Below are 72,089 nucleotides of genomic sequence, written 5' to 3'. Positions count from 1 at the left end.
GGCACATTAAAAAATGCTCAATATAGCTAATTATCAGAGAAATGCAAATGGAAATTACAATGAGGTATCATCTCACACCAGTCAGAATGGCCAACATTAAAAATTTCACAAGTGATAAATACTGGAGAGGGTGTGGAGAAAAGGGAACCCTCCTACACTGTTGGTGGGATCGTAGTTTGGTGCAGTCATTATGGAAAACAGTATGGAGATTCCTCAAGACTAAAAACAGACTTATCATATGATCCAGCAATCCCACTCCTGGGTGTATATCTGGAGGGAACTCTAAATCAAAAAGATACATGCACCCCAATGTGCACAGCAGCACTATTTACAATAGCCAAAATGGGGAAACAACCTAAATGTCCATTGACAGATGACTGGATAAAGAAGTTGTAGTGTATTTATACAATGGAATACTACTCAGCCATAAAGAATAAAATAATGCCATTTGCAGCACCATAGATAGTCATTCAAAGTGAAGTAAGCCAGAAAGAGAAAGACAAATACCATATCACTCATATGTGGAATCTAAAAACAAAGAAACAAAGACACAAATGAACTTATTTAGAAAACAGAAACAGACTTACAGACATGGAAAACAAAGTTATGGTTACTGGAGGGAAAACAGGTAAGAAGGGATGAACTGGGAGTTTGAAATTTGCAGATACTAAGTACTATATATAAAATAGATAAACAACAAAGTCCTACTGTATTGCACAGGGAACTATATTCAATATCTTATAGTAACCTATAATGAAAAAGGATATGAAAATTAATTTATGTGTGTATATGTATGACTGAAACATTATGCTATACATCAGAAAATGACACATTGTAAATTGAATATATATCTATTTTAAAAAATGTCTTAAAATGCTTTTCTCTTATAGAGGGGGTAAGCAGGGCTAGCAGAAACTTTTGATGGGAAAATGGGTGAATGAGTAGGGGTGAGCAGACAGCATGATGAGGGCTGTCTATTTTTCACTGTGGTCAGCTAGTTCTCAGGATGAGATGTTAAGGGGGGATGTTCTGCATTTTAATAATTAAACCTGAGGGCAAGCCAAAGTTCAGGAACCTGTAGGGCAGAGAAAATCCTGACTAAAAGTTGGTTAAGGTAAGACAGAGGGCATGTAATGGGCAATAGTGAACATTTGGTCACAACTTTACCATTTAGTACTTAATTCCTTAGTGGTTAATAATCCAGCAAATAGAACATGGGATAGAATTCTAGGTCATACAGTAATATATAGATTTTGAGAATAAAGTGGTTTCCTAATCATTTGAGAAATGGAAAGTTTTGCTAAATAAATATATTACATACCAAATTATATCAATCTTAAGATTGAAAATTAAAGTTTTAAAAGAGTTAAAAACTATCATAATTAATACTTTTTAAAATTGGTAATATGTTTCTCTATTAGGTGCATGCTGTTATAATAAAGTTAAAAGGATGCCTTCCAAAATCCAATCACATACCAGAAAAGTTTGCTATGAGGATGGTTAGATGACTATATGAAGACTAGTCCCATCCTTCATCATTAGAAATGAAATATAATGTAGATATGTACTCTACCTTACTCTGAAACACTGATGCAGTTAAGTAGACTTAAAGAATTTATTGGAAGGAAGATGGAAGGTGAGGGGATCATACTTGTTCTTTGCACAATGTGTATTAATTTTGCAATATACAACACAACTAGGTAATATTTTTTAAAGTTCAAAAAAATTGTGATAAATCATACAACAAAACTATGTTTCCATATTAAAGGCAGAACTAAATAGTTGCTGACAATGACTCAGCGTACAACAGTAACATCCGTGTACTGTGCAACACAGGCTCTGAACGGATGGAGAAAGGTAAGGCATGAATATATAGCCTTACCATAATGTGGAGGAAACTTTGCATACAACCAGAACATGTGCATGGATTCAAAAGGTCCCAGGATGGCACCAACAACAATTGAATCTTTACAGATATATATAATCTTAAAAAGAATGCAAGCTTAAAATTAATGAACAATTAAGAGAGCAAGCAACACACACACACACACACACACAACACTGTTTTTCCTCATTCTGTTACTTATTATTAGAAGGTAGTGATGTTATTTTAGGGTGTGTCTGAGTCCTCACAGGACTAGACCTTAAACTGTGGGCTTCCTAAATGGTATGTGTGGATATGAAAAATCTTTAAGAAAAAACAAAAAGCAAGAAGTCAGTGAGTTAAATGAGAGTGAAGAAATAAAACTGGGGACAATGTAAGGGCTGTAACATCACGGAGAGAAGAATTAATGGAAGTGGACAGGCCTGGCTTCAACTCTGGCACTGCCATTTACTAGCTTCTTAATCTCAGGCAAATGTACTTAATTTGTGGGTTCCAATTTTGTCCCCTGTAAACTAGAGTAAGTAACAGCTTCATTTGTAGGAACCCAGAAGTTAAATGAGATTTAGAGTATTTAGATTCTACATACCCAATTCCAATGCGTGGAGTGGGGTTTTCACCACACACACCACCAAGTAAATACTCTGGACACCCAGCTGGGTATCCTAAAATTTAACTCAATTCTGACACCACCTACCAGGAGATAGTATCAGATTCTGCAGGTTAAGGACTCAAATCTACAAGATTCCCCCCAACACATACATACTGCAGATGCCAGTCGAAAACCCCAGTTATTACCTGTGCCTCTAACTTACTGGCTGTAAACTAGAGGTTGACACAAACCCCTCCGAGGTCTGATTAATTTGCTTCAGTGGCTCACAGATCTGAGAGAAACATTTTACTTACTAGATTACGGGTTTATTATAAAAAGATACAACTCAGGAACAGCCAGATGAAAGAGGTACCTAGGGCAAAGTATGGGAAAATTGTTTGGAGCTTCCATGCTCTCTCCAGGAGCTCCCCTCTTCCCAAGTCTCCATGTGTTCACCAACCTGGAAGCTCTGTGAACCTTGCCCTTTTGTGTTTTTATGGAGGCTTCATTACAGAGGCATGACTGATTAAGTCATTGGCCATTGGCGATTGATGCAACCTCCAGCCCCTCTCCCATCCAGGTCAGAGGGTGTGACTAGAAGTCTCATGCCTCTATTCATGATTGGTACACCTGGCAACCAGCCCCCAACTTTAGGTGCTTTCCAAAAGTCACCTCATTAACGAAACGGCAAAAGGGGTTTGCTACTGATAGGGTTCTGCTATTGATAGTGTTCAGAGCAGGTCATCACAAAATATGCCACTTTGGCATATTGATTATTTTGAACTAAAGTTACTTCAGAAACAGCCAGTGCAAGAAGGACACTCTGATCCTCTTCTGTCCTACTGAAAGCAGGAAATAAATTACCCATGTGAAGGATACCTTCCCCTGGAGGTAAAAGGCATCCTTACCAACAGAGATAGGGAATTCAGGACCCTAAAGGCTGAATAAACGAATTTTGGTTACTTTTTCATTAATTTGCTACCCCCAGCCCAAACCCCTTTGTCAATTATTTGCAAAAAATTGTTCCTTTGTTCAAAAGATATAAAAGCTGCCTGCTTCAGTCACTTCTTTGAGCTTTTATTTCTATGAGCTCCTGTACAAACAAAATTAAGCTTTTTTTTTTCCTGTTAATCTGTCTTATGTCAATTTAATTATTAGAATAGTCAAAGAACCTAGAAGGGAAAAAGGGAAAAGTTTTCATCCCCTACATTATGAATAGTATCTCACCTTTATGGCTCCCAACCAATTTCAGGAACTGAGAACAAGTGACCAAATATTATAACAAAAGATACTCCCACTGCTCTTATCACTCAGGGAATACTAAGGGCTTGGGGATATTTGGTCTTCATCCACAGTTCCTGGCTCACAGCTCCCCAAACCCTTATAATTCCTTGAGAGATAAGAGCACTGGGACCAAATGTCTATTTCTTATAAAATACAGTATTGCGGAGAGAGATAGGGACAGTCAAAAGAGATAGCATATAATCACAATGAATGAACCTTATTTAGATGCTAATTGAAACAAAGTTACTTAAAATGAAATGGCAGCAACAATACAAACACAATTATGAGACAATTAGGGAAATATGAACACTGTCTGCATGTTGATGATATTACAGAATAATTTTTTAAATATTTTTAATAGTACTGGCATCATAGCTGTGTCAATAAAAGAAAGCCTGTTTGTTTTAGAAACACTGAACTGCTTAAGGATAAAATGGTGTGATGATTAGAATTTGCTTCAAAATAATCATGAAAAATGTTTGGCCATGCCCTGGAAGCTGGGCAAAGGATACAGGAGAGGTTTGTTGTTATTTTATTTTTACAACTGTATGTATTTTATATTTTCCATAATACATTTTTTTAAAACCCTTGTATCTTAAAAAGTAGAATGATAGTAAGGATGTGATGAGGACTACATGAAGTAATACATTAGGAACCTAACCCTTTTCCCGCACTTACCAGGCATTAAAGGGACCCATTTGAATGGAGTGGGGCCACTCTCTGAGAGCAGGGCCTCCCAAACTTTCATAGGCATACATATCACCTGGGGATCTTGTGAAATGCAGATTCTGACACAAAAGGTCTAAAAGGGGCTAAAACTAGAGAAGACCAATGAAAACAAAGGATGAACAATTTAGATTTGGGCCTATAGGGGAGAATCTCATAACTACGTGGGTTTGTGACAGGCATGCAAATAACTACCAGAAAGCCAAAAAAGTATCAAATTCAGCTTTTGAAGCATTTAAAGAGGGATTTTAACTTATGTGATGTGGTCCACAATCTTAAAACACTATTAAGTGCATGCTTGAGAGATTATTCCACAAATATGTTTAAGTATGCAATCTATTTTAAAATATTCCAAAATAGTATAAATATCTTAGATAAGAAGTGAAATGGTGGAAATTGAAAATTAAATAGGAAAATAATGTAGAAATAAATAATTTGTTTGCAAGGTTACATTCCTAGCTTCACTATCTTCTTCTTAAATTGATATTTGTTTATAATATAATTCACTGAGTTGTGTGCTTCCATAGGATAAAGTTTCTGAGAATTTCATCAATTAAGATACACAATTGTCTTCAGTGTGGTTACTTCAGGAAATAAATAATATTTTTATATAATTTGCATATAGAATATTTCCTAAGCAGCCATGTATTTTGTAGTGAAGAAAAAAACATTTTAAAAGTATAAATATAGCTGAGTGATCAATGCTAATAACGGAAAATTTTCAGTAATAATTAGAGTAGAGAACAAAAGCATCAGCTCAACAAAGTAGATGCTTGAGAAAACAAGAAATTGCTCTTTTAGTTTTATTTGAATTGTTATGGCATCCTTATTTTAATTTAAAATTCAGTTGTTTTTTTCCCCTGAAATATAGTAGTCATAAGCAATTACACTTCATGATTATAAAATTATAATTTTCAGTGTTTTTGTGTGTGGCTGAATGAAATCTGAACTGGAGTTTGGCTACCTCATGTAAATGAGTATCAAACCATGACTGTCTATATAAAAGGAGTAAACTCTTATTTGCCAAAATATCGCTCTCTGACATAAATTACAAACTGTTTCCCAGCCATTGATTAGCCAATTTTTATGAAGGTATCAATAAATTAGTCTCCATTCAATTCTATGTCTTACACATACGGTGTATTTACCATTTCTCTAACACTTCATCTAAATTGTTCATTTTGAATATGTTCTCTTATTTACTATATAACAACACATAAAATAAATGAAAATAATTCTTGTTTTGCTTATGTCAGATAAGTTATTCAGGCAACTATAATCTGTAGTCTGATTTAATTATTTTCCTCCACTTTTACTGAAATAAAATCAGACTAAAAGAATGCAAATGTAAAAGACAGTTGTAAATTATAAGATTAATAAATTCTGAGGGTGTAATGTACAGCATAGTGACTATAGTTAAAAATACTGTATTATTTGAAAGTTGCTAAGAGTAAATCTTACAAGTTTTCAACACACACACACACACACAATCTGTAAGTATGTGAGGTAATAGACATGTAAACTAACCTTACTATGATAATAATTTTGCAATATGTACATATATCAAATCATCATGTTGTATACCTTAAACATACTCAAAGGTAGATGTCAATTATATCTCAACAAAGCTGGAAAAAAGTTCCTTATTTTATAAGTCTAGAGGTTATGGCCAGAAAAATGAAATTCTCTGAAATATAGCAGGTACCTGTCATTGTGAGCTGTCCTTATAGTCACTTGTACAAGTTCCTCCCTGCTCTTAATTTCATATTTTCATTCTACATGACTACTGTAATTATATTTTCCTTGGAGAAACTAAGAAACACTCAAAAAATATTTTGTTCATTCTGTGTCTCTAGGTAATTGCATTCCTCAAATAGCACAGTTGCATGCAACTTTGCAAGAAGGCCAACTATTAATGACCCAGAAAGGAAAGACACAAAAGTGAATTGGCAGGAAAGGTCTAATCCTAGCTCTGTGACTAATTATCTAGGTAACCTTGAACATGTCATGGATGCCTTCTAGATACAAATAACCTCAATCTTATAAAAAGATACCGATCTAGATAGATATCCATATTGTCTTATAAATCTTAAGTTCTAATTGTCTTACTTTGAGAGCCTAGATCCTATCAGGTTTTATAATTAGTTTGAATTACATGGGCAAATTATGTGTTAGAAGGCTAGATAGGAAAATGAGAACTAAATTGAAATTATAAAATGTTAAACTGCATTCCCTAGAAAGAGGCCATTAATCATTCAAGATGACTACTTGACTTGAAAAATTATATAATAATATGACCAGGGCAGAATAACTGCTGTTATTTTGAAAAGAATAACTTTAACTGAATAATTAATAATAATTAAGCCAGAGAGATGTGTGGAAAAACTCAGTGATGATGAAAGACTTAAAGAAAAATTGGTAAGCCTGAAGTGAAAAATTCAGTCATTTGAACACAATTTTATCTGTGTGCCGCAGAGATTATTTCACAGATAATTTGAGAAAATAATATATACTTAAATGGAATAATATACAAATGGATTTCTTTTTTTAATTAAACAAATCTTTATTGAAGTAAGGTTGATTTACAATGCTGTATTATTTTCTGGTGTATCATATATTGATTCCATTATATATACTTTTTCATATTCTTTATCATTATACATTATTACTAGATACTGAATATAGTTTCCTGTGCTAAACAGTAAGACCTTGTTGTTTACCTATTTTATATATACTAATTAGTACCTGCAAATCTCAGACTCCTAATTTATCCCTCCCTGATCCCTTATTCCCCTGGTAACTGTAAGTTTGTTTTCTATGTTTGTGAGTCTGTTTCTGTTTTGTAAGTAAGTTCACAAATGGATTTCTTAATAAAAAAATGTAGTATGCTGTATCATATTATCTCAGCAAATACCATGAATCTGTGCCTAGATTCCAGAAGCCACTGCCACATTTCTTGGTAAAAAAAGTTTCTATTAAAAAATTTGCCACCAATTTGCTCTGCAAGTAAATTAAAATTTGCTTTCTTTTGACTATGACTATCAACCAAATCATCATTAAGATTAATCTTTACATCCAGAAAGAAATTGAAGATGACACAGATGAAAAGATATGATGTGTTCTTGGATTGGAAGAATTAATATTGTTAAAATGACTGTACTACACAAGGCAATCTACAGATTCAATGCAATTTCTATCAAAACAGCAATGGCATTTTTAACTTAACTAGAATAACTTTAAAATTTGTAAGAACACACAAAAGACTAGAATAATCTTAAGAAAGAAGAACAGAACTCAAGGAATCACATTCCCTGACCCCATACTACACTACAAAGCTACAGTAATCAAAACAGTATGGTACTGGCACAAAAACAGATACATATATCAACAAACAGGACAGAGAGCCCAGAAATAAATCCACACACTTATGGTCAATTCATCTGTGACAGAATGACATCTGCAAGAATATACGATGGAGAAAAGACAGTCTCTTCAATAAGTGGTGCTGGAAAAGCTGGATTGCTATTTGTAAAAGAACAAAATTAGAACATTTTCTAACATCATATATAAAAATAATGACATCTGCAAGAATATACGATGGAGAAAAGACAGTCTCTTCAATAAGTGGTGCTGGAAAAGCTGGATTGCTATTTGTAAAAGAACAAAATTAGAACATTTTCTAACATCATATATAAAAATAAACTCAAAATGGATTAAATACCTAAATATAAGACTGGATACTCTAAAATTCCTAGAGGAAAACACAGGCAGAACACTCCTTGACATTAATCAGCAATATTTTTTGGATCCATCTCCTAAAGCAAAGGAAATAAAAGCCAAAATAAACAAATGGGACATAATTAAACTTAAAAGCTTTACAAAGCAAAGGAAACCATGGACAAAATAAACAGACAACCTACTGAATGGGAGAAAATATTTGCAAATGATATGACCAATAAGGGATTAATATCCAACATATATAAATAGCTCATACAGCTCAACATTAAAAAAACAAACAACCTGATTAAAAATTGGGCAGAAGAATTGAAGACACATATTTCTGAAGAGGGAATGCAGATGGTCAATAGGCACATGAAAAGATGCTCAACACTGCCAATCATCAGGGAACTGTAAATCAAAATCACAAGGAGATATCACCACACACCTGTCAGAATGGCTATTATCAAAAAGAATACAAATAACAAATGTTGGTGAAGATGTGGAGAAAAGTGAATTCTCATGCACAGTTGGTGGGAATGTAAATTAGTGCAGCTACTATGGAAAACAATATGGAGGTTTCTCAGAAAACTAAAAACAGAACTACCATATGACCCAGCAATTCTGTTCCTGGGTATATATTTGACAAAACAAAAACTAATTTGAAAAGATGGACTTAGAGAGCATTGTGTTAAGTGAAATAAGACAGACAGAGAAAGAAATATACTATATAATATCACTTATATGTGAACTCTAAAAAATACAACACACTCGTGGATATAACGAAAAAGTAGCAGATTCACAGATATATAGAATACAAACTAGTAATTATCAGTAGAGACAGGAAAAGGGGAGGGGCAATATGGGGGTAGGAGATTAAGAGGTACGAACTATTATGTATAAAATAAGCTACAAGGATATACTGTACAACATGGGAATACAGCCAATATTTTATAATAACTATAAATGAAGTATAACCTTTAAAAATTGTGAATCACTATATTATATACTTGTAATATATAATATTGTACATCAACTATACTTGAATTTAAAAAAAAGTTTAAAAAAAGATTAACCTTTACATCCAGATTCATCTTTACAGTCCTTTGTTCCCCTGTCCTTCTTCCTATTCCTTCCTCCAAGTACAATATTGTCACCTCTTTTTTCACTATTGCTTCTCACATCTTTCTTTCTGTTTCTACTGCTAGTAATCTAATTGTGGCCCTTGGGTATCCCTTGCCAGAATCACAGAAGGAAAACCAAAGGGCAGTAGATATATTGCCAGAACTTCTTAGCCAGTATGCCTGACTCTGATTTCTACCCCCAAACTTTTAATATACTCCTGACATTGACTCCAGAGACCCTTTCTAACACACAGATGAAATCGAACTGTGCCTGTAATCAATACTTTCTACTGAGTTCTTGGTTTCAGTAAAACAAAGCCTGTTATTTGACTTAAATTTTACTGGTCTCCTCAATTTCATTTTGTCTTACTGATGCAACAATTTATTGACACTTCTGACAAACCATTCTTAGAACTTGCCACTCAAGTGTTCATTAAATGTCATGCGTAGTTGCTTCCCCAAGCATTTTTGTCCCTTGCCATCTCATTGTTTTATTGACAAATTTCTACTAATCTTCCTTGATCAAACTCATCTGTTAATCAGTTACTCCCATCTCTAACCATCATACAGAAATGCATTCATTTCTCTATTCCAGAAATTGTCAGTCTCGCTGACTGTATTACAGAAATTATTAAGCATGTTCTGGGATACCATGAACACTAGCAAAGATTATGCCTTACAAGGGGCATCTTGTTGAGGGCAAGGTTGTCCCAGTACAAGGCTCCATTTACTGAAAACAGACGTGCATCTTTCTTATTCTTGTAAATTTGATGTATGCTCAGCAAGCTTTTCTCATCCAGCTGGAGGGAGCACCTACTCCATAGGGCATCTCTATACAAATCTGTCTTCTCCACTTGATTTTGACAATCTTGAGTATAGAGTTCATGCTCTTTCTCATTCATCTACTTTCCTCATTTAATTAATTAAATTGTGTTGGGAGGAGTGAACACAAAGATAAATTAAACTTATTGAGAATTCAGCTTGAAACGGCAAACTTAAAATTTTGCAATAGTCTTTCCCCACATTCTATGGTTTCATTTAAGAGTAAGTGGGCCCATAAAATTAACACTGATGTGTGAAAATAGAAATTACTGTTTTTTCATCTAGTATAAGGTATATGAGGTATAGCCGTTACAGAAAACAGTATGGAGTTTCCTCAAAAAAATTAGAAACAGAACTAACACTGATCCTGCAATCTCACTTCTGGGTATATATCTAAAAGAACTGAAATCAAGATCTCAAAGAGATACCTGTACTCTCATGTTTATTGGAGCACTAGTCACAATAGCAAAGATGTGGGAAGAAGGTTAATGTCCATTGATGGATAAATGGATAAAGAAAATTTGTATATTCATACAATGGAATATTATTCCTTAAATAAGATGGAAACATTTAAAATAAGAATTAAATCTTTTAAAAAAGGAGATGCAAGGATATGTGACAACATGGATGAACCTTGAGGATACTGTGGTAAGTAAAAGAAGCCAGTCAAAAAGACAAATATTATGAGATTCCACTTACAGAAAATCTCTAAGATATTCAAAATCTTGGAAGCAAAGACTAGAATTGTTTCTGACCAAGATTTGTAGATAGAAAAGGACAGAAAATGCTTGGAAGAGAAATCTACCAGGAGGAAAGGGGAGTCTAGTTTTACCTCAAAAATAAGCCCAAGGTTTGAAGGAGAGATTGTCTAGGCCACAGCAAGTGGCCAAACTGGAATTGTTCCTTAACCCAGCCCAAGCTCAAGGACCTCTTTCCTCCCATCATAGAGATAATAATTGATGCCCGTACTTGATCCCCCTACCTTCCCCATACAAATAATTCCAGCACTGTCAGGTAGTTTCCTTCTTGGGAATCCAGGACTACACAGGACAGGTGTTCACATGGGCACCACCATGAAGATAGAGTCACAGGGTTGTATCAGTACATGGCTTTGTGCTGTGCAGTGTTGGTGTGCTCTGTGTGAGGGTCTGTCAACCCCTCCTCCTAGAAAGTACATTTCCTCAGGGACTGGAGCATGATTTTGCTCCAGGTTTCTCCATTCAATCTGCCCCTGTCCACACATGAGCAGAAATTTCTTTGGATTTCTTGTATTTGAGAGCATGAATTTTCAGGGCTTTTGTACATCTTCTCCTAATTGTAGAATTTCTATGAATCTCACCGGAAGTTTTGTAAAACCATTTCTATTTTCAAAGTACTTTTACATAAATTATTTCATTTTTATTTAAAAGTTCAAGTATAAGATCTAAAATGAAACAAATGGCCTTCCCTTGATAGCAATGTTAAGTAGAAATGTTTCTGAAGTACATACGTAAAGCCATCAAGTAGAGGGCTAATTACTTTATAGGTCATTCCACATGTGGTTCTTAATAGCAAAGATGTTATTGAACATTTTAATTAGGCTAAGAGTCAACTAAATGGGTTTAGACATTGATTTGATTACATATTTAAGTGCACTACTGCATTTTTCAATATACTTACCAATATAATTGAGTACATAAATTAGTAGATACATTTCCCACATAAATATCTGTCATTCAATATGATCTATTAGATTAAGAGCAGTATTTCTTATTTAACAGCAATATAATTTCATGATTATTGCTTTTTCCTAATATTTTTTTTATACCAAGACAAAGTATGTGTGATCAAGCCATGTTTTAATAAACTGAGATACCAAATTAAGTACAATTATATTTTGACTGATGTAAAATTATGGAGTAAAATATTAATATTCCAGTTCTAATTCAAAGAATAAAATTGACTTCTTACTATGCTATCATAAATTAATATTAGCATTTTTCTAAGGTTATATTGTGAATTAACACAACAAAGGGTTTCAGAGCATTTGATTAAACCACTGATCACACTGTAGTTTATTTTTTCCACAAAGCTTTACATAGGAGAATTCAGTTAAATCAAATGTTACTTTTCAAGATAAAGATTTACTATTACCATAAAACATCATTATATGTGTAATTTTACATGCACAGTTAAACTTCATTTTACATATTTAATATTCTGTATTATTTTTCATGTATAAATGATCCTATACATACTAGGTAAGTCTGACTGATCCTTTGACTGAAAATGTATGAGATCTTAAGCAGATGACTCAGTCAAGTCTTGTTTGGACTCTTAATCCAAGGAAACAGTGAGATAATAAAGGTGTATTGTTTTAAGCTGCTAGATTTGTGTTACTTTGTTACACAGGTATAAATAACTAAAACAGAAAAGACCAAAGTAAGATCAGGCATGTTGCCACTCTGCTCTCATGTGACTTTTTATCCAGTCATTTAGAATTTACTCACAACTTAGTATAACTCTTCGCTTATCTGCCTTCCTGACTAGTCTATATGCAAATGAGAGATTGTTATCTATAATTCTAGAGCCTCAAAGAGTGCCTGACACATAGTAAACACTCAAACAATGTTTGTTTTCAGATATGAGCCAACCACTATAATGGGATAAATTAGGATTCTTAATGAGACCATTGTGACAGTGAAATGATGGGAATTGCTAGGAAAAGTGTTTACAAAAAGGAAACGATTTGGTTCTTGCAAGAATGGTTAAATGACTATGCTATCTTTGAATTTTGAGCTCTTCAGGCTGAAAAAAAATTAATATGCTATACATGACTTCAAAACAATGAGAATAATCATATAATCACAATAGAAAATTAGCATCCCTAATTTATAGTCAAGTTTCCAATACTCCTCTGGGATGAGAATAGTAGAGGCCAAAAAAAAAAAAAAAAAGAAAAAAGAAAAAATATATATTCACAATAAACTATGTACAACTGCATGGGACAACAAAATAATTTTTCAAAAGAGATAGAAAGATAGAGATAACAGACAGAGAGAAGAGAGACAATAAATCACTTAATACCTACCAACCTACATTTCACCTTAACAGAATTGGGTTCAGTATTATTTAGGTTCACACAATGATGACAGCAAGCAGGGATGGTATATTTTGAGGACACATTTTATACTCACTGCTAACTGATTCACTATCACCTTTCCGAAAAAGAGTATCATATACAAAGGCCTTAAAAAACTAGTAAATTGTTCTTTTCAAATCAAAAGGCATTTCTGTCATCTGCACATAGAAAATGAATGAATTTCACATAGTGAAATTCTTAATTGTTATTAAAAACCGTGGATGTTGATTATGTATTAAAAGAAACATTTTTAAAGCTGAAAACTTTAAGTGATATTTTGAGTAGACTGATATTGAAATGATATGTTATAAAAATGCTCAAGGATGTGGCACCTCAGGGTAAAAAAAAGTATCAGGTACTGTTTTTGGAAATATCCAAAACATTTGGGGCTCTAGAGAAAACTAGAATATTTTCAGTTGTAGAAACTAGAGAAATTTCAGGTGTAAAGCAATCCTGGTACCTGAAATTAATACACATGTGAGGATTCTGGTCACCCAATTTCCAATCTATGGAGGATGTTGCCCCACACCAATAATTCTCAAGACACCAGCTGGGTGTCTTATAATTTAATTTATAATTATAATTTATAATTTAATCCATTTCTGACTCTATCTACCCAGAAACAGCATCAGATCCCACATGTTAAGGGCTCAGTCCCACAAGACTGCCCTCCATTTCAGATGCCAATTGCAAGGTCAGGTTGTTACCTATGCTTCTGACCCACCAGTTGTAAACTGGAGGTTCCCATGACCTTCTCCATGATTAATTTGCTAGAGTGGCTTAAGAACTCAGGAAACCATGGTTACCAGGGGGGAAGGGGATGGGAAGGGATAAACTGGGAGTTCAAGATTTGCAGATACTGACTAATATATATAAAATAGATGAACAAGTTTATACTGTATAGCACAGGGAACTATATTCAATATCTTGTAGCTTACGGTGAAAGAGAATATGAAAATGAATATATGTATATTCATGTATGACTGAAGCAATGTACTGCACACCAGAAATTGACACAACATTGAAAAAAAAGTGAAAAAAAAAAAAAAAAAGAACTCAGGAAATCTGTTTGCTCACTAGATTCCCAATTTATTACAAAGGATAGTAAAGAATACAAATCAACAGCCAGATGAAGGTCCTGAACAAAAGGACCTTCTGTCCTAATGGAGTGTGAGACCTGGAATGGTGACACATGGAAACATTCTGGTACCCTAATGTAGAAGCTCTCTTAGCCCCTTCCTTTTGGGTTTTTACAGAGGCTTCATTACTTAGGCACGACTGATTAAATCATTAGCCATTGCTGACTGGTTCAATCTTCAGCTCTTCTCCCCTCTCTGGAGGTCAGGGGGTAGGAATAAAAGTTCCAGTCCTCCACTCACATGGTAGGTTCCCCCTGGCAACCAGCTCCCATCCTTAGTTGCTTTCCAAAAGTCATCTCATTGACATAAACCCAGTTGTGGTTTAAAGGGGCTTGTTGTGAATAACAAGATACCCATTTCACCTTTATGGCTCTGAAGAATTTTCAGGAACTGAGGACAAGAGACCAAATATTTTAACAAAAGATATTCCCATTCCTTATTGTTCAGGAACTTCCAAAACTCTGGGGAGCTGAGAGCCAGGAACCCTGACAAAGACCAAATAATTTTCCTTATAAATCACAATATCACAGCATATTCTATCATTGGATTTTTCCTCACAGCAAATGCAGTTCACAGGGTTTGTGTAGATTTATGAAGATCGCCACCTTGTCTTCATCATATTCATACAAGAAACCATCTTATTCCACTGAGAATCTAGGCTAATTTGGAAGCTCTTTTAACTACTGAGATGTCCCCATTTCTACTATGCAAATTACTCTCAGCCCCCTTGGATATGTATTTACTATCCAGAAGGTTTCACTTTTTGTTGCAATCTCTGTGATGATATTTTCTGTAATTGAGACTTCCTTTTATTATTCCTTCATTTTTCCTCTTTTATACAACAAATAATTCTGCCTTACTTAAGCCATAACATTTCTATTATTTATGACAAGCCTTCCATATACGTTGCTCTACACGTGTGAAAATTTGCTCAACAAAGAGAGAAGCTAACAAAAACTTTAGAGTTACAAGTAATCCATCCTTTCTGAGACTCCTTACTCAATTTTTTCTTCCAGTTTTATTGATATAATTGACATACAACACTGTAAAAGTTTAAGGTGTGCTGCATGATGTGACTTACATATATCATGAAACGATTATCACAATAAGTTTAGTAAACATTCATCATCTCATAGATACAAAATTAAAGAAACCAAAAAATATTTTTCCCTGTGATGAGAACTCCTAGGATTTACTCTCTTAACTTTCATATATAATATTGCTATTTATGAAATATGTTACTTATATTTATCATGTTTTACATTATATCCCTAATACTTATTTATCTTATAACTGGAAGTTTGGAGGGTAAACAACATGCTACTAAAGAACCAGTGTATCACTGAGGAAATAAAAGAAGAAATCATAACATATCTGGAGACAAAGGAAAATTAAAATATAACGATCCAAAATCTATGGGACACAATAAAAGCAATTCTAAGACAAAAGTTCCTAGTGATACAACCCTATAGCAGGAAAAAAGAAAAAACTCAAATAAACAACCTAATTTTACACCTAAATGAACCAGAAAAAGATGAACAAACAAAACCCAAAGTTAGTAGAAGGAGAGAAATCACAAAGATCAGAGCAGAAATACATGAAGTAGAGACTGAAAAAAAAAAATAGAAAGATTAGTGAAAGTAAGAGCTGGTTCTTTGAAAAGATAAACAAAATTGACAACCTTTTAGCAGGCTCTCAAGAAAAAAAGAGAAGGCTCACAAAAATAAAATCAGAAATTAAAAAGGAGAAGTTACAACCAACAAAGGATCATAAGAGATTACTATGAACAATAATATATCAATGAAACTGTAATTCAGGCAGTAAGACTGTAGCTAGGGACTCTCAGCTGTCTTTGTTCCTTGTTTCTTGTTTTTCAGGACTAGCTAACCAGAGATTTATGATTAGATAATGTTCCAACTGGAAGCAAGGCTTGATGGCTACTTCGGACCTTGTGATTGAGATAATCATCTCTGAAAAAAGAAGGTTACTCCCTTCCTATCACTTAGCCCTTTCCTCTTTCCCTATATAATCTCCAAACAAAACCTGACAAGTTGGGAGTTGGTTCTTTGGGACACAAGTCCACCATCTCTTCAGGATTGCCAGCTTCCTCAATAAAACTATCCTTCCCTTTGTCCAACACTTGTCTCTCAGTATTGAATTTTTGAACAACAATCAGCCAAAACTCAGTGTGGTAACAAAATAGACAATCTAGAAGAAATGGACCAATTCCTAGAAAAGTACAATCTCCCAAGACTGAACCAGAAAAAAAACCCAGAAAATACAAACAGATCAATTATCAGTAGTAAAACTGAATCAGTAATAAAAAAGAAAAATTCCCAACAAAGAAAAGTCCAGGAACAGCTGGCTTCACAGGTAAATTCTACCAAACATTTAGAGAAGAGTTAATACCTATCCTTCTCAAACTGAGGCAGGAAGGAATGGGGCAGGAGACAGCCATTAAAGGAATGACACAGCAATTAGCACTAAGATGATGAAAGATTCAACTCCCAGTAGATCCTGAGGCTCAAGATGGCAGGAGATTCCACCTCCAGTAGACCCTGAGTTTCATTATACACATTGTAATGTATTTGCATGGTGAATGACACACCTACAGGTGCCATGACAGTTCCAAAGCTAAACGTGAAAGGTCAAAGAGAGGTGGTGGCCCAATTCGTGGGAATCCCCACCCTTATCCAAAATAATTGGAGTAATCCTCTCACTTCTTAGCATATAAAAACTAGCAACATGGCATCTCGTGGCCTCTCTTTCTCTCTCCCCTTCCGAGATGGCCTGCACTCTATCTATGGAGTGTGTATCTACTTCTGCTTTAAAGTAAACACCCAACCCTGTACCTCTTGGCCTTGCCTTCTGAGATGGCCTGCACTCTGTCTATGGGGTATATCTCTCTGAATAAATCCACTCTTACTCAACCACGGCTCACTCTTGAATTCTTTCCCGAGCGAAGCCAAGGACCCTCACTTGGAGGGGGCGCATCCCAGGGACTCGACTGAGACCTGGGACATGGCCATTCTCTCATGCCCCTCACTTTTTCCTGTATCAAAACTACGCAATCAATGCTTTTTAAATTTATTCTTGCATTTTGCATTTAATGCAAATGGCCTAAATGTTAACCTTCAAATACTTTTTTGTTGAACTACAAAGAAAGTTAATGAAGCAGTAATTTGCTACTACTAAAAGACTGAATACTGTATTTCCCAGACTCTCATTTTGTAGCTTTTTGCACAAAGTTAAAGTGTCCTAAACAGTATCTGCACAATTGCCTGACCGCTGTGAGGGGAGCAAAATTTGTCACCCCAAAATATGCCTCTTTGACATGAGAATTATTTTAGGCTGATTTAAAAATAAAAGCAGACATGAGAGAAGCTCTGAAAACACAAGTAGAAGTTACATTTTAGTAAGAGATATTTACATTTTTATAAGAAAAATTTCTATTTTATCTCCATTTGTAAGGGTCTCCCTTGCTGTACCAGGAAGAGGGGGAATGACTCAATTTTTGCAAACTGTTATCTATGCAGAAGGTGTGGGCTTAAATCTGCTTAACAACCTTACACATGTTCACTGTGTTTTCCTGGCAACCTCTCATAATTGATCTCCTCCCCCTATCCCCAACATCTTTTGTCTTAAGCTGGAAATAAAATTTAAGGTGGTTATCTTTGGCCATTTCAGAGTTACTCAATTTTCCTGCATTATCTCTCATATATACAGTATATTATAGTTTAATACAATGGATATGCATGTACATTATTAAACTTTTGTTTGTTTTTCTGCTGTTAATCTGTCCTTTTAATACATGGGTGTCTCAGACAAGAACCTAAAAGGATAGAGGGAAAATAATTTTTCATCCCCCACAGTGTGAAGGCTCTATGTGAAATTTACTTTGATGTAAACATACAGGTGAACTCTTTATATACAATCTTTTCATAAATATTCTCTGCTACTTTATTTCTCTACAATAATACATTGCTCATAAATTGTAGAAATCTGAATTGAAACAGACCTCACAGGATATTGCTACAAGGCAGCTACTTAAAAATGATTTCAGAGAAATTTTGCATTAAAAAAAATGTGTGTGTGTGGTGAGGGGGTGGTGTAAACCAACTGTAAATAATAAGGAAGCCATTCTGTTGAAAAGCCCAGGTATCATAAGACACATAAATGAAGTCTGAGTGCTTTATTAACATTATCAGAACTCCATGAATGAATTTAAGGAGCAGAGTTGTACATATACAGATTTTAAAATTATTTTCTAATTTAGTAGCAAAAATAAAAATACCAGTTTTCTCACTTTTATTTTTAACTAAGTTAAAATGTGTGGGAATCTCTATAGTTACAGTGTATTTCACTTTATTTGGGACTCTGAGTTATAATTCTCTTTGGGCTGTCACATCCAGTCCACAGTTAGAATGATCTAAAATATTCTGTATACTTACTGTATTTTGAATCCTCTGCTCTTTACTTTGGCTTAATGCAATGATATATTAAGCTGTTCCTTTGAGGAACATAAAATTCATTGTGGCTCACTCCTTTGTTTTTCTGTAAAATTTCTGCAGATTTATGTTAACTCAAGATGTGTTTATTTTATTGTGTAACCAAAATTTTAAATCAAAACAATTTGAGTATATTTTCTTGAGTTTTAAGAATTCTTTGTATATTTTTCATAAGTCTTTTATCAGATAAGTCTTTTGCAAATATTTTCTCCCAGTCTGTGGCTTATCTTCTAATTTTCTTGACAGTGTTTTTTCAGACAGCAGAAGTTTTTAGTTTTAATCAAGTCCAACTTATCATTTATTTCTTCCATGTATCAAACATTGGCTGTTGGATCTAAATTTTATTGCCATACCTAAGATCATCTCAGCTTCCTCTTATATTATCATCTAGGGGTTTTATAGTTTTTTGTTTTACATTTATCCATTTTGCATAAATTTTTGTGAAGGGTATAATGTCATGCCTAGACTAATTTTTTTGTGTGGATGTCCAGTTTTTCCAGAACCATTTGTTGAAAAGACTACCCTTGCTCCATTGTATAACCTATGCTTCTTTGTTAAAGATAAATTGACTATATTATATGTGCCTATGTCTAGGCTTTCTATTCTGTTCCTTTGATCTATTTGACTGTTCTTTCATAAAATACCATACTGTCTTGATTACTGTACCTACACAGTAATTTCTTAAAGTCAGGTTGTGTCAGTGCTCTAATTTGATTCTTTATTTTCAATATTTTTTGGCTATTCTGGATCTTTTGTCTCTCCATATAAACTTTAGAATCAGTTTGTCGATAATTGCAAAATAGTTTGCTGGGATTTTTACTGGGAATGCATTGCGGCTAAAGATCAAGTTAGGAAGAACTGACATGATGACAATATTCAGCCTTTCCATGAACATGGAGAATCTCTCCACTTATTTAGTTCTTTGATCTCTCATCAGAGTTTTGTAGTTTTCCTCATACAAATTTTGTACTTTTTTGTTAGATATATACCTAAGTATTTCATTTTGGGGGGTGCTATTGTAAATGACACTGCATTTTTAATTTCAAATTCCACTTGTTCATTGCTAGTTCATGCTTTCTTTAAGAGCAAAAAAATTCATGGAAATGTTTTGACTCACCATAGAAGGTATGGATACACAAAATGCATGCAGAAAAAAGCATAAAAAGAAATAAACATTTATGTAGATTCTACTACACAGTATATGCTAATCACTGGGGGGTGTTAAAGGTAAATAGATATTCTCACTTTGCCCTTAAAGATTTACTTGTCTAATTTTGTCTTTGTCACTTAGGATTTCTCAGCCATAAAAGCAGAACTCATGATCACAAGTGGTTTAAAAATAAAGAAATTCAGTAATTTGTATTACATGAAAGCAGGTGGTAGAAGTAATCAGATGGGTAGTTATTCAATTTACCATAAAAAGTATAAGGGATTCATTTTTGCTCAGCTATTCCCAGCCTGCTGGCTTTAAGTATGCGCATTAATAAATCCAAAAAAATCTAGCAAAGTTCTTAAATAAAACCTTCATTCAGCTATTCCTAGTGGAAGACAAATAGCATCTTTCATTCTGCTTCTCTTTTTCCAGAAGGCAAACCTTTCCCAGTAGCCACACAGGAGAGTTGCCCTTGCATCTCATTATCCAGGATTGTATACCATGTCTGTAGAAAAAAGTCTTTGACAAAAGGAATGGTACACCCACAAAAAGTGGATTAGTTAAGAAGAAAGGAGAAATGGCTGTTAAGGAGGCAATCAACAAAGTCCTCTCCAGGATTATAGTATATCAGTGGGGACTGCTAGTTAAGTCAGTGTCTAGTGTGAAAGGTGGTGATATCATGAAATCATAGCATACTACATCTACCATGAAGCTCATGACCATCTGATCATCTCCCCTTTTCTAGCTACTGATAAGGAAGCTGAGACCTAGAGAATCCAAATAAGTACCATCCAACCAGGGTCACAGTACTGTGTAATAATATGACTTACACCTAGTTTACCAAATTTTGACTCCATCATCCTTTCTATTATGAGAGGTTTTTTTCTTTTTCCTCCTTTATTGGTTTAATTATCTTTCACTAGTCTAGTAGCAAAACATTATCTTCAGAAGAAAAAGAAATCAATGAACAACTGAAGTTCTTTTTGAATAAATAGAGACAGATACATTTTACATTTTGAAAGATATTTCACATGTGAATTCTGTTTAGGAGAAACTTGGTTTAACATTTTTTAAACGAAGTGACAAAAATGTAATTTCCTTTGCTTTTTTCATTGAAATGTATCATTAAGAAAGTTATGAATGTTTTCTCATTTTAGAGTTTTATCTGGTTACTCACTGTATTGTCTTAATTATCAAGTGTATTTTGCCTTTGAGAAAGACATGTTTTTTCATTTACTAAATTACTGCCTGCTCATACTGTTACATATCTTTTCAAAGATTAGTTTTTGAAATAAACTTTTATAGTTATCTATTTTAAGTCATGTATACAAAACAAGGTTAAGAAGAATTTTATTAACCCCAGACTTGAAACCAAAGTTCTGCTACTAGTTTTCCCCATTTCCCCAACAAACACATTTCCTATCACCCTGAACAGCCCTCTTTGGATCAAACCTATATGCTGGTTCATCATGCAGGGACAAGCAGGGACATATTTTTCACTTTGAAATTTACATTCTTAGGCTACAATAATGAACTTCAGAATCACATTCTTTGATTTTGTTCGTCTCTGAAATCATTTCCCTATGTCTGTTGTCTAATATTGTCTCTATTGAAAAAATGTGGGACCACAAAATACTGACCAGAAACTTTGTGGTCCTGGTGCATTTCTTAGTTTTCCTCAAATCAAAATCAAAAGGAATTTTCTACTTTGCTTAGGCAGGCCAGCTACCTTATTTTTTATCTTATCTTATCTTATTTCTAGCAATCTCTTCCCCAGGCACTTTTACTGGTAAACCATTCTGCCTAATGGGGTGGGGGGGGGGGGGAAGAAAGGAAAAGAAAAAAAGTGAAATCACAAACTCTTCCTTTCTTCTCTAGGAGAGAAGTTTATGAGAAAGTGTGAACTAGTGGATTATCGGAGAGAACAGTGTTATTCTCCAGTAACTGCTACCAAATATCACCATCAAGTGCATTCCTTTCATATGGTACTTCAAGTCTCCTCTAACATTTTACCATTTGCATTCCCAGGCCAGGCCTAGATCATTTTCAGTTGCTAACTTGACTATGTGCTTTTAAGTCATAGCAAATCTTCATTTCATGGAAGTGCAGAGAGAGGACAGCTCACTCAGTGTCCATGCCTGTCTTTTAAGCCTCACCTCTCAGCAACCTCAGTGCTCCTTTGCTATGAATAATCCTCTTCCCTAGCTCCACCCTCTCCTAGGAGATGTTAGGCACTACATAAACTGATAGAACCCTTCCTTTTTCTATCTTGGTTATATTTTGGGCTTTAGCTTACATTTTGGCTATATTTCTTGGCCCTGTTGTTTGTTATTCCTCTACGCTTTGGGATTTTATCTCAAATTTATCTCTACCCTATCTTTAACTTTTTAAAATATAATTATCAGTCCTGGAAGTCCTAGCCACAGCAGTCAGGCAAGAGAAAGAAATAAAAGGGATCCAAATTGGAAAAGAAGAGGTAAAAGTGTCATTATATGCTGATGACATGTTACTATATAAAGAAAACCCTAAAAGGTCCACACAAAAGCTACTAGAGCTGATTGAAGAATTCAGCAAGGTAGCAGGTTACAAAATTAACGTTCAAAAATCAGTTGCATTTCTTTACACTAATGATAAATCAACAGAAGAAGAAAGTAAAGAAACAATCCCCTTTAAAATAGCACCCAAAGTAATAAAATATCTGGGAATAAATCTAACCAAGGAGGTGAAAGAATTATACACAGAAAACTATAAACCATTGATGAAGGAAATTAAAGAAGACTTTAAAAAATGGAAAGATATTCCATGCTCTTGGATTGGAAGAATCAATATTGTTAAAATGGTCACACTGCCCAAGGCAATCTACAGATTTAATGCAATCCCTATCCAATTACCCGGGACATATTTCACAGAACTAGAAAAAATCATAATAAAATTCATATGGAACCATCAAAGACCTAGAATTACCAAAGCATTACTGAAGAGAAAGAAAGAGGCTGGAGGAATAACTCTCCCAGACTTCAGACAATACTATAGAGCTACAGTCATCAAGACAGCATGGTATTGGTACCAAAACAGACATATAGACCAATGGAACAGAATAGAGAGCCCAGAAATGAGCCCACAAACTTTTGGTCAACTCATCTTTGACAAAGGAGGCAAGAATATACATTGGAATAAAGACAGTCTCTTCAGCAAATGGTGTTGGGAAAACTGGACAGCAGCATGTAAAACAATGAAGCTAGAACACTCCCTTACACCATATACAAAAATCAACTCAAAATGGATTAAAGACTTAAACATAAGACAAGATACAATAAACCTCCTAGAGGAAAACATAGGCAAAACATTATCTGATATACATCTCAAAAATTTTCTCCTAGAAGAAATAAAAGCAAGAATAAACAAATGGGACCTAATGAAACTTACAAGCTTCTGCACAGCAAAGGAAACCAGAAATAAAACAAGAAGAAAACCTACGGAATGGGAGAAAATTTTTGCAAGTGAAACCGACAAAGGCTTGATCTCCAGAATATATAAGCAGCTCATACGACTCAATAAGAAAAAAATAAACAACCCAATCCAAAAATGGGCAGAAGACCTAAACAAGCAATTCTCCAAGGAAGACATACAAATGATCAAAAAGCACATGAAAAAATGCTCAATATCACTAATTATCAGAGAAATGCAACTCAAAACTACAATGAGGTATCACCTCACACCAGTCAGAATGGCCGTCATTCAAAAATCCACAAATGACAAATGCTGGAGAGGCTGTGGACAAAGGGGAACCCTCCTACACTGCTGGTGGGAATGCAGTTTGGTGCAGCCACTATGGAAAACAGTGTGGAGATTCCTCAAAAGACTAGGAATAGACTTACCATATGACCCAGGAATCCCACTCCTGGGCTTGTATCCAGAAGGAAATCTACTTCAGGATGACACCTGCACCCCAATGTTCATAGCAGCACTATTTACAATAGCCAAAACATGGAAACAGCCTAAATGTCCATCAACAGGTGACTGGATAAAGAAGTGGTGGTATATTTATACAATGGAATACTACTCAGCCATAAAAACCGACAACATAATGCCATTTGCAGCAACATGGATGCTCCTGGAGAATGTCATTCTAAGTGAAGTAAGCCAGAAAGAGAAAGAAAAATACCATATGAGATCGCTCATATGTGGAATCTAAAAAAACAAAAACAAAAACAAACAAACAAACAAACAAAAACAAAGCGTAAATAAAGGACAGAAATAGACTCACAGACAGAGAATACAGACTTGTGGTTACCAGGGGGGTGGAGGGTGGGAAGGGATAGACTGGGATTTCAAAATTGTAGAATAGACTACACTGTATAGCACAGGGAAATACACACAAAATGTTATGATAACTCACAGAGAAAAAAATGTGACAATGAGTGTGTATATGTCCATGAATAACTGAAAGATTGTGCTGAACACTGGAATTTGACACAACATTGTAAAATGATTATAAATCAATAAAAAATGTTAAAAAAAGTAAAAAAAAAATAAAATATAATTATCATTTCTGCCTTATTTCAATGTGTCTTTCCTCAGAAAAGTACTTTCCCCAACCATTTCTGTTTGATTTACCTGGATTTTTGCTCATTAGTTATTACTTGTTCACACACCTAGTCCCTCACTCTGGCATCCAGCCCTCCACAATGAGTCCCTGACACTCCTTTGTTTTCTCGCCCACTACTCGTCCCCTCTTACCTTATGCATGATTCAAGCTGGACTTTCCCTTCTTTCCCAAGCAAACTTTGTGCTTACCTATATCCTGCCTTAGTGTCTTACACAGCTTACACAGTTTTATACCTCTTTTTATGTTATGTTACACAGCTTTTCCTTTCTGTTAGAATTCATCATTTTCCTTGCCCCAAACATAACCTATTCAAAATCCTAGCATTCTGCAAGGTTCAATTCAAACGCAATCTCTTCCAATGGGCTTTTCCTTGCAAATTTCTTGCCATCCTTTCTTCACTGCACAGTAGTTTGTGTACTTGCCATTTGTATTTTATTCCGTTATATGATTCTGTAAGATAGTGACAGTCTTGGTCACTCAAGTTGTTTCTAGAATCTAGTACTCTTCTGACCTCTGCCTAGCTATTATAGAGTCTTTGAGGTTGTGAGGTCACTGGTCTACTTAGAATACAACTAATTTATCTTATAGTAATTCTAACTAATCTATTAACACAAAGGGCAGTATCTTCTGATTTATTTCAATCTGTAGTTTGCTGTTTCTACAGGTCAGTGCTAGTGAAAGGAACTTTAAAAAAATAGTGCAATGATTGCACTACATGTTTTAACTCATTTTATACATTTTAACTAATCTGTACATCCTCTAAATTTATATTTCTCTTTTATAAAAATGGGCCACTGACATTTGTAATCTAAATCCAATCTCAATGCTCATGCTTTCGGTTTACATGTGTGAATTGCTACTAATGCTTCTCTCCAAGAATGTGACATTCTTTCCTTGTATGCTACGTGACAGTGTGCTGAGACAGGAATGGGTACCTCTGGGACCAAAATACTTGTGAGTTAAATAAGCACCTAAGTTGGATTTTAGATATTTCCTTCATGAGCTCAAATTAACAATTATTAATATAATACAGTTTTATTAAAATTGAATGATTTAGCAAATATGCTTCTTCTAAACCCAGAATTTATAAGAGGGAAGGAAACATTTACACTTATTTATAATAACCACTAACAATGAATCACAGTCCTTTGTTATTCATGAAATTAATGGAGTTTGGTGACATGGGAAATGAGAATTAAGTACTCCTGAAGGTCCAGTCCCTCCAGGCTTCTTGAGATCTATTTTGTGTCTGAAAAGACAGACACTTTTAAGGGGAATCTAGTGATCCAAGTGTGTTCAGCTTTTCTTTAGCTATTTATACATTAAATGGATTTTTTTTCAAATGAGGATATAGAAAGGGATGTGATAACAATACTCCTGACCAAGGTCACCTAATTCCCACTAAAGGAACATGCTGGAACTACTAAAAGTGTAATTATATATTTATCTACTCGGAGAAGAAACTGAAAATAAAATTTCTGAACCTGGTACATGGATAACATTTCTATATAATTATGTCAATGCTTGCAAGTGTTGTATTTGGTGGAAAAATATTTTGTCAGGGTACACTGAACTCATTTCTTTTCCAAATTATTTGTTCCATATTAGCACTTAAGAAATATTTTCTAGCATACAATTTTAAATTATTTATATTTCTCTAAGACCAGCTCTTCTACTAGTCTTTATAAAATCTTCAACCAGATTTTTTTCTTAGCACATTATGGGATGATATAATCTTATTTTGTATAATAAATATTTTACCACTTTGATCTGACTCATGTTAATTTCTTTTCTTCAGGCTGTTCTATGTGTTCTTGGTCTTGTTTTTATTAGGATAAAATAATTTTCCTCTTATGTAGAAAGGTTATTCATATTGGTCTTTCCAAAATATGTTTCAGTGAACTTTAAGTTGTAATTGAAATTGTCTTGAGGGGGGAAAAAAAAACTGTGTAGGCTGAGACAGGGTGTGAGTAATGCTTGATAAGTATTCAGTTATAAATTAGAAAAAGACCAAATTCTTGTCTAGGCTCAGATTAGAGAAAGAAAAGCATCTCCCTTCCCATTTTCTGCTAAGAAATACTGAGATGTGTTCTCCCGTACTTGATTTTCTTTTTTTGTTTTTGTCAGAAGAAGAGATACAAAGCTTCAAAGAAAATTTCTTCAGCAGTAATACTAAGATAATTCCCTAACTGCAATGACATTCAAGGACTGAGGATGCTAACAGGCTTAGAGTTGTAATTACACTGCAGCGACTTTTGACTTCAAGTTTCAGAAGCACAAGAATTTATGCTAGCTAATATTTAAACATAAATTTTAATTATGATGTAAAAATCAAATTAAAACATACTTTCTTAATTTTAGGCCTTTTCTAGAAATAATGTATAGACCTAAAGAACATAGATACAATTAAACAGACAATAATTTTCACAAATGTAAGATTCTTTTAAGGAAGAAAATTAAGAATAAATGCAATAGAAAACATGAATTACTTTGTTACTAAATTTGTTATCAAATTTCACTTTAGAAAATCACTAATATGGAAGTGTTGAGACTGGCACAGTTCACCCCTGTGATCCAATACCATGAGATGGCAATGCCTAAGACACAAAATATCACTCTTACTAACACTTTCAAATCCCTTAAATAGATAAAAAGAAATCTCAAGAAACAGCTATTATAATTGATGGAACAGTTTGAGGACAGATGAGCACAACACCTTTTTTCACAGACACAATGAGACAGAGTGGCTTCCCTAAGGTCTTAAGAATGGTTATGGACTATCAAACAGCAGTAGTTCATATTGGGTCTAGTATGATTTCCAAAGCTTCTTCAAAATAGAAATTTGCAACCTAAATAACACTGCAAATAAATCGCTGAGGCTCAAAATTATCCAGTCTCTTAATGAACAACAGACAAAAAATAATTAATTAATTGAAAGGGAAAAAACCTGCTAGGGTAGACTTGTCCCATTTTCACTGATACGTACAAGTAGATGAGCAGACTAAGAGGCCCAAATCCTCAAAAAAACAAAGGTAGAAATTTTATTTTATTTTCCCCTTACGGGAGGCACTGGGGACCTTGCTCATGCCAAGGATGCGCTCTACCACTGAGCTATAAATAACCCCCTCCCCCCCAAAAAATTTTAGTAACACACTTTTTTTGGTAGTTGCCATAGTTCCTGCGAAACTGTAAGTAGTTAATTTCCTTTTTCTACACATGCTGGGTACATTGTCTATGTTTCACTCTTAGGATATATTCAGTTAATGTTTGCTGAATGAATCAACCAATTAATCGAAGTACTAGGTCACATTCCCTGATTCAAAATGTAGAGCCCTACCTCTGCCTCCATTGAAGAAACTGAAAGTGCTATAGCTGCTCATCTAACATGAGAGTTCCCACGTGAAACTTTCACTCTGAATGTCATAATGGACATCTCATTTCCAAGCCCTAAACCCTTCATCTTAGAGGTGGAAGTGTGCACAAAAGGATGATAAATTATGCTTTCTGCATTGCACTCCATACACCCCTGTTACCCTGCTCAGTTGAAGAACATAGGCCATCTTTAAGGGTTCTGCATCCAACCTGCAAATGGCTGTATCTTGAGCCAACTTTCTACTCCAGGCAGTAACTGGTGTCAATGTAGGCCAGCAATCAGAGCCACACAATACCTGTTCTCTAGTGTGCCACATGCTTAGAAACCATGGAAAGAGGTCTGAGCTAAAGACAACATCTAGACTGACTCAGAACACATGCCATCCACACTCAGCCTTTTATCTGTTGAGTCACTGTGGTAATTAGCACTCATATATTCCCTCCTCTTATTTCCAAGTAGAAAAACAAGACATACCTGAAGCCACAACTGACTTACACTACTCGTGGGACTCCTGGCCTGTCTTAACTGTCATCACTCACCAATATAAACTATTACATAGCTCAACCCCAGGGGAGGAGTACCACTGTCCACAAGGGAAGAAATACCCATCTCTAGGAGGCAATAAGAAAACTCCCAACAACAGCTGAAACATCCATGGGCAGATAAATGGATACAGAATATGTGTCACCAGCAAAGCCCACTGGGGTCCCTGAGAAAAGTAAGATGAAATCTAGGTGATAAGGTCTAACCTCTTCTTCCATGCTTAGTCTAGTTTTCCTTGCCTATATAGGGCTATGTGCAGAGGTCTTGCTTCTAATATGTCAGATTAGAGTTCTCAGTGCAGAACTTCGTGCCCAATACACCAACTGGCATGCCATGTACGGAAGTACTGTACACAACACTTCAATTCAAGATGGCAATAGATACGATGTGTAGAGATACTGCACCCAGCATTTCAATCTGAAGTGCTGTGAGCAGCACAGCAGCATCTAAACTTGAAGGAGTCTGCCCTTCCTTCCGTAGAGGAGAACCCTATAGAACAGCCCTGCCGATGGCCTTTTGGGTCATCCTATTGGCATGAGTGACACTGGGCACAAGGATCCTTATTGGGGCCGACTCAAAGGGTCGGTAACAAATTTTGGCAATCAACATGGGATATACTGAGGCCTTTCACCGATAGCTATTCACAAGGCTCTAGGTGTGCTTTCGCTTGAGCAGGAGGAAGGCCGAGGCTTTGGGAGGTTTGCTTGAGGATGACTGACTTTGATCTTGAGTACACTCTGACCAGGTAAAGCAGCAGCAATCTTTGGCTGAATTCAGAGCAACTCTGTCCAACAACCCAATATCCAGGTGTGGTGTGCACACAGTATAGCCCCAGATTAATCTGGACTATGCCTCTTTGAGGGGATCATACTGTGGCATTTGGGGGGATCGGAGAATGAAACTCACATGTGTCTGCCCACTGCCTCTGACTGGCCTTCCTGGGGTACCAGATACCTGGGGACAATGAGGACTAAGGACCTGTGGATGAGAGGGAGCCACAGCAATCTTGCTTGCTGACTCTCCAGTAGTGTTGTCCTCCTGACTCCTGTACAAGGCAACAGCGGCCACACAAGGGCTTTTTGCCCTCTTCACTGACCTCTAGGCATCAACAGTAGGATTCCCCATAGTCACTATCAGTTTGGTAGAGTAAAGTGACCAGCCTTGTGAGCCAAGAGGTGAGCCCAGGGAAAGCCCCAGGTAATAAGGACCACCTGACAAAATAGGATGACGATGCTTGATCTCTTTAGGAGGAACTGAGGATGCCTGAATGTGAAAGGGTCCCAAGGTAGGTACACGACTGGTGACCTGTCCTCTTCCAGTCAGGACTAGTTTCTCTGAAGTGGAATGGGCAGATGTGAGACCCACTGGAAAGACCAGGAACCTCATTATCAGGAAGCCTCATGAACTGCTGGCAAGAACAGGAGACACAATGCTTGACCTCTCCTCTCCCCCTGCTTGTGAGGTGAAACTTGGGTGATTCTTCATTGACTGAGGTTCCATGGGTGCTCCTCCTAGTATCAGCACAGAATACCAGCTGCCGCAGTGATCTGGTGAGTACCTCGTGCTTTTAGAGCTCACCCAGTGGGAAGTTCAAAAACTCCTCCTTTTGGCCAAAAGGGGGAAAAAGAAGACCCCTGTCTCAGACAGCTGTGCCACTCCCTAATGGACCAAATTGGTCAGAAACTAACATGGCTAAGCTACTCTGGCTTGGAGGCAGTTCTGTTCAACCTCTTGTGGGATATTCTGACTGAGGAAGGACTAGTTCAAGCACAGGCCTTTATGAATTCAAAGAAAACTCCCAACTGTGTCAGAGCCAACACCTCTTTTGCTCTCTTGAGAAATTCATTAACAATTTGGTGCTGGTTCTAAACTTCCTGAACCAGAAATCCTTTTTGGATCAAATCTTGTGGCATACCAACAAATCACTCCAACTGCACCCTTGGTATTTGGAAACAAACCCAAAACAGAGTATCTAAACTATGGAAAACTAAACATCCAACATAACGGTAGCCAATTAGGGTGCATCCTGCAGAACTGGAAGTTTTTCGGGTATCACACTTAACCCAGAAACTTTAATTTCCCGATATAATATGGCGTGGCTCCAATACTGGCTGAGAGATTGGGCAAGTTGACCATTGGGTCTATGAATTATCTGCCAAGGTCCAATAACCTGACAGGAAAAGTACTCCTTTTGACGCAGGTCCTCAATGGAGGAGGAGGACCTATCCAGGTATACACTACATTTACCACCTCTGATATGTGTAACTGGAAAAGTCATAGTAAGGGGTTGAAGATTCAGAGGGGTTCCTGAATCTGATGAGAGGAATCTTTCAGATCCGTGACCCCACCTGGCTGACATCCAGAGCCTCCTCAATCTGCTCCTGACAGAGGAAGAAAGGCCACAATCTTTTCAAAAGTTCTAGAGGAAGCAAAGAGAACAGAAACAATGCAGGTCATGCTATTTTCAGAACGGGGAGCCAAATGGTCACAGATAACAAATCCAACCGAAAACACTGAGACCATGGAGAAGAGGGTGGAAGACAGAGGCTGATCCATTATAAAAATATGATCCTCAACGAAATCCACGCAGCAGGACAGAAATCCGGGAATTGGAACATGGTTAAGGAAATCAATCAGGAGCCAGCAGAAAACACGTCAGCATCCCTAAAGCCTCAGGGAATGCCCCTGAATGTATACTACCACTATCCCTGAGTCATTGGAAGGGGATGCAATCCTGAGGCTGTATTTCATTTCCCAAAGTGCCCCCGACATTAGGCGTAAACTTCAGAAACTGGAAATAGAATCAGACACCCCCACCTCTAGCCTGGTTGAGGTTGCCTACCAGGTATTTAGTAACTTAGATACAGAGGAAGAAAAGTCAGAGGATAAAAAGGCCTGGAGGCAAGCCCACCTACTGGCTCTTGCCGTCCAATGTCAACTGGTCAGCACGAGAATCTGGACTCACCACCCACGGAGACTCTAGATTCCGCTGCAGGGGATTACCCAGGGGTACACCACAAGTGAGTAACAACCCAAGACAATGGGCCTCCTCTGACTACTCTTGGGAGCCTCTCTCCAACCTAAACTCCTTTTCCGAAAAATGGTAAAAGATAAGTAACCCGATATGCTTTGCCAGTAGAGACTCTAGGATCTTTGAGCTGACCGGGGAGGGGGTCGGCGCGCTAGCCCATATATCCTGTTGCTTTCACGTCAGTGCAAGTGGCCTGACTGGAGAAAGTGCAGGCAGGCTACCAGAAAAAGCAACTTGGCAAACAGAAGGCAGCCAGCCTAATCTGGCCGAACAAACGTGGAGGCGGGTAACACAAGCCCTTCGCAGCGTCACTTGGTTTCTACCTTTCCTGGGACCCTTAATAGCTGTTGTTCTCTTGCTGATAGTTCCACCGTGTATCTTAAACTGTCTGGTGTCCTTTGTCTCTAAAACATTAGAACCCATAAAACTTCAAATGGGGATCGCTCCGCGACACGAACAGTCAGGGCCAAGGCCTAGCGACAATCAAACATAAGTAAAGGCAGCTGGGAGAAGTTCGGCTCCTCTACACGGGGTTCTGTCGACGCCCAATCTCGGCAGGAAATGGTTAAAGAAGACGGACCTTCACCGCTCAGCGCCCCTCAAGAATCAGGAGCAGGACAAAAGCAGAGGAGGGGCTCTTCGCAGGCAAAGCCCATTAACGATTCCCAGGAAATAAGAGAACCTGAGTAAGAGAATAAACTCTAACCTTTTTTCCCCTTTGTACTTCGTCTAGTTTCACTTGCTCAGAGGGTGCCACGGGCACATGACTTGCTCCTGACATTGCAGCCCGGTGACCGTGTGGAGAAACTGCAAACGACACCACCAATCAAGATGGCGGCGGCGGGGCGGCGGCGGCGCGGCGGCGGCTGCAGCGGGCCCCGTGCAGAGGCACCGCGAGATCTGCAGCGTGAGCAGCACAGCTGCGCCTGTGGGCGAGAACCCTGCCCCCTCCCCCGCTGATGAGATCCCTATAAAGCAGCCCCGCCCACGGCCTGGCCTGTCTGGAGAGCATGGACTCTAGATCACAGCTCCGAGCTCTCCACCCTTTGATCGAAGAATAAAGCTTTCTTTTGTTTCTGAACTGAACTCGGTCTCCTTCTCTTGGCACAAGCGACACCGAGCAGAAGGACCCTGGTTGGCGCCCAAAAGGTCTGTAACCTATGTGGGATTTACACACAATAGAATACTGTTGAACTTTTAAAAAAAAAAAATTCTGCCCTGTGCCACAACATGGATGAGCATCATGGACATTATGGTAAGTGAAATAAGACAGTTACAGAAGGACAAATATTGCATGATTTCACTTGCATGAAGTATTTAAAAGTCAAATTCACAGAATTAAAGAGGGAAATGGTGGCTGCCAGGATCTGAGGGGAAGAGGAAATGAGGAGTTCCTAATCAACGGACATAAAAGTTTCAGTTAAACAAGATGATAAGATCTAGAGATCTGCTGTACAACACTGTAATTGTAGTAAAAAATAATGTACACTTTAAAATGTTTTCAGTGGTTAGATCTCATACAAGTGCTATTGCTACACACACACACACACACACACGAATCAATTTTAAGGATATCAATTTGGGAGAGATTATTTTGACCAAGAGTTTAGTTGTTAGTACAGTACTGTGTATCAGTGATAAGATAAAGTATGTTTTTATCCTTCCCACCTAGACTTTAGCAGTACACTATCTGTGGGGAAATGGGAATTATATAAATTAATATCAGTGTAATATTTACAATGAAAAGCTCTGCATGTATTTTAAGTTTATACTTTCTAATTTAACACACTCCTTTTTGTTTTTATCAGATACTTTGATTTATGTTTGTTATTTGGGAAGTTATAAAATGCAAAACCCCACAATGGAAAGAAATCACTGTGAGTGTCAAAACTCCTTCCAAACTGCTGAGGATTTAAGTAAGTTGTCTCAGTATAAATTCACTGCAATTAGCATTCTTCAATCTTAAGAGGAAACTGTAATTTTCTTCATGTCTTGAACATGAACCATTTTGAAAAAAATTATATATATTTACAGCTCTGTAAACTTAAAAGTATCATCAGATAAAACGAATAAATAATCATGGTAAATCAATTTTCTTTGAAATGTTGTTTGATCTTTAAAATCTAAGGCTTCCAAATTTCTAAATCTTGTCTTTCTGTGTATTGAGATTCTGTGTTCTTTCAATATTTAAAATTTTATAGTTAATAGCTTTTTCTTCTAATTTTATTTCATCTGCTAAATATCAAAACTGAAATATTGATTTAAACAGAAAATGAATTTTTATTTTGGGTATCATGATTAATTAGTACTGCACTTTCAATGTACATATGTCTGTCTTGAGACTAACAACAAAATAGACTTGAGATGAAAAACAATAAAAATGCTTGACTATTATTTATGGATACAATGGAAAAAATAACTTCTCTGTTCTTAACGAATTTGTTAAATTTCTTACAATTTTACATGTTGAGAGAGAAGATGGATTATAAGTTAAAATATCAAATGATATCTGAAGTAATATTAGTACCATGAACTGTTTCCCTCATCTTCAGAAAGCAGGTCCTCAAATCTATGCTTGGGACCTGGAAGTTATACATACACACAGACACATGTATATAATATTTAGTATTTGATATTCTCCAGTTCTTTAAATCACTGTTACCAAAATCAACCATTGTTCACAAAGCAAAAACTCTTTTGTTGAAATGGGTCTTGGTGAATTTATGGTTCCTCATTTGAGGGAGACCTGTAATTTTATTAAAAGTTTATATTGGAGTGAAAAGGCCAGGAAGATGTCAGAATAAATGGCATTAACCCAGTATTAAAATTTGCCCTTAAATGAACCAAATGTCTGGCTACACTTTTTTTCGAAAAAAACAAAACAACAGACTCAAAATTCTTAGTTTTCCATTCTAGGGTTAAAACTGAAAGGAAGTCTCAAAGTTCTGGAAATTGGGAGATTGTTATATATTTCTCAAAAATAGTAATATTTTATTCATCTTTACAGTTTAGCTCAAACTGAATTTAAATGCTTACTTCTTGTGGTGGGTTAGTGGTTTGGCAGAGGCCAAGATTAATTAGGAGATATCAACTCTGTTCTCCCTTATATGAATATGATCCATAAACTTTGGCAATGGGAATGTAAACTAAAAACTTTATTAAAATTTGTAAAATCAGTATTTTGTGATACATGTGTTACTTTTATAATTTAAAAAGAACAAAATAGATTAAGAAACAATTTTGAATGCCAATTAGTTAATATATAGATTATCCTTAATCTATAACCAATATCACAATAAATAACCTATTTTTTAACATTGCATTCAAAAATGATAGGAATTTGTTTATCATTAATAATCTCATATTGAAAATATGTGAAAGTAAGATTAAAAATGTCCATATATCATCCCTATAATCGTATGCAGCAGATGATCAGATTAGATCACTTGATTAATTTCAAACATTACTATAATAAATAAGGGAATCTAGGCCAGACTTAGCAGAGCCAGAATTAGCTGGCCAGTTTGCTGATTCCCAAGGCTCTCTGTCTAGAGGTGTCCAGATCGGTGGTCCTCAAATTCTTCTTTTCTAGGAAGTCAATGTTACCAGAATTGTTGGATGCTCTCTTGCTAATCGAAGCCAGCAGCTGTCTTCCATGGTTTAGGAGAGAAAGTCTTAATGTTTGGAATTTTTTCTTATTTTATCTTTTTCTGTAATATATATATATATTTCTAAAAGTGTGACTTGTTCTGGAAATTGTATGGTTACGAGGTCAGCATTTTCCTTCCACCTCCCACATATTGTGGTATTCTTTCACATTTTCTCTCTCTTCTTCCTTGCCTGTTGCTTTTTGGGAGCGTTCCTTCATGTGGTTGTACCTCTCGGTTTCCTAGTTATTTTGTCCCGTGAACTCATGTGAAGATAGGTAAGGGTTATTAGCCATCTTGTCTGATCTGTTGTACTGGAGAAGGGCCTAAGGCCCAGCCTGGTCTGTGTCAGTCCCAATGAATTTAAGGGATTAAAATCAAAAACAAATAAAGACCAACCTTGAAAATTTTCTGATCAGACAAAACTAGTTTAGTTATACTAACAAAGTTTAATTTAGCTTATTTTGCAAGGCTAACTTGACCTGGATGGTTTCCAATTTATGCCTCTGGAAATCATAACCAAACTTAAACCATTTCCCAAGGTTGATATGAGGTAACAATTAACTGATTCCTGTCATTTAAGAAAATGCTATTATAACCAATCACCGTGAGAATAAGCAGTCACTGTGTCCTTACTATATAAGCTTGCTTTATATCATTATGCCCTTGAGCCTCATTCTATGTTTTGGTTTGAGTGTTCCTGGTTCACAGTCTTTTTGGTGTGTGCAACAATAAACTTGTACTAATTATGACTTCAGTGATTCATTGGTTTTACTTCTGTTATTTCTGAACTTTCAATAAAGGAAAGGGAAGAGGTCATGTACCAGGGTGCAAAGCATGACATGACATGAACTGCTGTTGGTCACTCTCGTCTGCTGCCCACTTACCTTTGTCCAGAGCTTTTCTTCAAATCTTTAGTGATGAACAGAAGTTCTAGGCCCTAAAGTCACAGTCCACCAGCCCTAGGGATCTGGAAGGAGTGGGTGAGGACTGATTATCTGAGGATCCACCTGTCCCTTTCTGCATCACCTGCTCACTCCAACTTGTGGACTCAGGCATCCAGAGATCTAGCCTGTTGATGCTTTTTTCTGTAATGGACAGAGGTTGGTGGTTGTGCCTACACAACTTAGGGGAGAGGAAAAGAACAGAACTTCACATGATTCTCCAGCCTCTCCTCTTCATGGCCTCCTCCTTGCCACCTGTAGCCTCTCACCTGACCCTCCATCTCCAAACAATCCCAAACAACCTTCCCTCACTCTGGGTTCACTGTGATTGTTAAATTCCTAAAATAGATGTTTCCTCTCACTTCATAGTTTTTCCACAATTGATATCAGCTAAGAGAGTTAGCAGAACACTTGTTACAAACTGTTACAACTCAACAAAACTTAGTTTACTAACATTTGCTAAAGTCCTTGGTATTGCATAAAATTATGTACTTGATTGAACTTAAGTATCTGGAGTTCATGTATTTCCAAAGAAACCATGGATTTTATATGCTTAGCCAACTGAACATGTGTGAAAGCCTGAAGTTTTCTTGGTGCAACTTAAGGAAATAAACGGTACACTGAGAGTTCCTTCTCTAACCTACACATAATATTCAGCATTAAGTCTGTTTGTTATTTAAGTCAAGGGACGGACACTGAGTTGTAGCAACTGTTGAATCTACTACTTAATATAAGATGAAAACAGAATTAATAATATTGGGAAAAGGGCACTTGAGAAAATTTAGAAAATAAATCTGGTAACCAAACTTTTATGACTTCATAGTCATCTGTCCTGTTTTGCTAATTCTCTACTAGTAGTGTTAAAAGGAAAATTCCCCACCTACAGTAGCATTTATCCAGGTGGTCTAGAACTGAACATTGTGCTTCATCACAGATGTTCTAACCAGCTGAAGCTGAAAAAAATACCATTATCTTTGAATGACTCACCGGACCTAACTGAAGGGTCTTTTCTGTCCAACAAATAGTGGGATTTAATTTTTACTCAATATATACAGACCTATGGACAATCTAAGTCCTCTCTGAAGTGCTAGTTTGCAGTCCTTACTTAGCATAATCACTAAGTAACTTCCTTTCTAGAGAAAGACCCCCAAATCACCTTCACCGCCACCAATACTTCATTAATTTACTTACTGGGAAGTATTACGACTTTGTCATAAGTTATTTCACTTTATCTCTAAGAACCTTGGTTTATAATGTTTAACAAATGTTTAGGTTTTAGAACCTTGCTTCTCAAAGTGTGGTCCATGGACCACAAGCATTGATCTCACCTGGAGACATGATAGAATCCCCAGACCCTTCCCCCAAGAACTACTGAATCAGAACATCTCCAGGGGATACTTGTGCAGAATAAAATCAGAGAAGGGCAGGTCTAGGACAGGATTTATCAGTGGTGAATTTGTGGATAAGTAACATCAAAAGCATCTGGGGAGCTTGCTTTAAATGCAGGGCCCTGGGGCCCATGTCAGATTCACCTGATTGGAATCCTGCAGGTAAAACCTTGGGAATCTGAATTTTTTTTAATTTGCATTCTTTTTATTGTAGTATATAGTCAGTTTACAATGTTGTGTCAATTTTTGGTGTACAGCATAATGTTTCAGCCATATATATATACATATACATATTCATTTTCATATTCTTTTTCATTACAGGTTACTATAAGATACTGAATATAGTTCCCTGAGCTACACAGAAGAAACTCGCTATTTATCTATTTTATATATTGTACTTAGTATCTGCAAATCTCGGACTCCCAATTTATCCTTTCCTACCCCCTTTCCCCAAATGGTAACCATAAGTTTGTTTTCTATGTCTATGAGTCTATTTCTGTTTTTTTAAATAAGTTCATTTGTGGTTTTTTTTTTTTTTTTTAGATTTCACATATAAGCTATATCATATGGTATTTTTCTTTCTCTTTCTGGCTTACTTCACTTAGAATGACAATCTCCAGGTCAATCCATGTTGCTGCAAATGGCATAGTTTTATTATTTTTATGGCTGAGTAGTATTCCATTGTATAAATATACCACAACTTCTTTATCCAGTCATCTGTTGATGGACATTTAGGTTGCTTCCATGTCTTGGCTATTGTAACCAGTGCTGCTGGGAACAAAGGGGTGCATGTATCTTTCTGAATTAAGGTTCCCTCTGGATATGCCCAGGAGTAGGATTGCTGGATCATATGTTAAGTCTACTTTTAGTTTCTTAAGGAACCTCCATACTGTCCTCATAATGGGCTAAATTTTAAACAAGTACCCCAGGTAATTATTATGTTCACTGAGATATGAGAACCACTGCTTTAGAAATTGCAGTCATTAAGTAGTTTTTTTTTTTTTTAAGTCAGGCAGTTTGTATCTCAGTTTTACAATTAATTTTTCTATCTATTTTAAGGAAAATGTGTTTATTGTAATTAAGCAGGGACTTATCAAACAGAAGGAACTCTGTTTTATCTCAAAGTAGTACATGTACAGTGTATAGTGATCAAATATTTATTATATTGGCTTAATCTTCTCATCTGTATGCCAAAATGTCTTACCCTTGTGGCTGTGGAATAGTCACAATAGATTATCACCAAAATAAATTGCCCTAATGATTCATTTTAGATTCATAGAAGTATTGAGAAGAATTGGGGACTTTTTTTTCCTGCCTCATAACTTTATAAAATTTAAATGAGAATTCAGTGCCTCATTTTAAATTTAAGTTACTCTCTCGAGAGGAACACTTCCTTATATATTTGCCTAAGTTTAACTTTACAGTGATACAGGTACACCTGAAAGCCTGTCATGTGTCTTGCATAATTCATAGATAGCCTTTTACTATGATTAATTTTATATATTGAACATTAGCTGGTATACACTATTGGTACATCTTAAAAGTCAAATAGGAAAGCATTAGAAATACCAGGTTAAAACAAAAGGAGAGACTCTAATACTAGTTTTCGAGTGTCAGGATACACAAAAATACTGCAGTTGTGTATGTACAAGTGTGCATGCACATGTGTGTGTTAAGAAGTGTAAAGAAATCTTTGATAAATCGTATTACTGACTTGTTTTTTGATTCCATTTTTCTACATTCAGAAGTTGTCATATTTATTCTAAATGCTAGTACAGCTGTTAAAGAATACTCATTATAAACTGTTGATATGAGTAATTCAATATTTAAATGCTTTGGCATAAAGATGATAAAACAAGATATGTAGCATAGCATCATGTCTATATGTTATTGCTTCTCCCTCCTATTTTTTTTTTCTTTTCCTTGGATATTGGTTTGAGGAATAGTGAAGTGATTATGAAAAACTTGGCTGGGGGAAGCAACTTTCTCCACTTATCCTGTGAGGAGTGACTGTCAGAGGCATAGAAGTAACATTTTGCACCCTAAGCACAGGGACACTTGTCTTTTGGAACCCAGTTTCAAGTAGATTATGGATTTTCCCCAAACCTCCTCTTTAGGCTGGCTCAATTTTTCCCTCAATTTTCTCTGATAAGGCTATTCTAGGATATTTATTTTTAAAAAACTTTTAGGCCCCATTCTATACCAATTGAATCAGACTTTCCAGAAGAGGGACCTGGGAATCTATGCTTTCTCTTCTTCTAAGATATATGTTTTGAGTGGTCGAATGAGAAGACTTAGACTTCTTAAACTGTAATTTATTCTGATTAGAGTTATTTTTCATGAATGGTGGGGAGCAAAGGGAAGAATTTTTTTGTGCTCTTGTGGATTTCCACAAAGTAGAATTCTAAAAAATTCTTGTTTCATTTATTTCAGCGTTATTTTGATGGAATCCTCAACATTTGTATGTTTAGTATAACAATTCGTTAAATCTGGCCAATTAGTTAACCGCATGAACCACTGGTAAATATCTATATTTTATAATCTCTTAATAATCAGAAGAAATTCAGTATAATTTGCACTGAATAAATTTACTGTAAATTTATTCCGAATGTTTGTATTATTCACATTTTTATTCAAATATATTTCCTTATGCGTTACTAGGTTCATGTAAATGAAAAATACGCACTTGACACCATTAATATTTAAACTTCTCCCACCTAATTTGTCAAGTCAGTATTTGTAGATTAGAGTCTGAACTCAGGATATAGAAGCAGAGTTTCTAAAATTTAGATTGCTTTATAATTCTAATATCTTTTAAAATACAGAAAACTATCCACAGTAAAACAATAAAAAGTAGTGATATGACAATTAAAGAATATCATGGCAAAAGAAAATAATGCAGATTTCTATTTACAAAATGGGTTTATATATTGACCTTTCCCTCTATGGTGTTAGTTTACAGTACACCTTTGTTTGTCTCTGTGTGATCTTCTTAGGTGTAAAAAAGGGCTAAACAGGTAAAAATTGGGGCAATTTTGATAACATGGGTTGTCCCAATATTAAAGTCATCTGAAATCATTACAATGCTTGGGCTAATCTTGCTAAGATTGAAATAAATGTATTTTTATTTCCAAAAGTGAATTGTACTGAAGCCAATATTTTTAGGAAAGCATAAAGATTATATATGTTATGTTTGATTTTCCTCTTGGTTGTTCTGTGACAGAAGTCGTTAAAAGAAGATGCCATGTGTTCTCACTGTATTTGTTTTATTAATGGTCATGTTATTTTTAACTTGGGTATTCAAAGCCTTGCTTTCTCACTTGGCTTTAGTAATCAATACAATATGAAGTAATGAGTTGAACTTTAACACCATACCACACTGCCAGGGAGGAGAAAATTTCCCCCTCTATTTCTCTTGAGTTATTGTGAATAAAGTTATTATTAGTCCAATCACAAGACAGACTTACAGGAGAAAAAAAGAAACAAATTTTAATTTGCGTGCGTGAAGTCTCATAGAAACAGGACCTAAGGGGATCTAAGAAGTGGCCAAAGTATGCAACTTTTATACTTTTTAGACAAAGAAACAATAAATTTGTGAGGAATTGGCAGGACAAAGAAACCCAAAGACTTTGGGTGCTTAATTACTGAAGAATCTAAGCAAAGTTTGGGCTTGGGGTAGTCAATTAAAGAAGCAATAAGGTTTGTTTCTACAGGCTTCTTGGCCCGAGTTCCCCATCTCTGGTGATGAGGGTGTCCTTCTACCTGGAGATGCAGGGAGGGCACCTTTCACATGGGAGATTCATCTCTTGCTTTCAGGGAGACAGAGAGGAGGGTCAAAGTGTTTCTCTTATATTGGCCATTTCCTAAGTAACTTTAATTCAAAATGATCAATATGCCACCAAGGCAACACCATACCATAATAGATTTTAGGTATCTTATGTTAATGTAACTGTAGATATCAAATATTATTATTGCCAAACACTAGTAAACAGTTCTTCTAGAAATCTAACTTTTTAGTTCCTTGCATCTTCTTAATTAAATGGTTGCTTTGTCATGTAGATTTCATCTGCGTTGTCTCAAAAGATTTTCTTTACTTTTTATTTTGAATAATTTATTATCTCACTCATTAAACTAGAGTCAAACTTCAAAGCAATGCTATAGGTATCTGTGAGCACAAGTAACAAAAAATTTGACTCAGTTTAACGAACAGCAAAATTGAGTTGGCTTTCACAATTTGCAATGCAATATAAGAATTCTATCTCACAAATTGTAACTTTTTTTCTTTATATAATGTTCTGGAATGGGTTTGACTAGCTCCACAGTTCCAAAGTTATTGAAACCATAGACTCTAAAGTTACAGGTAGAGGTAGTTTTCTTGTTATAACATATTTGCCAAGGCAAAGCCAAAATGGAATTCGCAATATCAAAACATTGATAATTTAATTTTGGCAGGAAAGGAAACCTTAGAAGTATTTATCTAATATAATTACCAACTCAGCTTAAAGTACAGCGTAAGAAGTGTGTCTACCATGGTCTCAAGATTTATTATTCTTTCTCATATAGTCTCATCTATTTACATTTATAACACTGAATTGTCTCAGTTCTTCTCTCAACTATCCCTGCAATAACAGAAACATAAAGTTGCTGAAACACTGAGTGAGGGCGTTGTGATCTAACAGAAGTCTGGGAGAACATGATCTGACACAGAGGAGTCAGTCTCCTGCAGACTAACCCCCAAAGAATAACTCAGAGCCATTAGTTTAAAGGATTGAGGATTTACCGCCACATACCTCTGACGACTGTCTTCCAGATCAAAGGCAAGGGTGGGACTTATAAACGTAAAAGCCAAAAGATTTCTCAAGGAAAAGGCACCGGCCAATATATACAAAACCTTGATTTGTCATTCAGCAACTGGCACAGACTGCTGAGCCCCAAGTCCATACGATGACTTGAGATAGAGTAGTCACAAATTCACTAAAAAGGCTGATTTTTTTGAAATGCTGAAGAGTTCCTTCTTTTTTCTGGGGTCCTGTTTGATTTATGGCACCCACCAAGGCTCTGGGTCATGAAACAGGAAAATACCTATGCACTCATTCAAGGTTCAGTGAAAATTTCCAGAACTCCAACCATAAAATCCATTTTCTAGGCAGTAGAAAAATAGGAAGGGCAGGCTTAAGTGTATGCCTTCTCCCTTTTGGAAAACTTCCCAGAAATACAACACAGCATATTTGCTTGTTGCCCACAGGCTAAATCTTGATCAGATGACTGAATCTATGTTCACATGTCTAAACAAAATTCAAAGTTTTGTCAGTGAGGAGGAAAGGTAAAATAGTTAGGGAGGTAACACAAAAAGAATTTTTATCCCAAACATCACAAAGTTATCTAATATTTCATCAATCCAGTTATGTAGACAGGATGAGAGCTTTTATTTAAATATTGCTTAATAAAAATAACACTTAATAATGCTACAAATCACATTTTTCTCAAAGCTCTCATTATTATTTGTTTTTGAAGAGAATTCCAGGCAAAAATGAAATATAAGAATGCACATTTAAAATGTAACTAGAATGGGAGAGCTGCATGGTACATCTACAGTTAACTTTCTTATATAATCTAAAATGTAATAACATTACACTGTCTTGATAAAACCCCAGGTCTGGTCTCCAGGTTTAACCAGCAAGGTAACACTGGGAAACAAGAAAAGGTTAGAAAAATTCCCTACAAACTGATTGGATTGTCTTACTGCTTTGAAAAAAAAAAAAAATCACAATTCTTTTCCTTTTAGGCAGATGGTAATACTGCACTTCCTCACCAATGCTGAAGTTATGTATGAACATATAATTTATTTGGCCCAAGACATGTGAGAAGTGCTGTACATTATTTTCCAAGTTTAAGTGCCACTGGGCAATTTTTCAGATTCCTTTCTCCTACTGTAATGATTTTTGAAGCACATGCAAAAATTGAGCCTCCCTTAGCTTAGGTCTCTAATTGTAACTTCTCCATCTATAAGGGACATGTAGTAGGAATACGAAATCAACTATTATGCAAATCTACTGATTTTGGAGGCTGTTTGTTACTGCAATGTGATATGTCTCAAAAGAATATATTTTCTCTTCTCAAATGAGCCTAATGGTATTGAAATTATCTCTCAGTTGTTGCTAAAAATATAATAGAAGCCATTATTTAAAAAATTTAAAAGTATCTAAAACCTGTTCTTTACAAGCAATAGGTAAATATGAAAAAAACTCAGTGGCATGGGAGGTAGATTTTATATTCACCACACATTTTACTTTAGGAGAATATGAAGTATTAGCACAAGCAAGAACAGTTAACAAATTCTTATTCTAATTAATCCCCAAAGAATTGGCTGCCGAAGATCAGTATAAAACACTGGTTTTACCCACATTTTAAAATTGATCGATGGATCAGCTCTGCTAAGAAACAAATCCTTTGAAAATTATTTTCTACACCGATATGATTTGCTGTTCTTACCAGCAGTATTGAGTTGGGTACTCATTCAACAGATATATACTAGATGGCACTCCAATCACTCTTTTTAGTACTAGAAAAATGTAGTGATTATTCAGTCAGATCTGGTCCTCAAGTAGTCCAACATAAAGTAGAAAAAATTGCACAAATGTTCGCAGTTGTACAAGGCAGGATGCATTTGGTATTACATGTTATATGAAAAAAATGCTCTATGAGTTGATAAAAAAATATCACTATTCTGATATTATAGAGAACTTCATGGAAGAGGAGAGAACATTTAAGGAGAATTATGACATACTAAGCCTTTCTGACACAACTTCTGTTGCTTTTATTTATCATACACAAATTGGGCTCTGAAAAATGAATAAGATCCTGATGGTCAGAGTCTAGAGAAGTAGAAGCAGTTCCCTACAAGGAAGGGGAGCATTGAAAGAGGGGATGACAGAAGCATGGAGGACAGCCAATGGCAAGCACATGTGTAGGCACGTATGGATCACAGGATGGGCATAGGAGAGCGTGATGGAAGGTTGAAAAGGTACTAAATTATTTATCATCCTGCATTGCAATTATTTCTTGCAGGCCTGCATTTTATGGCAGAAAGTATGGTACATGAGCTTGGGGGCTTCATCATGCAGGCTTGCAGCCCAGAGTAGCTTGATCCAGAACATTCAGCCAAGTGAAAGAAGGCCCTCAAGGACATATTTTTGTGCGTCGTGATCCTTACTAAAAGCTCACCAAAAGCTGGATTCTTGAAAGCCACAATTTTAAAATAGTTTATTCTACTGTACTGAATTAGCAGTTTGAGTTAGGCAAGTCTCTAAGTTAACCAGAGCAAATTGCAGGCAGGTGTATACACTAAGTAGTAAGCTGCCTTGCTCCTCTTGCTCTAGATCACAGTTTCTTTCTTTATTTTTTTTAATGCCATCAGCCTCTTTGGTAGTTTGATGAAGCCAATGCTTCTTCACAGAATAGGATGTTTAAAATAGAGAAAAGAAAATGCAAGGATTATAGAAGAAACTAATAATCCAATAGATTATCAAAAAGTAAAAATTTTTATATTGAAATGTAGACTTCTTCATTAACACAACGCAAATCAGATCTAATGGTGGATCTAATACTGTCATACTTTCAAAGCAGTGATGAATATAAATAAGATTTCAATATATCTTCAACAACTGAAATGTGATATAAACATTTATTTGTGATTCTTTGGTGACTAAGTTATAAGTACAACTAATATTACTGTTATTTGAGAATGCTATAATGCATTTAAAAGTCAGTGAAAATAAAGATGCAATTTTACATAGCCACTCTGTTCTTGGACCCCCGGTAAGAGCCTCTTGCTTAAGACAGTCCTCAATTTCCCAGAGGCAATGCAGAACAAAATGTAGCAAACATCCCATTTTTATTGCCCTCTAGATGGCCACTTGTCCCTTTTTTGAACTTCTGGACACATAAAGAGTGGGATGAATCTAAAACCTGATCTTATGTCACTACTCATGGTGTTTTCTGTTCCATCTTCAGGGTACACATGATACTGGTTTTGTAAACAAGGTAGGTTGATTACTGACGCTGTAGACTCAGGAACATTAATCAGGTAAAATCGGAATTTTCCCAAGACAAATTATTTTATCAAATTTTATTCTGGCATCTCTAAAGTAATGCTAATGATTATAATTAGCCTTATAAACAAGTAAATACAAATCCTTAGGTTCTCAAAGATTTTCTAATCTGTTTTTGCTATGAATAGTACAGCTAACTCTGTTTCCTGGGTTTGAGAGACTCCTTTGGGGATGAAGCAATTTTTGGATTTTTTTTTTTTTTTCAGAAAACCACTTTCATTAGCCCCTTGCCATCAAAATAGGTAAGGAAAAGTAATGGAGATAAAGCTGAAATTAGTCAGTTTTTCTACTCACTGTGATTAAAAAAAAAAAAAAAAAAAGACTAAAGGAATGAAGATTACAAGTGTTGAACAAACTGAGGTTTGGAGATGTTATTAGTTTCCTGTGGCTACTTAACAAATTATCTCAAGCAGGGATTGCTGGCTAGACACTCCCACGTGGTCTCTCAATGTAGCCCAGGCTATTTCTCAGGATGGCAATTTGCTTCTAAAGTCAAGTGAGCCAAAAAGAGGATTAGACAGAAGTTTTATGAAATTTCCTGACCTAGTATCAGAAATTACATTGCTTCAGTTCTGCTGCATTCTAGCACACTATTTGTTAGGATAAAGTCACTAAAGCTGGCCCAGCATATCACCATATTCAAGGCAGTATCAAAGAATTTGTGGCTATATTTTCAAGCCACCCCAAAATAGTCCTTTATCTCCAGTTCAAAGTTATTACACTTTGTATTGTGAACTACTAGAATCCACTAAAAAACTGAAGACTCATGGCTGACTCCTTTGCTCTGTGTACACCAACTACATTTGAACCATAGTCAAGGTCCCTCTGTAATGAAATTCTTTAATGGAGGATAGCCATTTTGCATTTTTTTCAGGGTTGAGCTGGTGTCACCATATTTTCATTAACAAATGTACGGATCATCTAATGTTGTGTGCTAATGTTTGAACATTTTTATTGATCCCTAAATGTTTATTACTAATTGAAACAGCTGCTTTATTTAAACAGCATTTACAAAATGATATTTGGAAAGCTCTGTGTCATGTTTTGGCAGAAGTTAAGTCCAATTTGATGAGAGTTCATCTGCTCCATACATACTCTACACCTGGGAGTGAAAGGGACTTCAAGCCTGGAGCTCCACTTTCTTCCCTGTGACATCCACATAAGCCCCAGTGGTGAGAGCAACAATGAGGTGAGAACACAATCTTGGTCTGTACTTTGGGCATGGGCTGACACTTTGGTGGAGTAGCCAGTACAGGTGAATTAAAGACGGCAGGTCCTGGGAAGTGTGGGATTATACTGTGTGACCAATAGTAGCCCCTATTACAAGCTACTCTAGAAGCCTGCAGGTGAAAGCGATGATTCAGACAATACGTCTGTATTTCCATGTCCAGGAGTCACAAGAGTCAAAAAGTCAGCAGTCTAGCCCTGATTGTCCCTACTTGTTTTGGTTATGCTTACAAGAGCTAACAACCGAGATGAAAGTGACATAGATACCACCGACTGAAAAGTTCAGTCTTCCCCATTCTTCATCCCAACTTCTATTTCTGACTGATCTCCCCTTCCTTTTTATTTTTTCCAGCTTTACTGAGGTATTATTGACATAATATATTTAAGTTAGAGGTGTACACTGTGATGATTAGTTACATGTATATACTGCAAAATAACACTAAAATAAGGTCAGCTAACATCTCCATCTTGTCACATAATTAACAATTTGTGTGTGTGTGTGTGTGTGTGTGGTAACATTTAAGATCTACTCTCTAACAATATTCAAGCATATAGTGCAGCACTTAACTATACTGACCATGCTGTGCACTGGAGCCCCAGATCTTATTCAGGGAGTTTGTACCCTTTGACTAACATCTCATTTCCCCCACCCCCAGCTCCTAGCAACCACTACTCTACTCTTTATTTCTATGAGTTCAGCTATTTTAGATTCCACATATTAAGTGAGGAAAGACACTGTCTTTCTCCATCTGACTTATTTCACATTTTGTATTCAAGGTCCATTCATGCTGTTGCAAAAGGCAGGATTTCCTTCTTTCTCGTGGCTGAATACTATTCCATTTTGTGTGTGTGTGTGTGCGTGTGTGTGTACATATATACCACATCTTTATCCACTCATGCATTGATGGGCATTTAGGCAATTTCCCCATTTTGAGTCTTGTAAATAATGCTTCAATAAACATTGAGGTGCAGATAATTCTCTTTGAGATAGTGTTTTCATTTCCCTCAGATATATACCCAGAAGTGGGATTGCTTGATCATATGGCAGTTCTGTTTTTAGTTTTTGACTAATAAGCATATTTTTCCATAGTGAATATACTAATTTACATTCTTACCAACATTGCACAAGGATTCCTTTTTAGCTACATCCTCACCAACACTTGTTACCTCTTGTCTTTATAATAATAACCATTCTAACAGGTGTGAGATGATATCTCACTGTGGTTTTTATTTGCATTTCCCTGATCATTAGGGTTGTTAAGCACCTTTTCCTATACTTCTTAACTATAGATATGTCTTTGGGAAAATGTCTATTAAGCTCTCTACCCATTTTTAAATCAGAATGTTTCTTGCTATTGATTATATGAGTTATTTAAATATTATGTGCATTAACTCCTCACAGACATACATTTTGAAAATATTTTCTCCCATTCCATAGATTGCCTTTTGTTTTGTTGATTGTTTCCTTTGTTTTGCAGAATCTTTTCAGTTTGAACACAATCTTTATCAAAGAGGACATATGGATACCAGAAAAGCAGATAAAAATACATTAAACATCATTATCCTTTAAGGAAGTGTAAATTTAAACCCTATGAGACATGACTATACATCTGTTAGAATGGCTTTAAAAAAAAAATAGTAAAACTATCATGTCCAGGTGAGAATGTGAAACAACTAGATCTCTTATACATTGATTGTGGGAATGGAAAATGAGCCCCACTCTCTGGAAAACCACTCGGAAGTTTCTAATAAAGCTAACATATACTTATGTTTAAACAGGTCCCTGGTGCATATTTTTGTAGAGAAATGAAAACTTATGCTCACACACACACACACACACAAACTGTATCTCAATGTATTAAGAAACTTTATTTATAATAGCCAAAAACTGGAAGCAAATCATATGTCCTTCAGTGAGGAAAGGCTAAATGACTATGATCCATTCAATAGAATACTTCACTGCAATTAAAAAAAAATAGACAACTATACATGTTACAACTTGGATCAATCTCAAGGTCATAATGCTGAGTGAAAATAGCCAATGTTAAAGCTCAACCTTACTTACTTTATAATTGCATTTATATAAAATTCTTTAAGGCCAAATTATATAGTTATATATGTTACTGTGTTTGCCAGTATCTTTCAATCCTAATTTTTAATTTGAATTTCTTTGAAAAGCTGATTAGTTCTTTTGAGACATGAGTATGCTGCAATTATTTAGATCTTACTTATGACTTCTACAACTTATACTTCTGCTGAAGATGGAGTAACTGGGACTGGATTTACCCACCCACTTGTCTGAAACAACTAAAAAAAAAAAAGATAAAATACGTGGCAACACTATTCAATATACTAGACATCAGACCATAAAAAACAGTGATCACGAGGTGGGAAAGAATGAACATGAACCTGTAATTGCCCCAGGGTGCTGCCTGGAGCCCAAGTGGAGCCTGTGGTCTCTCTGAGTGGATAAGAGGAAGCTGAGAGCCAGGAGAGGACAAGGCAGCTAGGGTTCTTAAGAGACAGGACCAGAGAGGAGAGAGCTGCACAGAGAAAGAACTGTGGAGCCCACACAGGGCTGGGAGTACTTCCTGTCAGAGCAATAAAGCGTATCGTTCATGGGGCACCAACGAGAGTACTCAGAAGTCTTTTGTCTCAGCAGTGAGGTGAAGTAAGCCATAGTTCATGCTGCTCTGGTTCCAACTAACAAAGCTTCAAAGCAGGAATCAAAAGGATTATTTTGTTCCTAGGTAACTTCATAGCATTACGGACAAGAGTTTGAGATCTTGATGTAATGAAAAATTTTTTTAAAAAAGTGTATTTTCCCAAACAGCCAAAGCAATCTTTGGAAAGAAAAACAAAACTGGAAGAATAATGCTCCCTGGTTTCAAACTATACTACAAAACTACAGTAATCAAAACAATATGGCACTGCACAAAAACAGACACATAGATCAATGGAACAGAATAGACAGCCCAGAAATAAACCCATTCTTATGTGGTAAATTAATCTATGGCAAAAGAGGCAAGAATATACAATGGGGGAAAGACAACCTCTTCAATAAATAGTATTTGGAAAACTAGACAGCTACATGCAAAAAATGAAACTAGACCACTTTCTCACACTATACACAAATATAAGATCAAAATGGATTAAAGACTTAAAAGACCTGAAACCATAAAACTTCTAGAAGAAACACAAGCAGTATGCTCTTTGACATCAGTCTTAGCAATTTTTTTTTTTTGATCTGAAGTCTCCTCAGGCAAGGGAAACAAAAGCAAAAATAAACAAATGGGACTACATGAAACTAAAAAACTTTTTCACAGCAAAGGAAAGTATCAACAAAAACGAAAAGGCGGCCAACTGAATGGGAGAATATATTTGCAAATGATATATCTGATAGGGTGTTTATGTCCAAAATATACAAAAACTCATACAACTCAACATCAAATAAAAAAAAAGATTAAAAAATGGGCAGAAGCTCTGAATAGATGCTTTTCCAAAGAAGACATACAGAAGGCCAACAGTCATAGAATAAGATGTTTAATATCATTATTCATCAGAGAAATGCAACTCAAAACCACAATGAGGCACTGACTCACACCACCACTCAGAATGGCTATCATCAAGAAGACAACAAAAAAAATGTACTGCATTGCTGGTGAGAATATAAATTAGTGGAGGCATTATTAAAAACTGTATGGAGGCTCCTCAAAAAATTAAAACCAGAACAACATAGAATTGAGGAATTTCACTTCTGGTTATTACCCGAAGAAAACAAAAACACAACTTGAAAGTATATGCACTCCAGTGTTCACTGCAGCATTACTTACAATCTCCAAGATACAGAAGCAATATAAGTGCCCATGAACATATGAAGGGATAAAGAAGATGCAGTAATATGTATAATAGAATAATATTCAGCCATTAAAAATGATCTCTTGCCATTTGCAATAACATGGATGGATCTAGAGGGTTTCATGCTCAGTGAAATAAGTCAGAGAAAGACAAATACTATGATCTCACTTATATGTGGAATCTAAAAACAAAAGAAACAAAACAAAATGAAAACAGACTCACAGATATAGAGAACTAGGGATTTCCAAGGTTGAGGGGCTAGAGGGTTGGGTGAAATAGGTGAAGGGATTAAGAAGTACAAACTTCCAATTATAAAATAAATAAGCCACAGAAATGTGACATACAGCATAAGGAACATGGTCAACAATATTGTAATAACTTTCTTTGGGAACAGATGGTTACTTGACTTAATCCTGGTGAATATTTGTATATAAATGTATATAAATGTCAAATCACTATGTAATTCACCTGAAACTAACATAGTATTGTATGTCAACTATATTTAAAGTAAAAAAATAATTTTTAAATGTGTATTTCTTCTGGAAAACTGAAAAATATAAAATCACAATTTCACAATATTAGGCACCTGATCAAAATTATCAGACATGGAAAGAAGCAGAAATATACAGTCAATAAAAAGGAAAAACTAATCAATCAAAACTGACCAAGAAATGAGTATACAAGGCCATCAAAACCATTGTTATAACTATATTTTATATGTTCAAAAACAATAAGAAGGATTAAACTGGTCAGAGACATGGAAGATATAAATAGACCCAAAATATATCTGAAGAAGTGAAAGCTACAATGTCTGAGATAAAAATATATACTGGATTTAAATATTAAAAGAATAAAAAGATTCGTGAACCTATGTACATGAAAAAACATCACAACATAATTTTATAGTATATCTATGTATGAAAAAAAAATTAGAGTTAGTTTTATAACATATACCAGCTGTTAAATGTGTTCACCTTTGAGGAAGGGGAATTGTTGAGTTGTAAAGGGGGACAACTGTGGTTTCTTAGTATTGTTAGAATTTCTTTCAACAACAATAAATGCATAGTTATTTTAGTAATTAAAATACTCAAACAAGCCTAATACCGGAAAGAGCAGCTGTGTGTTAGAAAAAGTGAGCGCTAAATACAAAACCTGAATTGTGAACAACTTAATACAACAACACTTTATTTCTCCATGTGGATTGGCAGACATTCTGTACTAACAGGTAAGACAGGGCTCCAGGCTGCTTCCTTCTTGTAGGTCCACCCTATAAACACATGATTTCCATGTTTACTAATGAATGCAAGAAAAAACATGGAAGGTGCTAAACTGCACAGCAAATACTTTGGCTTGGAAATGGCAGATATTGCTTCTGCCCACAGATCAATGGCAAGAGCTAGTCATAGGATCTTTCAAACTACAAGTGCACTTGGTACTATAATCTCACCACCAGCTCGGGAAGGAGAGGAGGACGACAAGGATGAACACTGTTACATAGTAAGTGTTTAACACACTGTGACTAGTATACTTTTTATGACAATCGCCCTCTTTATTTTCTCTTAGAGTTCCTGAGGAGGCCAAATTGTCTTGCAATTCTCCAACTTTTTTGAGATCCTACTATAAGACGGTTGCTCCCAAACATATGCACACAACAAATTTTCATAAGGACCAAGTAAAATACCACCAGGAAGATTTTGCCTTCTTCACTCAGTAGTACGTTTCTGTACTGACCTAAACCATAACTTCTTATATCTTAATAAGATGAGACTGTTCTTCTTCCTGTTGGTTTCTGGTAAAAATCTATGAATTTCTGCCACCTTCAAGATGACCGAATATGTCTGAATACTTTTCCAGGTATCATTAAGCACAAGGAAAAATCAGGATTTTCTTTTGGGTCACATAATTACACAAGCAGCTGTAGAACTATACCGAAACATTTTTTTTTCTGTTAACCAAAGATAATGTGTCTGTCAATCAACAATTTTTCACCTCCTGGAAGGAGTCCAGGGATTTTAAGAAATTAATCCTCAGAAGATGTTTGCTGTGCAATGATTTCCAAGGTCTCTCACTTCTCAATAATCACTTATGAAAGAAGGTTCGGTAATGTACCACATAGGTAAGTTCATAAGCATATGTGTTTAGTAGGCAATCTTAAAAAAAAAAAATCATTAGAAGATGGCGGAGTGGTAGTAGGACCACGAGCTTGCCTCTCCTCATGACTACAATAAAACCATAATTGAATGCTAAACAACCATCGAAAAAAGACTGTAACCTAGCAAAAAAGCTCTTCTGCAGCTGGAAACATAAAGAGGGAACCACAGCAGGATGGTAGGAGGGGCATGCTCACAATATAACTGGGCCCCATACCCCTGGGTGGGGGACCCACAAGCTGAAGATTTGTTAAGTCACAGAGCCCCACGTCAGGCTCCCCAGCTCGGGTCCCAGCACTGGGAAGAGAAGGACACCCCAGGACATGTGGTTCTCCAGGCCAGTGGGGCTTGGCTCTGGGAGCCTTACGGGACTAGGGGAAATGAAGACTCCATTCGCTTCAGAAGCGTACACGGAAACTCACGTGCACTACGTCCAAGGGCCGAGGCAGTGATTTCATAGGAACCTGGGCCAGACCTGCCTGCTGGATTTGGAGGGTCTCCTGGGGATGTGGGGGTTGTCTGCAGCTCACTCAGGGACATAAAAGCTGGTAGCAGACATTCCGGGAGTGTTCATCTACATGAGCTTTCCTGGAGACCCACATCTTGATTGGATCATTAGCACCAAGACCTAGCCCCACCCAATAGCCTGTAGGGAAGCCTCAGGCCAAACAACATACAGGGTGGGAACACAGCCCCACCCATCATCAGACTTCCTGAGCCACAAAGGCCTCTAGACACAGCCCTACACACCAGAGGTCCAGGACCAAGCTCCACCCAGCAGTGGGAAGGCAATGGCTCCTCCTGCCAGGAAATCTGCATAAGCCTCTAGTCCAGCCTCATCCACCAGGGGCAGATACTCGAAATAAGAAAACAGTAATCCCAAAGCCTGTGGAAGGAATACACAAACACATAGAAAGACAATATGAGGCGGCAAAGGAACATCTCCCAGGCCAAGGCACAAGATAAAATCCCAGAAGAGGAAATAAGTGATGAGGAGATAGGCAATTTATCTGAGAAAGAGTTTAAAGTAATGATAGCCAAGATGTTCAGAGAACTCAAGAGGAGTACAGATGCACAGAGCGAAGTTTTTACCACAGAGTTGGAACATATAAATACCCAAACAGAGCTGAAGAATAAAATCACTGAAATGAACAACACACTAGAAGGAACCAAGAATAGACTAAATGAGGCAGAAGAACAGATCAGTGAGCTAGAAGACAGATTAGTGGGAATCACTACTTCAGAACAGGAAAAAAAAAAAAAAAAAGAATGAAAAGAAATGAGGATAGTTTAAGAGAACTCCGGGACAACATGAAGTGCACTAATACTCACATAATAGGGGTCCCAGAAAGAGAAGAGAGAGAGAAAGAACCTGAGAAAATTTTTGGAAAGATAGTAACCGAAAAATTCCCCAACTTGGGAAAGGAAATAGTCACCCAAGTCCCAGAAGCACAGAGTTCCACACAGGATCAACCCAAAGAGGAACACACCAAGGCAAACAGTCATCAAATTGACAACAATTAAGGATAAGGAGAAAATATAAAAATTAGCAAGAGAAAAGCAACAAATAACATACAAGGGAACTCCCATAAGGTTATCAGCTGATTTTTCAGCAGAAACTCTACAGGCCAGAACGGAGCGGCATGATATATTTAAAGTGATGCAAAGGGGAAACTTACAACCAAGAATACTCTATCCAGCAAGGCTCTCGTTCAGGCTTGATGGAGAAATCAAAAGCTTCATAGATAAAGAAAAGGTAAAAGATTTCAGCACCACCAAACCAGCTTTACAACAAATGTTAAAGGATCTTCTCGGTCATCAAACCGTAAGAAAAGAGAACAACAACAACAAAAAAGAGACCTACAAAAGATTGCTTTGGCTGTTCGGGGTCTTTTGTGGTTCCTTGTAAATTTTGGAATTGTTTGTTCTAGTTCTGTGAGGAATGTCACGAGTATATTGATGGGGCTTGTGTTGGATCTGTGGATCGCTTTGAGTAGTGTGGATTCTTCCAATCCCAACAGCGCAAGAAATCTTTCCATTTCTTTGTGCCATTTTGATTTTCAGAGTATAGGTAACTTTGTTGGTTAAGTTTATTTCTAGGAATTTTGTTGTTTTTGATGTAATGGAAATGTCTCTGCCAGTTAAAAAATTCTGGTTTTTCAAGTGAAAAAAAAACAGTGAATGAAGGGCCACAAATGGCAAAATACCCTTCTTTCTATGGATGAGTTGTATCCATTACATGTATGTATGTGTGTGTATATATATATATAGCATCTCCATTATCCACTCATCTATTGATGTGCACTTAGGATGCTTCCCTATCTTGGCAATTATATAAATAATGTTGCTGTTAATAGCAGGGTATATGTATCTTTTTGAGTTAATTCTTATTTTGTGGTTGGCTTTATTCCTTTGATAACTATGTAAGTTTAAAAAGCTAAAGCTCTAAATGTTCTTAGAAACAATGAACAGTATATATATGTAAATTTAAAAACACATGTGCAGTAAAAAAAAAAAATCTATCAAGCCATGAAAGACATAGAAGAAACTTGAAAGACATTAGTAAGTGAAAGAAGCCAGTCTGAAAAGGGTACAAACTATGATTCCACCCAAATGCCATTCTGGAAAAGGCACCGCTACAGAAACAATAAAAAGTTTGTGGTTTCCAGGGGTTTGGGGAGAGGGAGGGAGGGAGGAATGAACAGATGGAGCACAAGGGATTTTTAGGGCAATGAAATTATTCTGTATGATACTATAGTGGTGGCTACATGTCATTATGCATTTGTCAAAACCCATAGAATGTACAACATCAACAGTAAACCCTACTGTAAGCTATGGTTGATTTTGGTTGATAATCATGTGCCCATGTTGGTTCATCAATTGTACCAAATATGCCACACTGATGGGGGATGCTGAGGGTAGGGGAGTATGTATGTGTGGATGGGGAGGGCTATGTGGGAACTCTGTATTTTCTGCTCAATTCTGCTGTAAACCTGAAACTGCTCTAAAAAAAATAAAGTCTATTAAAAAAAACTCATTAGAATTCAATTGCAAATATCAAGGTGGTTTCAAAATCTTCTCTCCAACTTCAGGGTTCTATCCCCCAAATTAGCAGATTCTATGACAAATCACACTATATTCACCAGCTCTTTGGGAAAACATTTTGAGAATGAGGCAGAGAAGCCCAGTGGGTGGCCAGGTCCAACTTTCAACATCAGGTTACCTTTTATGTGGAAGAGGATGTTGCTATCACAGGGGTACAGGTAAGGGATAGGACCACCAGGGAGCTGGAATGCCCTAACTCAGGGGAAGGCAGGTGAATTTCACTGTTTGTTCCACTGGAAGCAGGTCTAAAGAGCTGGCCAGCAGGTCAGCTTCCAGTTTGTACAAGAGGGTTCATTGGAGAAGACCAGGGGAAGGGTGCTGTATTGCAGAGAGAGCAGGAGCTGATAAAAATGCCAGCCCTGAGGCAGAGTCAGCTCTCAAGACCTTAGAGCTCACAGACAACCCTCAAATTGTGTTTTTTATTTCAACCTTCTTTCTTTAAACCTACTTTAAGTTTCTGGTTTCAATATCCTTTTTCCTATATCCTGAGAGACATTAAGGAGTAGTGAGAAGAGAAATAACTTAAGGAACAAAAGGTCTGATTCAGGATGGGAAGAATGGAACATAGTGGGTTCCAGACAAATTTGGAGAAAAAGTCTTGTGACAGCTCTGTTACATACTAGACATGTGAAATCACAAGCTCTTTGAGCCTGAGGATCTTTTATGTGAATTTGGTTTGATAAGTACTGTCTTCTGGGACTGTTGTAATGTGTATGAAGTATATAATATACAAGGCACAGTGCCTGGAATATTGTAGGGCTTTAAAGAATGAGAGTTATTGCTGTGATTATGTTGACTCCAAACCCTACATCCTCACCTGGGTGTGTGAGAGTGCATTTTTATTAGTGTGTGCTTTCTAAATCTAGGCTTTTTTTTTTTTAGAACACAAAAGTGCTATGAACATGGTATATTAAATCAGACAAAAATGTTTATCAGCAAGTAAAACTTTAAAATTTCCCCCCCAAACAAACTGACAGAAAAAGAAACCAGTTTGTGGTTACCAGAGGCAGGGCGTAGAGGGAGAAGAAATTGTATGAAAGTGGTTGAAAGGTACAAACTTCCAGTTAGAAGATAAATAAATACCACATATGTAATGTACAAAATGACAAATACAATTAATACTGTTCTATGTTAGATATACAAGTTGTTAAGAGAGTAAATCCTGAGTTTGCATCATACGGAAAAAAATTTGTTTTCTGAATTTTGTATCTATAAGAGGTGACATATGTTTACTAAACCTATTGCAATAATCATTTCATGTTGTAAGTCTGATTATTATGCTCTACTATACACCTTAAACTTGCACAGTGCTGTACGTCAATTATATCTCAATGAAGCCGCAAAGAAAGAAACAAACAAGCGAAAACATTTCCCCTCAGAGTTTACGTTCTTTAATTTGGGGGAAGGAATGTCATCCCCAGCTGGATGTAATTCAGATTTCCTAGAATTTGCTTCAAGGACCAACACCTCTCCTCCCCGCCAGCTGCACTTTTTAGGGGTTCTTAACACAGTAGTCCCCCCATTTCCAAGGGGATACGCTCCAAGCACAGCAGTGGATGCCTGGAACGACTGATAGTACTGAACCCTATAGGTACTATCTTTATTATATATACACATCTAGGATACAGCTTAATTTATAAACTAGGTACAGTAAAAGAATATCCAAATTGGAAGCATCACTGCACTTCTGTTTGAGCCATTATTAAGTAAGAGGTACTTGAACCTCTTATGTTGAAGCACTGTGACAGTTGATCTGACAAGGCTACTAAGGGAATAACAGGCAGGATACGCTGGACAAAGTGATTCATGTCCCAGATGGGATGAAGCAGGACAGCATGGGATTTCATCACAGTGCTTAGAATGGTGTGCAACTTAAAACTAATGGATTACTTGCTTCCAGAATTTTCTGTTTAATATTTTTGGATCACAGTTGACCATGGGTAACTGAAAGCTCAAAAAGTGAAATCATGGATAAGGAGAGATTACTGCCCTTCAGCATATAGGTTATTTTGAACTGAAAGTACTTGAGAAACACTTGATGCAAGAAGGATACTCTAAGCCTACTTTGTCCCTGTGAAAGCAGGAGATAAATCTCCCTATGAAATGCACCCTCCCTATACCAGGAAGGGTTTAAGGCATCCTTACCACCAAAGACAAAGAATTTAGGGCCAGCAAGGCTATATAAATAAACACTGTTGTTTCTTCAACACCTAGTAACCCTAGTCCAAACCCCTTTTTCACGTCAATTCTTCAAAAACAGTTTCTTCGTCTGAAAGGTATAAAAGATTCCTGCTCTAGTTACTTGAGTCTCATATTTGGGATGCTCCTATACTTACAAACAAAATTAAATATGCTTTTCTGCTATTAAGTTATCTTTCTCTTACAAGGGAGTCTCAGAGAATAAACAAGTAGAGGGAAAACTATCTTTCCTCCCCTATACCTTCCATGCAACCCATGTATCCCCACCAAAATTTTAACTCTTGCTTATTATTTGCCAAATCACACTAAACACAGCTTAGTGAAATTTTCCCTTGAATGACACGAGCACTGGCTCTCCTAGGCAATGGTCAATTGTCAGCTCGGCCCATCATCCAGTTTTATGTAAAATCAACTCCCACTGAAGGATCTGAAGCCTCCCAAAGTCCCAAACTGCCATGACCTAACAGCAGTTAACACTTTAACAGTCTTACAGGATTCTCCACCTTTATCTACTCACTCCTTCATTTTACTTGTCCTTTAGGATATAGAAGATCCACCATTATCCTTAAAAGATTATTGCTCTATATGTTAAACCCTATGAGCAGGGCCTGAATTCTTAACCTCAGCATTCCCAGTACTAGTGCTGTGCTTTCCAAAGAGTAGGTGTTCACTGAAGTTTAGGGAATAAATGGTCCAATGAGCCTAAGGTCTAATTTATTAACATTTATTTCTTACTTATTCATGTATATTTCATTTAATTTTATAAAACAAAAACTAAAAGGGATAAGAATGCTTTAATATCTTTTATTTTTCCAACTCTATTTTTCCTTATTAATCCCAGCTATCTTAAAACTGATCCATCACATTTCTAAGAAAACGCCTATAGCAATGCCATTTTCTTATTTCAGGTGACAAAATAAGATGGATGGTTTCACAGCTTGTTTTAAAAACTTTTTATTTTTTAACAAAATTCTTACTTTAAACTCATTATGGGGGAAAGGGGAGGTAACAGCTCAGTGGTACAGGGCATGCTTATTAGAATGCATGAGGTCCTGGGTTCAATTCCCAGTATCACATTAAAAAAAAAAAACAACCTCATTATAGCACTAAATGTAAAGTTAACAACATTTATAAATCTGAAGATCCTGAAGCTACTTAAATCTATATTAAAAGAAATAATATTTGAATAACACGTATCTCAAAAAATAAGACTAAAATTTCAAGCTACTCATATAAAATAAGAACACATAGGGTTATACACCGTCTTCCTTTCAGCCACACCTCAGACCTAAATGCTACAAACACTAACTGCCTCTTCCATCAATGCATGAAGAAACCACCCCCGACTCCCCTAGGTGTGGGAGAAGCTGCTAGCCTTGGCACTGGAACTTGCAGTGGCCACGGAAGGAGAGACAGCCCTGCCTGAAATACTGGCTCTGGCTCTCTCTTCTTCATCTTGCAAAGCCTCCTCATACTGAGGTGGGAAAGAGCTTGGGTCAGTCCCATGAACCTTAGCGACAAACTCCAGGACCTTCATCTTGGTGGTTTCTGCGTGGGCTCTTGGGCCCCACAGGAATTCAAATTGTGCAGGATCAGTGTTGGCCACCTGGCGGTACTCCAGGTATTTTTCTTTCACAAAATCTTTGGTGATGAGCTTCCTGGGCTCTCCGAAGATGTAGTGCTTCCTTCCAGAATATATTCCTGTCAAATTCAGAACTTCCCAGACCTCGTCTTCGGTGGCATGGTTGCCCTTCATGAAGATCACGCCCAGGACAAGTATCAGGATGCCGGTCTTCGGCACGCCCACTTCACTGTGCAGCATCCCATCATAGGTGAGGCCCAATTTGATGAAGAGGCCATAGCGGTGGTTGGTGGGATCCACTTCCACTAGATCAAGGCCAAAGATCATCTCCATGCGCTCAGAGGCTCTCAGGAAGATCTCAGGAAAGTGGACTTCACACTTGTTGGTGACAATCTTCAACATATCTGCCTTTGTTACTGGCTCTTTCATTTGATACTTGAACAGCAGGAAACTGACCAACATAGCCACATCCTCATCTAGAGCATCTATGGGCACATTCTTGGGGTCTGGCACAGCCTGTGAGGTGTCTGGACTATCCTCTTCCTCTTGGCTCATGGAGACCTCATCTGATTTGTTGGATGAGGTGGCCGTGATGGCAACGGAAGATGCGTAGAAACTCTGAGCATCCTCAGGAGGGCTGGATGCAGCTGCCTCAAGAGGCTCCTTCGAATTGCCAGGCATTAGAGGACGGGAGGAGAGATGGGTCTCCTCCAGAGCCCTGGAGACCTGTGCCACCTCCAGACCCTGGGTCTTACTGAGGGTCTGAAGGCACTGATCCTGTGGGCATTGTGGAGTCTTCTGATGCTGCGGCATGTTGACGGTTGTGGGTGGCAATTGGCAGGAGTGTGGAGAACAGAATGGGCGATGGGGAATCACCACCTAAGGGAAAGAAGGCAGGTACGAGTGGGCTTAACTGGTAAACTCAACAATGAGGGTTTGATCAAAGCTGCCTCGAATGAACTTCTCCTGACAACAGTGCTATAGGGCCTCACAGGTCTCCTGACCCCCTGGTTGCTCTGTCCTGCAAAACATGATGGAGGAAATGTGAATGCTCCTCAGGGTCCAGGCAGCCAACCAGGCTGAGAATTCTCAGGGATCACACTAGGCAGTTGTGGTGGGCACTACAGCACCGTTACTGTTCCAAGGAGTGTGGTCCTATCAGTCCTCACTTAGGTTCATTACCTTGGCATTAGATAGGACACGGATCATTTCACCCATGCTAATACGAGGCTGTCCTCCTAAGTCCAAAGTCCCATCTCCTAAGACAACTCAGGAGGAAGAGTGCAGGTTTTCCCTGGTCTTCTGGGTTTTCCCTGGGCTGACAGCAGGAGCTACACTCTGAATACTATCACAACTGGTGTCAGTGGTCCCCCCAGTTCTCATTTACTTGTCTTACTTTGAATGCAATAATGTCCTAGATCTCTTCTGCTGATGTAACACTGTCCCCTCAGAGCAAATTCTCTACCTCCTGATATGTGGACAAGGTAAAGGTTAAGTCCACCTGACACCCTGCCCATAGCCTCTCAGCTCTGACAATACAGCAGGGCTATACTCTGTGATCCCCAATCTACAGGGGTTGGTGGTCCTTCAGTTTTCCTTCAGAGTCCTTGCCTTGGCTACTGGTGGTATCACAGGCCTGTCCACTCTGCAAAATAATGCCAATCCCTCTGCAGATAAGAAAGCCTTATTTTCCTGAGTCACACAAGAAGGAAGGAAGGAAGGAAGGAAGGAAGGAAGGAAGGAAGGAAGGAAGGAAGGAAGGACGGACGGACGGACACTGTCTATTCACTGCTACTAGGGCTTCTCTGGTATTACAGCAGAAGCTAGAAATTGTGGACCTCCCTCTGTACTAGGGTGAGTGGATCACTTCAGTCTCACTCAGGATCCCACCTTAATCCATGACAGGCCTTAGACTCCTTCCTCTGCTGACCTCCTATGATGTATATGATGTAGGCACATATACCAAGGACCTCACTTGTCTGAAACCCCAAGAAGGAAGAGACCGATCTTGTCACGTGATCTCTGACTAGAATTCCCTGGGCTGATAAGAGTACAGGGGCTCTTTGATGACCCTATGTTGTAGGGTGGATTCCATTCAGCCCTTACTCTGTGTCTCCATACAGACTTCTGTACTACCTGGTTACTCTATCCGCTGCTGATTTGAACCCGTCACCTTCAGACAAGACTGCCATCTCCCTAGGACTCCAGTACATGAAGAGATCTGGCGAGATGTCCAGACATCCTTGTTTGGGACTTCCCAGGGAATGACTATAGAGTCAGGAGGTATCATGGGTTCTGATCTATACTCTAGAGAGTTAACAGCCCTTTGCTCAAGTAAGGTCTACACCTTGGAACTTGCCAATGTGTGAGGCTCCTCCTCTCTGCCGACCCGATGTTGTTTCCTCACACCAAAGAGTCACATCTCTGACCCTTGAGGAGAAACTAAGGGAATGTCACATCCAGAGTTTCCAAAGGGTGACAGCAAAATAGAGCTCTTTTGAGACAATCTGTTATGGAGTGGTATCCCCATAAGCCTCACTTTGGGCCCTTCTTTTAACTTACAAAAGGTCCTGGGATCCTATGTCACATTCGTACCCTAACCTTCATCTCTCTGAGAACAGGAAATGTGGCAATGTCTCTGCCTAACAGCTTTGCACAAGGCCTCCCAGGAGGGAAAGTGGGCTAAAGTTAACTTACACACAGGCCCTAACTTCTGGGATGGATGATTGTATCAGCCCTCGCTTAGTGCCTTTATTTTGGCCACTTGTTGGGTCTCTGTCCACACCTTCTGCTACCTAATGCCACCCCTGCCAGAAAAAGGTCATTCCTCCCCAAGACAACTGAGAAGGAAGGGATGAGAAATCTCATATAATCAACATAGCCAGGCTCATCGGTGCTGACAGTGGGGCTAGACACTCCACGGCCCATCTATTTTGTGGTGGTCAGGCCCCTCAAGCCTCGACCTTATGTAAGTCTTAACTGGCCTTGGGACTCATCCTCTACTCACCTAATGTGCTGTGAGTCCCCTGTATTCAAACATTCTTCTCACTAAAAGCCCAAGAAGTGAGAAGAGCAACATCTTATCAGGTGATCCCTACCTGAAACACCCTGGACTGACAGTAAGAGTACACCTCTGTTGGGGCCCCTCTGTCCTAGAGTGGCTGATACCCTCGGTCCTAATTCTGTGTCTCAGTAAGTTCCTGGAAGCCCTTTTTGCACTTTCCTTTTTTAAATCCTTAGGTCACCACTCAGACAAACACAGTCACTTCTCTGAGCCCTCTGAAGATGAAGGTAGAAGGTGAGAATTCTGACCACTCCTGCCTCAGGTTTCCAGGGGCTAAATACAGAGGCAGAGTGGAGCTCATGGAGACCCCACCTGTACTGTAACGGGTGTACCCTTAGTCCTCACTCAGTGTCTCCACCTGAGGTCCTGGCACTCTATGCGACTTCTCTCTGCTGATTGTTTTTCACTCCTTATGTTAAAGACTCACTTACAAGTGGCCACCAAGGAGGAAGTGAGGGGACATTTCACCCAGATATCCATACCCACAGACTCCCAGGGCTGACATGTGTGGACACTCTGAGGCCACCTGTGTTCTGGGGTTCACCTCAGTCCTAACGCAGGGTCCTCACTTTGAATTCTTTAAGCAACTGGGAAACCACCTTCAGATAACCTGACTTTCTCTTTGACCAAAGCTTATATCTCATTGAAAACAAAAAGGATGATGTGAAGTTGTCGGACATGTGCTCATGTCTTACAGGAACCTTCTAGGATTGACCTAAGTGGCAGGAAGGAACACCACGGGGGTTCTCTGTTCTAAAATTTATGGTCCAGATGGTCTTATCGTGGGGTTCTCACCTTGAAAATAAGGATGGTGTGGGATCTATCCTTGTGACCAGAGTTTGTCCACTCACAATAAGGTCTCACTTCCCAGTGAATACACTGGCTAGCAGCGCTCGGAATCTCCAAGAACTCCCTGTGATCTGTGCGACCACACTTTTATGTGGTAAGTTTGCCCTTCAAATTAACTCAGTTAACACCTGTCAGTGCCTGAGATCTTGCTGACTTAACACAGTCTATTCAAACAAATCCTTTACCTTCCTGAGACCCTCTGTCTGCATCATTCCCTGGATCTCTCAGGGGTGACACAGGGGAAGGGCTCTGTAGAGCCCCCTCCACCACAAGTTGGCTAGGCCCACAATCCTCCCATGCGCTCCTCAAACTGGACACTGGTTGCTAATGTGCCCACTACCATCTACTGCCTCAGCTCTGCCCCCACTCCTCCCCCCGCCACCCCGACCCCACCAAGGCCTCATGTCTGTTGAGACCCTCAAAATGGAAGTGAGGAGAATCTCATGACAGAACACTGAGAGCTGACCGCGGGTGTAGCCGCTGTGCCACATCCTCTGTCCTGTGGTCTGAGGAACCCTAAGAATTCACTCGGGGTCGTCACCGGGACTCCTGCAGGACCTGAGACGCCTTCCTATGGTGACATGATACCGTCTACCCCAGACTAAGGCCTCCCCTCCCTCAGACTCCGGACGCCGAGGTCAGCAGCAGCATTTCCGGCTCCCGTTGCCCGGGGCCTCTCAGGGCTGATCTCTCGGCTGAGGCTCAGAGGGAATTCTCCTCAGGACTCAGTCCTGTCTGGGGGGAATTCTCCTCAGGACTCAGTCCTGTCTGGGGGGAATTCTCCTCAGGACTCAGTCCTGTCTGGGGGGAATTCTCCTCAGGACTCAGTCCTGTCTGGGGGGAATTCTCCTCAGGACTCAGTCCTGTCTGGGGGGAATTCTCCTCAGGACTCAGTCCTGTCTGGGGGGAATTCTCCTCAGGACTCAGTCCTGTCTGGGGGGAATTCTCCTCAGGACTCAGTCCTGTCTGGGGGGGAATTCTCCTCAGGACTCAGTCCTGTCTGGGGGTAATTCTCCTCAGGACTCAGTCCTGTCTGGGGGGAATTCTCCTCAGGACTCAGTCCTGTTTGGGGGGAATTCTCCTCAGGACTCACTCAGGGAGGCCACCACCTCAACCAGACTGCGGAAGAAGTGCGTGGTAGGTCGGCCTAAACTGCCCGCGCCTCCCGGGGTTAGGGTGGGGTTCTAATCAGGTGGGCCTCCTCCTTCCTGGAGCGGGTGGTCCCCTCAGTCCTCGTTTAGAGTCTCACCTGACACCTTGCGGCACCTGGGGCTCCTCCCGCTGCTGCCACGTCCTCGCCTCAGATCCAAGCCCTCACAGCGCCGCGCTCTGAAGGAGGAAGTGACAGGCCGTGACTTCCGGTGATTCCTGTCGGGGGCCTCCCGGGCCCACAGCAGGTGCCGACTCTGCGCATGCGCTCAGCTCCAGCATGGTGGTGGCTGCTGGTCTTGCTCGCAGTCCACACAGTGGCTTCTGTCAGGCCCTGGATGCCTCGCTGTGTTGAGCCCAAGCCATGTTCCTCATAGCAAGGTCCTCAGGTCCCTGAGAACCCTGGAGAGTAACAGAGTGGGTATCTGATAGAGATAGCCCTGACTGGGCCTTTTAGGGTGAAAACCAGCTGCTGGCCCGTCTGTGTCATACTACTTTATTCTTTGTTGTTTATCTCCTGTGTCCTCATTATTGGAGTTCTCTTTTTAGCTCCTTTCTTGTGACTGAAGGCTTCCTGGGAAATGCCGGATCGCAGCAAAACCTTGGTGAGTTCACTTACTTCAGTTCTTGCAATGCTTGGAATGGGTCGTGCCCAGCCTTAATGGGAAAAGGGGAAATTGCAGCAAAGACAGGCAGAAGCCAGGGGGTTGGCTGTCAGAGAAAAGTCACAGTCACTTATTCCTTCATTTAGCCAGGCAGACTTAGCCTCCTTCATACATTCTCTTCTAAAAAGTTTGCTTTTTACAAGGAGGGGCTGAGATGATTATTTCTGAAAGTCCTGATATTTCAAAGTTATTGGACAGTGCATATGCAGAAATCACATACAGATGATGAATGTTATCTGTTTGCATTTTTCATACTTCTCGTTTATTTTACTATTCTTATTGTTGCGGCTATGTATTCCAGAGTCCAGTTTGGAACAGTGGAGTGAGCTTGGCTCAAATAATCCTTTCTTGATTTTCCACACTAATCTGGAGTTTGTATCCAGGAGAGCCTGCTTGTTAAAATACACGAAGCAATTTCATTTTTTTTGCTGCCCGTGATTTGGAAACTATACACAGGACAGTGATTAGTTTTTCCCCGATTATGTGGTGCAATTGGCTGCCAAACCTAACCTAATCTAGGTGGCTTGGCTTAGAGTTTCAATTTGTAATTGTCCATTACAATTTCCTATTTCAAATGGGCCTCCTTTGCAATTTATATTTTGCTAAATAATACCTTGCCAATTGTATATTCAAAGTTACAGGCGTGATATTTATAATAAATCATTTTTCATAAAAATTCTCACACATATGGTATAATACAAAGAACAGGACAAGGAGCCCTGTTTACCTGACATGCAGTGTAACAGTTATCAATAGAAGTAGAAGCCCTATCAGTTTAGTATTTTTTGGTCAATATGTTCTTTGGCAAGATCACTCCAGAGGGGATGCTTATATTTCCATTAGTACATATGTAACATGTATGTGTGATCCTTTTTGGTGATCTTCACACTCTGATAATTATGATCATTTTACATTCTCCATTATGGGCTGTAGAATGAAAATTGTCTTACTCTTGCAGTTCTTCTAAATTTATTACCAGAAATCTTCTATAGGCAGAAATCTTTCCTTTTCTGCTGTTTGTTTATGCTTAAGTATTGTTATAACATATTTCTAGTGTTCTCTGATAATATCTAAATCTCCTCTAAACCTATATTTTATATATTATTTAACTAATATCACTTATTTGTTTCTTTTGTAACTGACAATACTTATAAAATTATGTTATATAGATATTACATAATAGAAGAAATAACATAAAGGACCAATATGTGTTCTGTGAAGTGGAGAGCCAGCAGAAGTGGTCATTGAAAATATCAATCAATCTGGAGGAGAAAGACTTAAAACTCTAGGGATATCTATCAGGTAAATCATCAGGAGCTGGGGAGAAGAACTTTTTCCTCATGTTCTACACAGTTTTCCTTCTTGGGCCTTCACTTTCAAAAGTGGGAACTGGGACTTAGCTCTAGATGGGAGAATGCTATCTGAGCCAATAATCTATTCATTTTACCTCCTGCTCCATCATCCCCCATGATGACTTGAGTTGGTCTGCCTCTCCAAGAATTATAACCTGGATTATGCTGTTTCAGATCGAGTCACCAGACAATATAATGTTGATTACAGACACACTGAGAAACAGGAGGACATTATTGACTTAGTGCAGTGCCTTCTCAGGGTGTCCATATGTGATGGGAATAGAGTCCCACCTATTCTTCCACCAGGACAGGTGTTTTTCTGGGAGTGATGAAACTGGGAGCTGGGCCTCTCTTCTTCGTTTGCCCAAGTGATAGCGTCCTACAGATTCTGCTGTCTTGCACAGAGACTCTTACAGAGGTCCCCGGCTGGGTTTTGGAGTATTTAAAGGGAAAGGCACAGGTCTCTCTATTCGCTGAAGTCAAGGAGAACCTGAGTGGAGAGAGTGCAGGACTCAGGAAGCCTGAGCTAATTCCACAGGGGGCAGGGAGCTCTTAGTCAACCCAGAGGGAGGAGTGCCTCATCCATAAAGTAAATTATTGCCACATTTGACAAGATGTGTGCTGGAAGTGCCTAATTGAGGATCTTCCACCATTCATTTGTGTTGGGGGGGCGGGGGGTGGTTCCTGGTTTGAATGACTTTAGACTTAAATGTTACTGTGGACACCAAGGAATAGGTCCACAGAGTCCTAAGCTGAGGGGAACTTGAAAAGGAGGGGCATCTAGATCATCTTGTCAATCATGGTAATCACTAGTCCAGAGGAAGGCACTCAACCATCTCTGCTCCACATATGTCATTCCACCTGCCCTCATCCTTGACAGTCAAGGAACCATTCTACTTACTCAAATGTTACATGAATCAATTTTTTTTGTCAGATGGTAACCACTTTAGGTTTTAAATGTGAAATATAGGAATGAAGAAAGAGAAAAAGGAAGAGTTAATATTTGGAAAATGTCTGACTATTCTTCATGCATTGGTTTTCTATTGCTGTGTAACAAATTACCTAAACTTACCAGTTACAAAAAACACATGCAAATTTATTATCTGATAGTTTTTGTGGATCAGGAGTCTAAGCATAGCTCAACTGCCTTCTCTGATTCACAGTCTCTTCTATTTGAAAGTTTATTACTCCAACAAAAGACCCAGAATTGCCAAAGTATTACTGAAGAAAAAAGAATGAAGCTAGAGGCATAACACTCCCAGACTTCACACAATACTACAGAGCTACAAAAGTCAAAACAGCATGGTAGTGGCACAAAAATAGACATATGCATCAATGGAACAGAATACAGAGGCCAGAAATAAACCCACAGACTTTAGGTCAATTAATCTTTGACAAAGGAGGCAAGAATATACAATGGAATAATGACAGTCTCTTCAGCAGTTGGTGTTGGGAAAACTGGACAGCTGCATATAAATCAATGAAGTCAGAAAACTCCCTCAGACCATACACAAAAATGAACTCAAAATGGCTTAAAGATCGAAACATCAGACAAGACACTATAAACCTCTTAGAAGAAAACATAGGCAAAACATTCTCTGACATAAATCTTAGCAGTGTTCCCTGAGGGCAGTCTACCCAAGCAACAGAAATAAAAGCAAAAATAAACAAATGGGACCTAATTAAACTTATAAGCTTTTGCACAGAAACAGAAACCATAAACAAGACAAAAAGACAATGTACAGAATGGCAGAAAATGTCTGCAAAAGATGAGACTGACAAAGCCTTAATTTCCAGAATATATAAATAGCTCATACAACTTAATAACAACAACAAAAATAACCCAATCCAAAAATGGGCAGAAGAACTAACCAAGCAATTCTCCAATGAAAACATACAAATGGCCAATAGGCACATGAAAAAATGCTCAATATCACTAATTATCAGAGAAACGCAAATCAAAACTACAATGAGGTATCACCTCACACCAGTCAGAATGGCCATCATTCAAAAGTCCACGAACGATAAATCCTGGAGAGGCTGTGGAGAAAATGGAACCTTCCTACACTGTTGGTGGGAATGTAGTTTGGTGTAGCCATTATGGAAAGCAGTATGCAATTCCTCAAAAAACTAAAAATAGACTTACCATACGGCCCAGCAATCCCACTCCTGGGCATACATCCAGAGGGAACCTTAATTCAAAAAGATACATGCACCTCAATATTCATAGCAGCACTGTTTACAATAGCCAAGACATGGAAAAAACCTAAATGTCCATCGAAAGATGACCGGATAAAGAAGATGTGGTATATTTATACAATGGAATACTACTCAGCCATAAAAAGGAACAAAACTATGCCATTTGTAGCAACATGGATGGACCTGGAGATTTCCATTCTAAGTGAAGCAAGCCAGAAAGAGAAAGAAAGATATGATATCACTTAAATGTGGAATCTAAAAAAAAAAAAAAAAAGAGAGAGATAGGCACAAACTTATTTACAAAACAGAAACAGACTCACAGACATAGAAAACAAACTTATGGTTACCGGGGGGGAAAGAGGGTGGGAAGGGATAAATTGGGAGTTTAAGATTTGCAGATACTGACTACTATATATAAAATTGATAAATAACAAGTTTATACTGTATAGCACAAGGAAATATATTCAATATCTTGTAGTAACTGATAATGGAAATGAATATGAAAAGGAATATATGTACGTATATGTATGACTAAACTATTATGCTGTGTACCAGAAACTGACACAACATTATAAACTGACTATATATTTCAATTAAAAAAAAAGTTTATTACTCCAGAAAGAAACCATGTACCTATAATCAGTCACTCCCCACTTCCCCCTACCTTCTGCTAGGCAATCACTAACTTACTTTCTGTCTCCTTAAATTTGCCTAATATGGGTATTTCATATAAATACAGTAGTCTTTTGTGAGTGTTTTTTCCACTTAGCATAATGTTGTCAAGATTTATCCATTTTGTATCAGTACTTCACTCTTTTTTGGTGGCTAAATAATATGCTACTGTAGGATATACATCTGAATTATCCTTGTTTCAGATGTTGGATGTTTGGGTTATTTCACTTTGGAGATACTTTGAATGACACTGCTTTGAGAATTCATGTACAAATTTTTGTGTGAATGCATGTTTTCTTTTCTCTTTAAATATACCTCAGAGTGAAACTGCTGAGTAATACGGTAACAATGCTTTTTGTTTGTTTGTTTTTGAGGAACTGTCAGACTGTAATTTATTCATTTCCTTTGAGTATGTTTGTGTTTGTATTTTTATTTGTGTGCATGAATGTAAAAAGACAAAGAGGTGCTGGCTTCTGCGATTATGGCTGTTATTTTAAGCCAACCAATAGGTGGCGATTTAAGGGACAAAATTCAGAATATTAGAAAGTAGGACTGTTGGGGGGAATGCAATTTGGTGCAGCCACTATGGAAAACAGTATGAAGATTCCTTAAAAAACAAAAAATAGAGTTACTATATGATCCAACAATCCTACTCCTGGGTATATATCCAGAGAAAACTCCAATTCGAAAGGTACATGCACCCCGATGTTCATAGCAGCATTATCTACAATAGCCAAGACAAGCAACCTAAATGTCCATCGATGGATGACTGGATAAAGAAGATGGGATATATATATATATACACACACACACACGTATATATATATATACACACACACATATATACACAATGGAATACTACTCAGCCATAAAAAGGAATGAAATAATGCCATTTGCACCAACATAGATGGACCTAGAGATCATCATACTAAATGAAGTAAGCCAGAAAGAGAAAAAATATATATACCATATGATGTCACTTATATGTGGAATCTAAAAAAATGATACAAATGAACTTATTTACAAAACAGAAACAGACTCACAGATATATTAAATAAACTTATGGTTACCAAAGGGGAAAAGGGGAAAGGGATAAATTAGGAGTTTGGGATTAGCAGCTACTAACTACTATGGATAAAATAGATAAACAGTAAGTCCTACTGGGAACTATATTCAGTACCTTGTAACAACACTGTAAATCAACTCTACTTCAACTAAAAAAAGAGAGAACAAAATATAATAGAAAGTGGGTAAGGTTCTGAATAATCTGCAACTGTGTAAGAATGAAATGCCCAATGCTTCATACTTTCTATATCACAAGTTACTTTTAATAAGAAATAGTTGAGCAATGAAAAGTTATTCACAAAAAGTTTCTCTTTAAAACTACGCTGGATTTCTGATACACACATATATATTAAATGTTTAAAATAAGTCATCAAGAAAATATTTCATAAATCTAATGTTTTAAAATGCCTGCACTGAATACTGCTATAAAGCCTGAGATGCTTCTAAAGTAAACATCATATTGTGTATTTTAGTTTGATTTAGAGTGATGTTTCAGTTGATGCCCCAGATAAAAATCTCAGTTGTTGATTAATGCATAGATGCTCTTCCACTCATATAAGTGAGCCTGTCCTGCTCATAGCTAGTAAACAGAGTTGTTGAAAGATTATTTGAAGATTTGGCTCCTTTATTTTTATTATTCTTTCTTCCAGTTTTATTGAGATATAACTGAAATAAAAATGTGCAGATGAGACTATGAGAGCGTATATAGTTAAATACATTACTGAGGCACAATACTTCTCTTTGTGGACCTGTGAAATAAAAGAAACAGATTATCTGGCTCCAGTTCATGAAACATATAATAGTGGGACAGGCATAGGATAACATGTATAGACATTTCTGCTCAATAACAGGAAGAAAATAAGATATAAAAGCCTCTGGCCCATTGTGTGTGTTACATACCCTGTTGGGCAAATACTGTGAATTCCCTGATTAGATTTTTTTTTTTTTTTTTTTGGTGGGGGGAGGTAATTAGGTTTATGTATTTATTTAATGGAAGTACTGGGGATTGAACCTGGGACCTTGTGCACACTAAGCAGGCACTGTACTACTGAGCTATAACCTCCCCTGACAATAGATTTAAATGCCTTCAAACAACTTTCCAAAGGCTACTCTCTGGGTTCTTGTTTGTCGTTGGAATCATCCTTCCTTTATTATGGAAAGCAGGAAATGTTTACCACTGAGTATGCAAAACAATTACTTTGCAAACTGTGATCAAATGTATTTAGAAAAGGGCCCAAA

The 72,089-nt window shown here is 37.5% G+C and overlaps 1 protein-coding gene across 1 annotated transcript; it reads right to left on the bottom strand.

Moving 5' to 3' along the window:
* Window positions 1-59,231: 59,231 nt before the first annotated feature.
* Window positions 59,232-65,100, bottom strand: LOC116661916 (melanoma-associated antigen B16-like). The gene is made up of 2 exons (XM_032474755.1): window positions 64,998-65,100; window positions 59,232-60,714 (listed from the first exon to the last, which is right to left on the bottom strand). The coding sequence occupies exon 2, from the start codon at window positions 60,646-60,648 to the stop codon at window positions 59,605-59,607; it is 1,044 nt and encodes a 347-aa protein (XP_032330646.1). The 5' UTR covers window positions 60,649-60,714; window positions 64,998-65,100; the 3' UTR covers window positions 59,232-59,604.
* Between the last annotated feature and the right edge of the window lie 6,989 nt (window positions 65,101-72,089).

This window comes from Camelus ferus, chromosome X (assembly GCF_009834535.1).
Source record: "Camelus ferus isolate YT-003-E chromosome X, BCGSAC_Cfer_1.0, whole genome shotgun sequence".
NCBI classification, from domain to species: Eukaryota; Metazoa; Chordata; class Mammalia; order Artiodactyla; family Camelidae; genus Camelus; species Camelus ferus.
This window is presented reverse-complemented; position numbering and strand designations above follow the sequence as displayed.

Excerpts from the sequence above, each read along its gene's own strand:
- LOC116661916 (XM_032474755.1), bottom strand. The coding sequence starts at position 60,648 with ATGCCGCAGCATCAGAAGACTCCACAATGCCCACAGGATCAGTGCCTT.